The following is a 72,089-nucleotide window of genomic DNA, read 5'->3' as shown; positions in this document are numbered from 1 at the left end:
CGCGGTCGGCCAGTAGAAACCTTGTCGGAAAGCATTTCCAACACGGGCTCGAGGCGCTGCGTGATGACCGCAAGCCCTCGAGTGTATTTCTTGTAAGAGCTCCTGGCCTTCGGCGATGGATATGCATCGCTGGAGGATGCCGTAGGGGCTGCGATGGTAGAGCTCCTTCCCGTCCCCCAGCAAGACGAACGACTTGGCGCGCCGCGCCAGTCGCCGAGCTTCGGCTCGGTCGAGGGGCAGCTCTCCTCGGTGGAGATATTGCAGGTACGGGGTCTGCCAGTCTCGATTAGGCGGGACCCCATTCCGCTCTTCCTTGACGCGCAGTGCCTCACCCTCGGGGGCCGAGGGTGCCTCGGGCTGAGCCGAGGGCGCCTCGGGCTGAGCCGAGGGTGCCTCGGGCTGGGCCGAGGCCTTCTCGGGCTCGGGCGTGTCGTCGGTCTTGACTGAGGGTTGATGTAGGTCTCTGGAGAAGACGTCGGGAGGGACGATTGTCCGCCCCGAGGCTATATTAGCCAGCTCGTCTGCAGTCTCGTTGTATCATCGGGCGATGTGGTTGAGCTCGAGCCCGTAGAACTTGTCCTCCAGACGCCGAACCTCATCGCAGTAGGCTTCCAACTTCGGGTCGCGGCAGTGGGAGTTCTTCATGACTTGGTTGATGACAAGCTGCGAGTCACCGCGAGTGTCGAGGCATCGGACCCCTAGCTCGATGGCGATGCGCAACCCGTTGACCAGAGCCTCGTACTCAGCCACGTTGTTGGACGCCGGGAAATGGAGGCGCAGCACGTAGCAGAGGTGCTTCCCGAGGGGCGAGATGAAGAGCAGGCCCGCGCCTGCCCCTGTTTTCATCAGTGACCCGTTAAAAAACATGGTCCAGAGTTCCGGTTGGATCGGAGTTGCTGGAAGCTGGGTGTCGACCCATTCAGCCACAAAGTCCGCCAAGACTTGGGACTTGATGGCCTTCCGAGGGGCGAACGAGATTGTCTCGCCCATGATTTCCACCGCCCACTTTGCAATCCTACCCGAGGCCTCTCGGCACTGGATGATCTCCCCTAGGGGGAAGGATGACACCACAGTCACCGGATGAGACTCGAAGTAGTGTCGCAACTTCCGCCGCGTCAGAATCACCGCGTACAGCAGCTTCTGAATTTGTGGGTAGCAGATCTTGGTCTCGGACAGTACCTCACTGACGAAGTAGACCAGCCTCTGTACGGGCAATGCATGCCCTTCTTCTCATCTCTCAACCACGATCGCGGCGCTGACCACCTGGGCGGTAGCAGCGACGTAGATCAAGAGGGCTTCTCCGGCAGCGGGAGGCACCAGGATGGGTGCGTTCGTAAGGAGCGCCTTTAGGTTCCCGAGGGCTTCTTCGGCCTCGGGGGTCCAATTGAAGCACCCGGCCTTTCTTAAGAGGCGGTACAGAGGTAGTCCTCTTTCGCCGAGGCGCGAGATGAAGCGGCTCAGAGCCACAAGGCATCCCATGACCCTCTGTACGCCTTTCAAGTCTTTGATGGGCCCCATGTTGGTGATGGTCGCGATTTTCTCCGGGTTGGCCTCGATGCCCCGCTCGGAGACGATGAACCCCAAGAGCAAGCCTCGGGGGACTCCGAAGACACACTTCTCGGGATTGAGTTTCACGCCCTTCGCCTTGAGACACCGGAATGTCGTTTCAAGGTCGGAGAGGAGGTCGGAGGCTTTCCTCGTCTTGACTACGATGTCATCGACGTAAGCCTCAACCGTTCGACCAATGTGCTCGCCAAACACGTGGTTCATGAACCTTTGGTATGTCGCACCCGCATTCCTCAAACCAAATGGCATAGTAACATAGCAGTACATGCCAAAAGGTGTGATGAAAGAGGTCGCGAGCTGGTCGGACTCTTTCATCCTGATTTGGTGATACCCTGAGTAGGCATCGAGGAAAGACAGGGTTTCGCACCCAGCAGTGGAATCCACGATTTGATCGATGCGAGGCAGAGGGTAGGGAACCTTCGAACATGCTTTGTTTAGACCAGTGTAGTCTACACACATCCGCCATTTCCCTCCTTTCTTTCTCACAAGCACAGGGTTGGCAAGCCATTCGGGATGGAATACCTGTTTGATGAACCCTGCAGCCATCAGCTTGTGGATCTCCTCGCCTATGGCTCTGCGCTTTTCTTCGTCGAATCGGCGCAGAGGCTGCTTCACGGGTCGGGCTCCAGCTTGGATATCCAGCGAGTGCTCAGCGACATCCCTCGGTATGCTAGGCATGTCCGAGGGACTCCACGCGAAAACTTCGGCGTTCACGCGAAGAAAGTCGACGAGCACAGCTTCCTATTTGGGGTCGAGCTCGGAACCGATCCAGATCTGCTTGGAGGCGTCGTTGATTGGGTCAAGAGGGACGGACTTAACCGTCTCTTCTGGCTCGAAGTTGCTGGCATGGCGCTTCACCTCTGGCGCCTCCTTGGAGAGGGTTTCCAGGTCGGCGACGAGGGCCTTGGATTCGGCGAGGGCCTCGGCGTACTCCACGCACTCCACGTCGCATTCGTACGCATGTCGGTACGTGGGGCCGACGGTGATGACCCTGTTGGGGCCCGACATCTTGAGCTTGAGGTAGGTGTAATTGGGGACGACCATGAACTTGGCGTAGCATGGCCTCCCTAGTACTGCGTGGTAGGTTCCTCGGAACCTGACCACCTCGAACGTGTGGGTTTCCCTTCGGAAGTTGGAGGGAGTCCCAAAGCAGACGGGCAGATCGAGTTGTCCGAGGGGTTGGACGCGTTTTCCAGGGATGATCCCGTGAAAAGGCGTCGCGCCTGCCCGGATCGAGGACAGATCGATCTGCAGGAGCCCGAGGGTCTCGGCGTAGATGATGTTGAGGCTGCTGCCCCCGTCCATGAGGACCTTGGTGAGCCTGACGTTGTCGATGACGGGGTCGACAACGAGCGGATATTTCCCCGGGCTCGGCACGCGGTCGGGGTGGTCGCCCTGGTCGAAGGTGATGGGCTTGTCGGACCAGTCTAGGTAGACTGGCGCTGTCACCTTTACCGAGCAGACCTCTCGACGCTCTTGTTTGCGGTGCCGAGCCGAGGCGTTCGCCACTGGCCCACCGTAGATCATGAAGCAGTCGTGGACCTCGGGGAACTCCTCTGCCTTGTGATCCTCCTTCTTGTCGTTGTTGTGGGCCCTGCCACCTTCTGCAGGTGGCCCGGCCTTGTGAAAGTGGCGCCGAAGCATGATGCACTCCTCAAGGGTGTGCTTGACGGGCCCCTAATGATAGGGGCTTGGCTCCTTGAGCATCTTGTCGAAGAGATTGGCACCTCCGGGAGGTTTCCGAGGGTTCTTGTACTCAGCGGTGGTGACAAGGTCCGCGTCGGCGGCGTCGCGTTTTGTTTGCGACTTCTTCTTGCCCTTCTTCTTGGTGCTGCGCTGAGTGGACGCCTCGGGGACATCTTCCGGCTGGCGGCCCTGGGGCTGCTTGTCCTTCCGGAAGATGGCCTCAACCGCCTCCTTGCCAGAGGCGAACTTGGTGGCGATGTCCATCAGCTCGCTTGCCCTGGTGGGGGTCTTGCGACCCAGCTTGCTCACCAGGTCGCGGCAGGTGGTGCCGGTGAGGAACACGCCGATGACATCCGAATCGGTGACGTTGGGCAGCTCGGTGCGCTGCTTCGAGAATCGCCGGATGTAGTCCCGGAGAGACTCTCCCGGCTGCTGGCGGCAGCTTCGGAGATCCCAGGAGTTCCCAGGGCGCACGTACGTGCCCTGGAAGTTGCCGGCGAAGGCTTGGACCAGGTCGTCCCAGTTGGAGATCTGCCCCGGAGGCAGATGCTCCAGCCAGGCTCAAGCGGTGTCGGAGAGGAACAGGGGGAGGTTGCGGATGATGAGGTTGTCATCGTCCGTTCCACCCAGCTGGCAGGCCAGTCGGTAGTCCGCGAGCCACAGTTCCGGCCTCGTCTCCCCCGAGTACTTTGTGATGGTAGTCGGGGTTCGGAACCGGGTCGGGAACGGCGCCCGTCGTATGGCCCGGCTGAAAGGCTGCGGACCGGGTGGTTCGGGCGAGGGACTCCGATCCTCCCCGCTTTCGTAGCGTCCCCCACGCCTGGGGTGGTAGCCTCGGCGCACCCTCTCGTCGAGGTGGGCTTGACGGTTGTGGTGGTGGTGCTCGTTGCCGAGGCGACCCGGGGCCGCAGGCGCTGTGTTGCGCATGCGCCCGGTGTGGACCGAGGCTTCCCGCATGAATCGGGAAGTCGCGGCGCGATGCTCCGAGGGGTACCCCTGCCTTCGGAAGGCAGAGCTTTCGGCCCATCGGACTGCGACATCCTCCAGGAGATTCTTGAGCTCTCCCTGAATACGCCGCCCTTCGGTGGTCGATGGTTTCGGCATCGTGCGGAGAAGTAGCGCTGCTGCAGCCAGGTTCTGGCCGTCCCCATTGGAAGCCGGTGGCGACCTTGCCCTGACGTCGTCGGCAATGCGGAGCTGGATGCCCTGGGGCAGATGACGCGCTTCTCCGGCCGGAGCTCGGTCTGCCCATTCCTGCCCGATGTTCCGCCGGAACGGCTCAAGTGTTCCTGCTCCCTCGTCGAGCCTGGCCTGCATCTCGCGGATTTGCTCGAGCTGTGCATCCTGACCCCCTGCAGGGACTGGGACCACAACTAGCTCCCGAAGGATGTCAACGCGAGGCGCAGGCCTAGGGGGATCGCCGTTTTCCGGCATACCAAGATGGTTGCCATCGTTGTGACCCCCTAGATCGACGTGGAAACATTCACGACTTGGGCCGCAGTCCTCGTCGCCGAAGCTACGACTACCGTCAGAACAATCGAAAAGGCAGTAGTCGCACGCGGTCATGAAGTCCCGCATGGCACTGGGGTTACCGAGCCCGGAGAAATCCCAACAAAAGTCGGGCTCGTCATCTTCCTCGGAACCCGAGGGCCCGTAGGTCGAGACGGCCGTCAGTCTATCCCAGTGCGACTGCATACGGTACCCCGGAGGGTTGGTACATGCCTCTATGAAGGCTTCCACCGAAGCGAGGTCGCTTGGTGGGTCGAAGCTGAATCCAAAAGGCATGAGATGGGAATCGGTCGGTACCTCTTGGTCGACGGGCGGTGACGAAGTCGCGTCAGGGGCAGACTGCACCGTTGTCTCGGGTACGAGGGCAACGCCCAACAAGCCCTTTGCGAGCGTGATGGCGTCGTTCGTCCGTTTGGAGTCGGCGTGTTGCGGGGAAACGGCGCTCGTCTTCGTCTCAGACGCGAGGTCGACGCCCAACGTGTCCCCCGTTGGGGCGCCGGCGCCGTCGACTCGCTCGACAGCCGACGAGGTGCCGCCTCCTGCTTGGCCATGGTTGCCCCGCCTCCTCCTCTGCCGGTGGGAGAGGTGACGGGACAAACCCGAATGTTGTTCTTCCGCCACGAGGGGAAGACGTCGTCGATTCCACCGCCGGCGGGCGGGCTGACGGTCGCCATTGTCGCTGTCGCGCGGCGGAGGAAGGAGTATCATGTCGTAGCCGCCGTCGAGGGACATGAACTCAAGACTCCCGAAACGGAGAATCATCCCGGGTTGGAGAGGTTGCTGGAGACTACCCATCTGAAGCTCGACGGGAAGTTGTTCATCAACACGCAGCAGGCCCCTACCTGGCGCGCCAACTGTCGGCGTTTCGACCCCGGGGGGTCCCTGGACCGACAAGTAAATTGTCGCCGCGTGTCCCAGCCCAGATGGGTCGGTGCGAGACGGAGCACGAAGGGGGGAAGGAGACAGGCAAAAGGGGAAACCCGCGACCTTCGTGTTGTCCTGCGCCCAGGTCGGGTGCGCTTGCAGTAGGGGGTTACAAGCGTCCGCGTGGGAGAGAGAGAGAGAGAGAGCCCTACGCGCCAGCCCGTCCTCCCGCGCGGCCAACCCTCTCGTACGAGAGCCCTGGACCTTCCTTTTATAGGCGTAAGGAGAGGGTCCAGGTGTACAATGGGGGAGTAACAGTGTGCTAACGTGTCTAGCAGAGAGGAGCTAGAGCCCTGAGTACATGCCGTCGTGGCAGCCGGAGAGGTTTTGGCACCCTGTTCATGTGATGACGTGGCCGTCGGAGGAGCGCTGGAGCCTTGTGGAAGGACAGCTGTCGGGGCTGTCGAGTCCTTGCTGACGTCTCCTTGCTTCCGTAAGGGGCTGAGAGCAGCCGTCGTCATGGAGCACGCGGGGCGCCATCATTATTTGTTTACCGGGGCGAGCCAGATGGGATGCCGGTCTTGTTCCCCGTAGCCTGAGCTAGCTAGGGGTAGGGTAATGATGGCCCCCCTGTGATGTGGTCGGTCCGAGCCCTGGGTCGGGCGAGGCGGAGGCTCCTTCGAGGTCGAGGTCGAGTCTGTCTTCCGAGGTCGAGTCTGAGCCCCGGGTCGGGCGAGACGGAGACCGTCGTCCGAGGCCAAGGCTGAGTCCGAGCCCTGGGCTCGGGCGAGGCGGAGTTCGTCGTCTTTCGGAGCCGAGGCTGAGTCCGAGCCCTGGGGTCGGGCGAGGCAAAGTTCGTCGTCCAGCGTCGAGGCTGTGTCCGAGCCCTGGGGTCGGGCGAGGCGGAGACCGTCTTCCGAAGCCGAGGCTATGTCCGAGCCCTGGGGTCGGGCGAGGCGAAGTGCATCTTCTGAGGCCGAGACGGGGGCCGAGCCCTGGGGTCGGGCGAGGCAGAGCTTCCTATGGCACCCGAGGCTAGACTTAGCTGCTGTCAGCCTCACTCTGCCGAGTGGCACAACAGTCGGAGCGATGCAGGCGGCTCTGTCTTCTTGTCAGGCCGATCAGTGAAGCGCCGAAGTGACTGCGGTCACTTCGGCTCTGTCGACTGAAGAGCGCGCGTCAGGATAAGGTGTTAGGCGATCCTCGCATTAAATGCTCCTGCGATACGGTCGGTTGGCGTGGCGATCTGGCCAAGGTTGCTTCTCTACGAAGACTGGGCCTCGGGCGAGCCGAAGGCGTGTCCGTTGCTTGAGGGGGCCCTCGGGCAAGACGTGAATCCTCCGGGGTCAGCTGCCTTTGCCCGAGGCTGGGCTCGGGCGAGGTGAGATCGTGTCCCTTGAGTGGACTAAGCCTTGACCTTAATCGCGCCCATCAGGCCTTTGTAGCTTTGTGCTGATGGGGGTTACCAGCTGAGATTAGGAGTCTTGGGGGTATCCCTAATTATGGTCCCCGACAGCTTCGCACAAATGAACAAAGACAGAAATTTGCAGAATAGAGTTGGGATTCAGATTGTAAAAGTCAAGGAGACCGCAAAAGAAGGGAGAAATGGGAAGAGCAAAGCCACGGATAAGAAAAGGGATGTAAACAACGGACTCGTGGGTATCCTCCGTCGGGACAGTAACCCCACGACAAATCTGCCAAGAGCAAAGCTCCTTCGAAGGAAGAACTCCGACAGAGACAAGATGGAGAAGATCCGACTCGGAAACAACAGGCATATGATTACCTGCGAAAGGCAATTGGCTATTGGGATCTATAGGAGGAATAACCGCAACAGCAGAATTCTGACTCTTCCACTTGGGCGCCATCACAATCTCGTCAGCGGACTAAGCAGAAGCGAAATCAAAGGAAAATAGAGGAGGTTCGGAGGCAAAAAGTGAGGCTAGGGCTTAGAATGCAGAGGCGTGCGGTGATGTGATACAAATGGGGTTTTCTCGGGTCAGACACCATTTCTTAAAAGTGCTTAGTCATCACTCGGTTGTTATTTCTAAAATGCCGATGTGGCCTAATACGACTCGGCTGTTACTTCTAAAACGCTGACGTCGCTAGTCATCACTCGGTGGTTATTTCTAAAACGCTAACATGGCCTAATACGACTCAGCTGTTACTTCGAAAACACTGACGTCGCCAGTCATCACTCGGCCGTTATTTCTGAAACGCCGACGTGGCTCAGCAGGACTCGGTTGTTACAATCTAAAACGCCGACGTCGCCAAGAACCATTCGGCTGTTACCTCTGAAGACACCGGCAGTAACTCAGCCGTTCTTTCTCTATGTAAATGCAGGTGGAATTAAAATACAACACAACAATTACAAGTCGTTACTCGAGCGTTATCTCGAAGAACAACGGCTGCGTTGAGCACAAATACAAACTGTCGATCGAATATAAAGGAACGATGGAAAGGCAAGAGATGTGCACGGAACAAGCCGAAGTTTTCTTTATTATATAAAAGGGGAAATCCTTCCACATACTTAAAGACCGACTCATTATGAACCGGTCTTCTTCACACTTTTCGATACATTACATTACTACATTACATTTCACTATGCTATACTACTAACTACTACTACATTATTCCACTAATACTACTTCTACTACTATTTATCTATACTAACATCTAAGCCAGTGGCGCTTAGCCACTGGCCTTGCTGCTGCCGCTGCCGCCCTTGCCGTCGCCCTTGCCGTCACCTTTGCCGTCGCCCTTGCCGTCGTCACCATAACCGTCGCTTCCGTCGTCGTCGTCGTCGTCCTTGTCGTCGCCGTCACCGCTGCTCCCCTCCTCGGATGAGTCAGAGGAGTTCTCCTTGTCTGAGGAGACCTCCGACTCATCCGAGCCCTCGAGCCCAGAGCGCTCGACGGCCTGGATGTATGTCTAGGGATGGCAATGGGTACGGATATGGGTAAATAACCGCGGTTATTTATCCGTTGGGTACGGATATGGTGGAGTTTTATATCCGCGGGTACGGGTATGGATACTATATGGTATCCACGGGTAATAATTTCGTGGGTATGGATATCTGCTATCCATATCCGCCACCCGATGGACATATGACATGTGGACCCAAATAGTGGCCAACACCCAGCAGTCCGCCGGTGGCCAGTAGTCCAAGTCCAAGCGGCATGCGGCCTAGGAAGCCAGGACCAGAGGTCCAGAGAGTGAACAGCCTGCGGCCTGCGCCCGTGTGGCCACTCGGGCTCTCGGCTGGTGCCGCTGGTCTCTCTCTCACACTTTCTCTTGTCTCCAACTCTAAGTTTCTAACCCTAGCTAGTGCCAGCCGCCAAGTTTGAGATTTGAAGTTCCAGGCTTCCAGCCGTGCTCGTGTAGGCGACCAGTGAGGCAGCGACCAGCGAGCAGCCAGCCGCTAGCACAGGGTGCCGCAGAGCAGCTGAGTAGCCGAGGCAGCCGCCGCCGAGCACAGGGCGCAGCCGAGCAGCCGAGCATTCTCTGGTAAATTAAACATGCTTGGTCGCTTGGATAAATTAGTGTTTCAATTTAGAGTTTTGGACAAATTGCTTGTAGGGATTTGAAAATTTTCTGTTAGAATGCTGTTGGAATGTTGCTGAAATTTTAGTGGGCGGGCGGGTAACGGATATCCGTTGGATAACGGATACCCGACGGGTACGGGTACGGATACAGATCCGTACCCACGAGCGTAAATGGGTATGGGTATGGGTTTGGTTTTATCTCGTGGGTATGGATACGCGAACCATATATCCGCGTTATACCCACCCGATTGCCATCCCTATGTATGTCCACACCTTGGCAGCGATCCCCTGGGAATCGTCCGAGTCATCGGACGATGCCAGGGGCGAGGTGTAGACTGGCGACCCCTCGAACTCGGAGGAAAACTCCTCCTCCGAGTACTCAGAATCGCCGAAGTCCTCCGAGGGAGGGGTCGGCTCACGCTTCCGCTTGTCGCCGGAGTGGTGTGACGAACTTCCGCCCTTCTTGCTCTTGCCCATGGTGGAGTAGAAGAGAAGAGAAATGAGGAGAGTAAGCAACAAGCGGCAGAGATATGTGTGAAGACGCCAGTGAAGCAAGCGCTTTATTTATAGAGGAAGAATGCAACCGCTCATCTCCTACCACAGTCACTAAACAGTCACAAATATTCAATAAGCAATTCAAATCATTTGGAAACAAGTCAGGCGGCTGACGCTATTTCACGTAACACGACACCCATTGGGACTCAAGTCAACTGCTTGGACGATATGATTACACCCGCGGTCACGTCAAGTTACTACTTAGGGGTAGTTTGCTAAACACTCAGCGCACCAAGCCGTCCCTTGCCTACACCCATTGGGGGGGACGTCCAGGAATTTTCAATAGATTTTCCCAAGCAGTCACATCCATACAGTATACACAATGAAGGTATCAAGACAGAAGGAAGATATCGATGGAGATCGGAGGAAAGCCAAAAATAGCATATGAAGTACAAGTCTAATCAACAGGAGCATTGAAGCACGAAGCAAAATGAAGACCAGCCAAGGGCCATCTACCGGATGTCAAATCTATCGCAGATCAAATAAATTCCAAACCTAACAGGATATGGGTAGACCGCATTGTTGATCTCAAAGGCAAAACCGTATGCTGATCTCTAAAGCATAAAGCTGATGATATAATGCTAAATTATATGGCATCCGACGAAGATAAAAGACTGATTTCTAAAAAAAGCATGAGATGAAGACCTTTGAGTGGATTATTTTCAGTAATCCACTCAAAGCTCGGGGGCTACACCCAATGAATCATCAACCCCAAAAGACAGAATGCTGATCTCTAAAGCATGAACTAATGATAAAATGCTGATTTCTAAAGCATGAGATGAAGACAAGACAATGCTGATTTCTAAAGCACGAGATGAAGATGAAAATGATTTCTAAAAAAAGCTTGAGATGAAGACCTTCGAGCGGATTATTTTCAGTAATCCACTCGAAGCTCGGGGGCTACACCCATTGGGTGCACCTTCGGTGCACCCAATGAAGCCTGAACCCCAGAGAGCAGAATGCTGATCCCCAAGGCATAAGCCCGAGACAAAACACCTATTTCTAAAGAATAAAGGGAAGACCGATGAATAATGACAGGAGAGGATTACAGAAGATCGTTTTTACCAAGTTACTCAGAGTTCAGAAGCAACAACTTGATAGGCCCATTTTTAAGGTATTCCTTATCAAAATCAAAAACCGCAAGCTGGACCTAGAATCTTTGGGCCGATTATTTCAAAATCAACTCAAAGATTGGGGGCTTGTGGGGGACAGATATCCCCCGGGTCCACTAGAAGGCTAGAAGACCTCACGAAAGGCTTTGGGCCCGATATTTCGCAAGGCCATCCCTTCATGGGCCCAGGGAGGAACGTCCGATGAAGTGGATCAGCGCAAGATCGGATCAACTCGAGCCCAGGTGGCCCAGCGGATTTGAGCGACATCCACAGCAGTGACCCGACTTTCCTGCGCTGTGTCCTCAGGCGTCGGAACTGAATGGTGATAAGTCGGCAGAATTATAGGAAGATAGGCTCAGTCGGTTCACTATTACTTAGGTTCACGTTGTTATCATATCCGCATGTAACGCCCCACGGTTGAGTATATAAGACCTAGGGGGCATCCCTTCAAAAACATCTCACTCCTTAGCCATTTACCCAGCTCTCTAGCATCTCTCGTACTAGAGAACTCCCTTGTAACCCGCCACATAAAAGATCCACACCAGGTCGTAGGGTGTTACGCATCTCAAAGCGGCCCGAACCTGAACAAGATTGTCCACTGTCTCTCGTGCATCTGGCACGAACCATCGAGCTACAGTCGGTAACACCGTCCTACTCCAAAAAGCACCTCAAGGGGCAACCCTGGGTGCGCGGTCGGACCCAAAACACCGACAGTCAGCGTGTGCCGTTCGCGCACATCGTGCGTGTCGTTCGCACGTGTCGATGCGCGTCGCCGCATGCGCTGCCTCACATGCACCACACACCTCGTTTAGTGGGTCGCACGCCTTGACGCGTGGCAATAAATCGTTTCACCTAGAACCACTCATGTTAATTAATTTACGTAATTAAACGATGATTATCCGAGTAGCAAACCAATCAAAGCTAAGTGTTAATTTTATCTATATGGCACATGTAGGTTTAATTGATCTGTTTTATTGTATGATGTATTGTTTCCTTCTATTTTAAGAATGTGGAATGTATGTTTGCACTCGCATAGATAACGGTCCATTTGCGGAGTCCGAGGAAGCTGCGGAAGAAGACCCTGAGCAGCAACTGGTCGGTGAAGGCAAGTGTCCTCTGACCTATCTATGTCCTACCCACTTTATAATTCATCTCCCCGCATTTACACAGTTAACACCTAAGGATTTACTAGTCTTTTATTCATCCTGTCCTTGATTACCTATTTGGGTTATTTTTGGATTAGCATTATGCTAGTGCTCTACTCTAATCAATGAACATGATGAGATTATTTATGATACGATGTTCACTTCTAGATACAATTATGGCATTGTGATATTTAAGGGGACTCGAGCTGTTTCTCGAGTATCTCTCCGTAAGGACTTGTTCGTTGGATGACCACCCGGATAACAATACATCCATGAGGGTGGAATGATATGCCCTTAGCTAATTAATTAGAGGAACTGAGGTGAAGTTTGCCCCTTGGGGCTCGGTGTACGCTACTCGCTCCGACGAGGGTGGTTTGCCCCTTGGGGAGGAGTACAGTACATTTTAAAAAAAACCTAACGGGCGACTATACCTTTGGGGAATCTTTGTAAAGGCTTCATACTGAATCCCTAGCCGCTCACCTCGGGAGTGAACAAGGGTCTTGCAAACCCGGGCTAGAGAGGGAATCACGGATCATGGGTAAAGTGTGCGACCTCTACAACGGGTTAGAAACTGATATATCAGTCGTGCGCATGGTTATGAGCGACCTTGGGAGCTCCTTTGATTAGAGATACTGTGGCTACAGATGATGAGGATGATGGTTTCAATGGTGATGATTATAACTATAGACTCTGGTATTTTCCTTTTGGAGAGAGTACATTTGGGTTAATAACTTGGGGTTATTGGTAAAACTTGACTCCCTACTAGTAATAAATACCTGACCAACTAAAAGCAACTGCTTTGAGCTTCACCCCACATACGTCTAGTCCACTTTAGCCAAACGGGACATTTGCTGAGTACATTGATGTGTACTCACCCTTACAATAAAACACCAAAACACTAGATTGTCCACACTGCAACCCTGCTCAGGAGAAGATGAAGGCGTAGTGGAAGATTTATAGGAATTTTAAGACTATGATGAGTTCTAGGTGTGGGTTAGCGGCAAACCCCGAGTCGACTGCCTGTGAAGGCCTTATATTACTACGTTTCGTATTCACATTTTGATCTACGTTTAATACTATGTGGATGTCTCGGACATCATGATTTAATCAAATTAATACCCCTTTACGTTATTATTTGAGCATTGTGTGATAATATCCAGTTATGTAATTGTTGTGTACGTGAATTTCTTATTTTGATACCTACATGGTTCACATTCGATTTGCCTTCTAAAACTGGACGTGACACCGAGAGTCTGACTCGAAGAAGATGACGACCGACTAATAAGCGGGACCCGCCAGACAGAGAAACAGAGAGGAAGAGTGAAAGCGCCTTTGACAGAAGCAGCGCGGAAGCGGCAAAACGACGTGAAGCGGGCTGAAGCTATAGAAGCGGTGCAGATTCAGAGAGCGGCTTCGGAAGGCCGCCTTCGCGGGCTTGAGTGGCTAGGCCGCGTCGCCTTCCTTGCGCGTGGGAAGGGCTGCAGCGGGCTGTTTCCACCGGTAAGGCCCACGTAAGGTTTAAATCCCTATTCTATTTTGTTTTCCTTTCTACTTTCTATTTCCAAATTTCAAATTCAAATCTAATTTGAATTCAAATCACCCCACAATAAATCAATACAAAATAATTTCTCCAGCATGTATGCATCAAACAATGTTTTTATTCTCCAAAATAACATTTATCCTATGTATAAATTAATAACTATTTCATATTAATTCCAAATAAATTCATATTTGGCTTAATAAATTCTAGAAAATATTTTCAAAATAAGCAAGATTTAGGGTGTTACATACAATGTAAAGAATTACATTTAATAAACTTTAAAATAAAGATTTACATTTAATAAACTTCAATATAAAGAATTACGTTTAATAAAGGTTTATATTTCATAAAGGTACGATATAAAGATTTACATTTGATAATCTTCAATATAGAGAATTACATTTAATAAGGTACAATATAACGAATTACATTTAATAAGGTACAATATAAATAATTATGTTTAATAAAGATTTACATTCCGTAAAGGTACAATATAAATAATTATATTTAATAAAATTTAATATAAAGATTTACATTTAATAAACTTCAATATAAAGAATTACGTTTAATAAAAGTTTATATTTCATAAAGGTACGATATAAAGATTTACATTTAATAATCTTCAATATAGAGAATTATATTTAATAAGGTACAATATCACGAATTACATTTAATAACGTACAATATAAACAATTATGTTTTAAAGATTTACATTTCATAAAGGTACAATATAAAGAATTACATTTAATAAAATTTAATATAAAGAATTACATTTAATAAGGTACAATACAACGAATTGCATTTAATAAGGTACAATATAAAGAATTACGCTTAATAAAGATTTACATTTCATAAAGCTATAATATAGAGATTTACATTTATTTGGTTTTTATTCCAAAATCTTATATATATATATAATGTTAGTATGAAAAAAAATAAAAAATAGACCATTGGGCTGATCCACTGCCTACTAGCAACCAGGCCAACCCAACGGGGCCAACACCGGCGGCGCCGCCGCCCACCACAAGTGCCATCCCACTGGTAGAGCGCCCCGCCCCCACGTGCGCGCAAACGGCGACGCGTGCGTCCGGATAGAGGGGCGGCCACCTACTGCAGAAAGAACACGACGACGAGGTGATCTGCATTGGGCTTGCTCCGTAGAGTCGACAATGACCGCGCGATGAAGGGAGATGGCCGGAGACGGCGATGGTGCCTGCGGAGGAGACTTTCGATGACGACGGTGAGCACGACAAGGAGCTCCGAGGATGACGGTGCGTGCGGAGGGGTGCTCTGAGGGTGAAGGCGAGCATGGTGGTTTTCGGCAGCATGATTGCGTCGTTGAATGAAAGCGCTACCTCCAGACTTAGACATTTCGGAGAGCGCGTTGTTGTATATGTTTTATGTTTAGCCAACTGCCCTGTTTATACAAACTGATTCTACATACGGTTCCCGATGCAGATCGCGTGTAGAAATGATTTCTACAGTTTGATTATTAATGTTTGTTTAATATCTATTAATAAAAATATGTCTTCAAAAAATATGAAAAATTTTGAGTAAGTTATTTATGATTAATATAGCATACACAAAAAGTTGGGTCTTGTTTTGAGCACTTTTACTTATTTAATAAATTCTAGCTTAATTGGAAAATGTCTTTTCTATAGTATAATAAACACCTAAATAATTGTGAAAGATAGATAAATAATTTGGTGCTGGGTTTAGGGGGTTAGAGTTTAGGTTTAGGGTTTTACATATTATTAAATACACTATTTAGGTATTATATATTATTAAGCACACTATTTACTATACTATTTATAGTTTATATATTATTTAGTATACATGACGCATGGGAAATGTAAGCATGTACAAACAGAGATAACGTACAAATCATAACATAAATCGATTACAGGACAAATTATTCACATTATCTAGGCAGCTACTTTTGTTCCATGTCTGCCATGGCGCACCCAGGGCAACGAATTGTGTAGAATGCTTCGCTCAATATTCCTTATCTTAACTAGATGGTTCAAGCATCCAATCCTCTGTGACTCAAATGTGATACAATTACTAGTCTCAGGAGGCTAGTAAACACATTTATACATCAGATGATTCCAGATCTGCTTAAACGAGATAAACCTATAAAGGTGGCGATCAACTTTAAGAGTTGGTCCACAACTCGGGACATATCATCAGAGTGGGGCTGAAGCAGCCCGATATACGCAGCGAAGCAAATCAGCGGTCCAACAGCCACAGGCAAGGTTAGGAACATGCGTAACTCTTACCCGATCAACGATCTCCTTTTCTGAAAACAACAAATAAGCAAGGGTGAGTACTTACGTACTCAGCAGCCCACCTTCACCCACGGAATGGGGAAATCAGATATAATGCATGGAATATGTGGAGCTCAAGATATTTTGCAGAAATAGCAATATTTGATGCTGCAGGGTTATTTTGTAAAATATTTTATATTTTTCAAAGAGCATCCTCTTCCAAAGGAGTAGGGAGTTTTTCAATATAGAACAAAATCCCCTGGACTAAACCATTCAGGTATCTCAACAGTTTCTCACTGGTTTTCATTTTCAAAAACAGGTACTGGACTTCTCGTCCACCATAGCTCACGGCTCAACCGTCGGACCTTTTAAAACCAGTTTTCAAAAGCATTTTTGGAAAACAAAACACTAATTGTCAAATCCATGCCATTACTCATCCATATCCATGGACGCGGACTATTCGAATAGGTTTTTAACTCTGCGCAGAGGTGTACACTTTACCACTAGTCCGGTTTCTACAATCTCACCGTCGTGAGATCCGAATGCCGAATCTCTCTCTTTCCTTGCACGTCCTTAACTTAACGATTATACCGGAAGGAGTCAGACCACCACCATGTCCAAACCGGACAAAACATTCTCCTTCTTTATCCTCCCGGTGCTCCCCAGCCATCATAACCCTGGGGTTCGGACCGTGCAAGTTCAGATTGAGCGACCGCCCATACAGTCTCGAGTGGTTGTACTTGATAAGAGTATAGGTAAGGAGTGATGACAAACTGGTCCTTAGGCGAGAGGGACAATCCTTCATGCTCACACCTAAACCAGCTGAGCCATCACCTTAGGCCCTCCCCTAAACCAGGGAGTCCCTGATCATCCCGCTCAAAGGTGATAAGGGTAACAACCCTTCATCATACCCATTTTGAAAAACATTTTCTTTTGAAAACTCACACATTTTCTCAAATCATTTGTGACAAAGATATGAAGGAGTATAAAGATTGATTGTGAGGCTAGGTGGCCATAATAACTTGTCTCAAAATCATATCATGCATAAAATAACATGCTGAGGGTTGTGGTTGAAAAAGCATAGGTAATTTATGCATCAAAGGGATCCAGTGAGCTTGCCGTTGCTTAACCGACGGAAGGGAGAGAGCTTGCGGAACTAGCTTCTGGCTCCACCGTCTAGCATAGACTTGCAGATCCGGCCTTCAAGAGACGACACGAACGCTCCGATAACTATGCAACATGAACAATCAAACATACAAACCAGCAAGTATATCAACAAATATTTAGTATAGTGGTCAGAATAGCGATATATGGATGGGTAGAGTCTTGGGCAGAATCTATGTCATGTGGTGTTGTGATATTACTGGTGGTGGAGTGGAGGTGCTTACCAGAAGGGTGGATTGAAGGCGAAGCGACACTATGCGCGTAGCCGACAGAGCAGAGTTACTGAGTGGGTGGGAGTGTTTGCCTTGGCTGAGGGTGTTGAGTGTGTGGAGAGGGAGAGGGTAGCTGGGTCTATTTATAGCTAGGTGTATGTGGTTTAGTACAGTAGAGTTCACTGTTGGTGAGAATAGTGACGAATGAATCATCTGACTTAGTCTGAATAGGGAAGTTATAGGCAGAATTTGGGACGAGAGTATTTTGGGAGTTTTCTAGAATATGAACCATGCTTAAGGGATGACATGGTTGGATAGGAAATAATTTGATAAGAATTTAGAAACAAGAATTATTGGAATCTGAGTTTGGAAGCCTGGCTCGAAAGAATCTCAAAGTTAAGCATGCTCAACTTGGAGAAATCTGGGATGGGTGACCAGATAGAAAGTTCTTACTGAAAGGAAAATCACAGTCACTGGAGTTCGTATGACTGGAATATTGGTCTGGCAGGTCTTAGGTGAACTGGACAGCATGATGGATGAGCAGTTGAAATTCGGGGTGAGCGGATGATCGATGAATAGTTGTATGAACGAACGGCGAACGATGATGAATAGTAACAATGATGAATAGTGCCAATGAATAGTAACTATAGATACCACCGATGAATAGTAACGATGATGAATAGTAATGTTGAATAGTCGTATGAACGAACGATGAACAATGAATAGTGACTATGAACGAACGATGAACGATGAATAGGAACTATGAACGAACGATCGAATGATCAGACGAACGAACGATCAGAATTTTGGCAGCATAACGACTGAACAAAGATTATTTGGACGAACGAACGGACAAACAATGAATAGGGACTATGAACGAACGATGAATGATGAATAGGAACTATGAATGAACGAACGAATGATCGAACGAACGAACGATCGATCGGAATTTCGGTAGCATAACGGCTGAACAAAGATTATTTGGACGAACGAACGGACGAACGATGAATAGAGACTATGAACGAATGATGAACAATGAATAGGAACTATGAACGAACGGACGAACGATCGAATGATCGGACGAACGAATGATTGGAATTTCGGCAGCATAACGGCTGAACAAAGATTATTTGGACGGACGAACGGACGAACGATCGAACGATCGGACGAACGAACCATGAACAATCGGAAGAACGATCGAACGATCGGACGAACGAACGAACAAACTAAGAACAAGTGGATGAACGATCGAAGAACGACCAAACAATCCTTGTGCTAGTGTGTGCTTGTGTGGGAGATGGAGTGGGCGTGTGGGGGGGGAGGGAGAGAGTTGCCATGAAATGGCTTGGGGTGGCTTGAGAGGAGGCCCTTGCTCCTCTATTTATAGGCTAGGTGGGGGATTAGGGGGAGGAGGCGAGGATTAGTGGGAGGATGCGAGGATTAGTGGGAGATAAGCATGTATTTGTCTTGTATAAGTGTAATTAGCTTGTAGAGCTCACTGTATGACACCAGAGGCGTATGTATACGTATGAGCATGAGGAAAAATATGGATAAAATATTTGTAGGGACTTTAAAAATGATTCTGAAGGTATTTCTGAGGAGGAAAATATTTGGAGAAATATCGGTGGAATATTTAGGCAGTATTTCTGGAAAGAATCAGAGGGGATCACTGGGGAAATATTTGTAGGATATTTTGAGGAGGATTTTGGAGAGAATATAGACCACTATATTTTATTTGTTGATATCAACTCGCAAACAAACATTTTGAAACGAAATTTAAAATTCATGTTGAATTTAGAGCAAGTTTGAGAAAATTTCAAGATTTGAATTTTTGGGGTGCTACAATGGTCTACGAAGAGAGACATGTCACTGAACTAGTTAAAATCCTCTAGGTCAGATACAATAATAACTCCTATAGCTTGTTGCTTTGTAGGAATAACTACATGCTTTGGCTTGTCTGTACTTTTTTCTCATTCTTAAAAAGGATTTGTTCAATGTAGAAGACCTGTGAAGCACGGTTAGCAAGGATCCATAGGTCGTCTTTGTAACCTACCTTACATAGATCAAGAACTCTGACCCTATAGTTGTCCACTGTGACTTGCTTGTCTTCAACCCATTGACATCGAAACACGGGGATATGAAATGTACCATAGTTTAGTTCCCATAAGTCCTCAATGAAACCAAAATATGTACAAATTTTAATAGTTTCATAGTTTATGGCCTTGCATCGAACACCACTATATTGTGCCATGCTCTTTTTGTCCTTATACTTGGTATAAAACATGAAGCCACTAATGTCATAGGTTTTCCATGTAGTGACCTGGCGCGATGGTCTAGATGTAGGCATCTTGATGGTTTGTTCCTCTATTGTTTACCCATATGGAATATCCTACACCGTTAGCCATGTGTTGAACCGATGGTTGTGTTCCTTCATTACTCAATCCTAGTTTGCCCATGATTTTCTTCACGAAGCTCATTCATGTGTTGCTAGATCAAAGGATCCATTATTAAGAGCTGATGTACGCTGTTGTAATGTGCCTCTAGGACTGTATTGTAATCTGGCAGAATGAATGATTTCCATCCCATCCTCCCACTTCCGTACAACCTACCCTCATGTCGTGATAGAGGCAAACCTATTGCAACCTGGTCTTTCAGGACACTGTTGTAGAATGGACCTCTTGACTTAATGGCCTCTTCGGTATAGTACCCCTCTAGCATAGACGCCTCAGGACGAGGATGAGTTGATACATAACCATTTCGTATCGACATGAAACGCTCATACATCCACATTTCATGGAAGTACATGGGACCCAATGCCTCTATCTGTGGCACCAAGTGCACCACAAGGTGCACCACTATATCAAAGAATGATGGAGGGAAACACATCCCAAACTGTCATACTGAAAGGAAAATGGCCTTAACCATTTTCTATAATCGATTTTGGTGCTTGACGACCATCACAAAATCTTATGGACTCACTAGTTTGTCTAGTTGATTATTTCTCAGGTGCATATGTTCATCTATATCAATTCTAAGTCGACTGCCGAAATATCATAGATTATTCCGAGCAGGAGACACTTTTTGGAAAATTCACCTATGCTCAGACCATCCGGCCTCACGCGGACCATCCGCTCGTTGAAAAACCAGAAAAACACGAAGGTGACGGGTTCGATAAAATGCATTTTAGCGTCCTCGCGGACTGTCCGAGGTGCACGACCATACCATCCGCGGCTGCTTTATCTAACATCTGATGACATATTTAATGCACTATAGCCATTGATATAGCTGTTACTGCTAACCATTGCGACTTCAACGGTTAATATGTAGGGGCGGACCGTCCCCGGTTGGCAGAAAGGAGGCAATGGCTAGGAAGTGGTTGGTGAATGTAAATACAACACCAACCACCTCCATTCATCAAATCTAAGCCTTCCATTCACTCCCATTCATTACAAGAGCAAGCACTTCATCTCAGTACACATTCAGTCTTCCAAATCTCTCCAAGTGCCATAATTGTGACTAGTTATCATTAGTGATTAGTAACTTGAGAGAGTGTGATCTTGTGTCTTTTCTTGTTGCTTGGCTTTTAATCGTGCTTTCTTTATCTCCTTCTAAACTCTCTAGTGACTTGTAAAGCTAGCAAGAGACACCTAAGTGTGTGGCGGTCCTTGCGGAGTCTGAGTGATCCTTGAGATTAAGAAGAAGCACTCAACCGGTCTAAGTGATCGATTAAGAGAGGGAAAGGGTTGAAAAAGACCTGGCCTTCGTGGCCTCCTCAACGGGGAGTAAGTTCTTCGGAACCGAACCTCGGTAAACAAATCGTAGTGTTCATTTGTGTTGATCATTATCCTACGATTTGATTCTTCCTCTCCCATCTCTCTAAGTTCTCTTGCTCACAATCATTTGAGTTAGCTCCCAAAGTCATCCTCATTAATTGAGCAACTCATAGCAAGAAGAACTCTCTTCCACACTCCAATTTCGTTATTACTTATTTCTAATCCTAACCCCGGGTGAAGTTCGTGTTAAAAGTTTATAATTTTTAGGTTTTGCCTATTCACCCCCCTCTAGGTGACTTTCAATTGGTATCAGAGCCTAGTACTTCATTAGAGTCTAACAACTCGAAGTGATGTCGGGAGAACACCCCAAAAAGGAGTTGATCACCAGAGAAAAGCACGGATCTTCGGGGAAGAAGAATGAAGGCAAGACTCCATCAAAGGAGGCCAGCGACAAGCACAAGGAGGACAAGGAAGAATCCACCGGCTCCATCAAATCACATAGGAAGGGCGACAAGAAGAAAAAGAAGATGAAGAAGGTGGTATACTACAAAACCGACTCATCCACGCCCTCAACCTCTGACGCCGAGTCGACATCTTCATAACGCCTGGAGCATAAGAAGTACAGTAAGATCCCTCTTTGCTATCCTCGCATTCCTAAATGTGCTCCTTTACTTTCCGTTCCCTTAGGAAAACCACCATACTTAGGTGGTGAAGATTATTGTATGTGGGGTGATAAAATAAGGCACCATCTAACCTCACTCCACGAAAACATTTGGGACATTGTTGAGTTTCGAGTGCGGGCACCACAAGTGGGCGATGAGGACTATGACTCCGATGAGGCCGCCCAAGTGAGGCACTTCAACTCCCAAGCCACCTCCATACTCCTCGCTTCATTATGTAGAGAGGAGTACAACAAGGTGCAAGGGTTGAAAAGTGCCAAAGAAATTTGGAACGTCCTCAAGACGACACACAAAGGGGATGAAGTAACCAAGATCACCAAGCGGGAAACAATCGAAGCAGAACTCGGTCGGTTCATCCTCAATAAAGGAGAAGAGCCACAAGCCATGTACAACCGGCTCAAGACCATGGTGAATCAAGTCCGCAACCTCGGGAGCACAAAGTGGGATGACCATGAAATGGTCAAGGTTATTCTAAGATCCCTTGTTTTTCGTAACCCCACTCAAGTGCAATTAATTCGTGAGAATCCTAGGTATAAGCAAATGTCTCTCGAGGAGGTGATTGGCAAGTTTGTGAGCTTTGAACTTATGGTCATAGACTCCAAACACATTGTCAACTTGGAGCAAGGTGCCACCTCCACACCCGAGGTGCAACCTATTGCATTCAAGGCAATAGAAGAAAAGAAGGAGGAGCCCACACCAACCAAAAGGCTCCTAATTGATGCGTCCAAGCTTGAGAATGACAAAATGGCTCTTATAATTAAGAACTTTCGGCAAATCCTCAAGCAAAGGAAATGAAGGAGTACAAACTTCCTCCTGTTATAGCTAAAGCAAAGCAACCGTGTCAAGTTTTATTGTCCCGAGTGGCTATTTCAGCGAAGCCTATCCCTCCTAATGTGTTACATCCTGGCAATCCTTGGTTGCAATGGTTCAATCGAGAGAAGAGCAAGTCAATTTCATAAATTGGAACAACCACATCAGCTTCATTCTTTTCGTAAAGGGAAGTTTTGTCAACTCGCTTGAAGACCACTAGAATCGTAACCAATACCCCTGGCCACACAATTCAAATCTACCAAACTCTAGTACTTACATCCTTCAAAAGGGTTTGCTACCGGTGTGGTAAGTCTGGTCACTATATTGCTAAATGTCCATATGCAAGTTATAGTGACAGGGATGACGATAAGAAAGGGAAGAAGAAGATAGAGAAGAAGAAGTACTACAACAAGAAGAAGGGTGGCGAGGCGCACATAGGAAGGGAGTGAGACTCCGACGAGAGCTCCACCGACTCCTCCTCCGACGAAGACGTCACCAACATCGCCATCAACAAGGGTCTTCTCTTCCCTAATGTCGGCCACAAGTGTCTCATGGCCCAGGAGGGCAAAAAGAAGAAGGTATACTCTAGAGACACCCCCAAATACACTACTTTCGATGATGAGGGTAGCCCTAGTGAAAAGAATGATTATTGTCTTCTCTTTTTGCAAACCTTACCATAGAACAAAAGGAGAAAATCAATGAATTGATAAAATCCATTAACAAGAAGGATGAAATCTTGGAATGCCAAGAAGATCTACTCGTTAAGGAGAACAAAAAAATTGTTAAGCTAAAAGATGCCTTTGCCCTTGAAGTTGAAAAATGCAAAAACTTGACTAAAGAGCTAAAAACAAGCAATGATTCAATTTCTTGTCTCAAAACTGAAAATGCTAGTTTAATTGCCAAGATTGAGGAATTGAATGCTTGCCATGTCCCTACATCTACCATTGAACATGTTACTATTTGCACTAGATGTAGAGATGTTGATATTAATGATATGAATGATCACCTTGCTATGATTAAAGAACAAAATGATCACATAGCTAAGTTGAATGCCAAAATTGCCGAGCATGAGCTTGAAAATGAAAAATTTAAATTTGCTTGTAGTATGCTTTATAATGGGAGACGCCCTGGCATTAAGGATGGGATTGGCTTCCACCCTGGGAGCCAAAACAATATCAAATTAATGCCCATAGAAACAAGATTTCCATCTTTATTAAGGGCAAGGCTCCCATGGTGCAAGATATAGAAGGTTACATTTTATATCCTGATAACTATCCTGAGCATAAGATTAGAAAAATTCATGCTAAGGAATCTCATCCTGTTGCTCATCATGCTTATATTTACAGAAATGAGGCTTCTAGTTCTAGGCATACACCTCATGTTAAGATGCCTAAGAAAAAGATTGTTGATGCTTCAAATGAACATAGCATTTAATTTAAGACCTTTGATGCATCCTTTGTTCTTACTAACAAATCTAGCAAAGTAGTTGCCAAATATATTGGGGGCAAGCCCACGAGTCCAAAGACTTGTGTTTGGGTACCCAAGGTGTTTGTTTCTAATGTGAAAGGACCCAAACCTATTTGGGTACCTAAGGACAAGACCTAAATTTGTGTTGTAGGTTTATGCATCCGGTAGAACAAGTTGAATAATCGATAGCGGGTGCACAAACCACATGACAGGGGAGAAAAGAATGTTCTCCTCATATGATAAAAAAGATGATCCCCAAAGAGAAATTACATTTGGGGATGGGGATCAAGTTTTGGTCAAAGGATTGGGTAAAATTGCTATATCACCTGACATTCCATTTCCAATGTATTTCTTGTAGAATCTCTAGGTTACAACTTGCTTTCTATGTCTCAATTATGCAAAATGGGTTACAACTGTTTATTTATTGATATTGATGTTACCGTCTTTAGAAGAAATGATGATTCACTAGATTTTAAGGGAGTATTAGATTGTCAGCTATATTTAGTTGATTTCACTGATAATAATGCTGAACTAGACACTTGCCTAATTGCTAAGACTAATATGGGCCGGCTCTGGCATCGCCGACTTGCTCATGTTGGGATGAAGAATCTTCACAGGCTTCTAAAGGGGAGCATATTTTAGGACTAACCAATGTTCATTTTGACAAATTTTTAGTGCATGTCAAGAAGGGAAGCAGACCGGAGTTCATCATCCATACAAGAACATCATGACGATTGAGAGGCCACTTGAGCTACTCCACATGGATCTATTTGACCCGATTGCTTACATAAACATCTGCGGGAGTAAGTATTGTCTTGTAATTGTGGATGACTATTCTCACTTCACTTGGGTGTTCTTTTTGTAGACAAAATCACAAACCCAAGAAACCTTAAAGAAATTCTTGAGATGGGCTCAAAATGAGTTCGGATTGAGAATAAAAAAGATTAGAAGCGACAATGGAACGCAGTTCAAGAACTGTCAAATTGAAGAATTTCTTCAGGAGGAGGGCATCAAGCATGAGTTCTCTTCTCCCTACACACCTCAACAAAACGGTGTTATGGAGAGCAAGAATAGAACTCTTATGGATATGGCGAGGTCCATGCTTGAGGAATACAAGACATCGGATCGGTTTTGGGCTTAAGCGATTAACACCGCTTGCTACTCCATCAACCGGCTCTACCTTCACCAAATCCTCAAGAAAACATCATATGAACTCCTCACTGGGCATATAGAGTCTTCAACAAGTATACTGGATTAGTTGAAGTTTCTTGTGACATTATGCTTAATGAGACTAATGGCTCTCAAGTAGAGCAAGTTGATCTTGATGAGTTAGATGATGAAGAGGCCCCGTGCATCATGCTAAGGAACATGTCCATTGGATATGTGTGTCCACAAGAACCCGAAGAGCCTTCACAAACACAAGATTAACCATCATCTTCCATACAGGCATCTCCACCAACTCAAGATGAGGAACTGGCCCAAGAAGAAGAAGATCAAATTCAAGACAATGAGCCACCCTAAGAAGAAGGCATCGATCAAGGGGAGATGAAGTTGATCAAGAAAAGGAGGATGAACAAGAGATTCAAGATCAAAGACCATCTCACCCAAGAGTCCACCAAGCAATTCAATATCACCCTGTCAACTCCATACTTGGTGACATTCAAAAGGGGATAACCACTCGCACTCGAGTTGCTCATTTTTGTGAACATTACCCTTTTGTGTCTTCTATTGAGCCATACAGGATAGAGGATACACTTAGAGATCCAGACTGGGTGGTGGCAATGCAAGAGGAGCTTAACAACTTCACAAGGAATGAGGTCTGGCATTTAGTTCCACGTCCTAACCAAAATGTTGTAGGTACCAAGTGGGTATTCTGCAACAAACAAGATGAGCATGGTGTGGTGACTAGAAACAAAGCCTGACTTGTTGCAAAGGGGTATTTACAAGTCTAATGTTTAGATTTCGATGAAACCTATGCACCCGTAGCTAGGTTGAGTCAATTCAAATATTACTTGCCTATGCTACTTACCATGGCTTTAAGTTATATCAAATGGATGTGAAAAGTGCCTTCCTCAATGGTCCTATCAAGGAAGAGGTGTATGTTGAGCAACCTTCCAGCTTTGAAGATAGTGAGTATCCTTCACATGTCTATAAGCTCTCAAAGGCACTTTATGGGCTCAAGCAAGCCCCAAAAGCATGGCATGAATGCCTGAGAGACTTTCTTATTACTAATGGTTTTAAGGTTAGAAAAGCTCACCCTACTCTCTTCACTAAAACAATTGACAAAGATTTGTTTATATGACAAATTTATGTTGATGATATTATCTTTGGGTCTACTAACAAGTCATCCTGTGAAGAGTTTAGTAGAATAATGATACAAAAATTTGAGATGTCCATGATGGGGGAGTTGAAGTATTTCCTCGGATTCCAAATCAAGCAACTCCAAGAGGGCACCTTCATTAGCCAAACAAAGTACACTCAAGATATTCTTAAGAAGTTTGGAATGAAGAATGCCAAGCCCATCAAGACTCCTATGGAAACAAATGGGCATCTCGACCTCGACATTGGAGGTAAATCTGTAGATCAAAAGGTATATCGGTCGATGATAAGATCTTTACTCTACTTATGTGGTTCACGACCGAATATTATACTTTCAGTATGCATGTGTGCTCGATTCCAAGCCGACCCTAAGGAAATCCCCCTAAGGGCCGTGAAAAGAATCATGAGATATTTAGTTTACACTCCTAAGTTTGGGCTATGGTACCCCAAGGGATCTACCTTTGATCTAATCGGGTATTCTGATGCTGATTATGCCAAATGTAAGATTGATAGAAAGAGTACATCAGGGACTTATCAGTTTTTTGGAGATCCCTGGTGTCTTGGGCTTCAAAGAAACAAAATTCAGTAGCTCTATCCACCGTCGAAGCCGAGTATATTGCTGTAGGACACTGTTGTGCACAATTACTTTTGATGAGGCAAACTCTTAGGGATTATGGCTACAAGTTGAGCAAAGTCCCTCTCCTATGTGACAATGAGAGTGCAATACGCATGGCAGACAATCCTGTTGAACACAGCCGCACAAAGCATATAGACATCTGGTATCACTTCCTAATAGATCACCAACAACGGGGAGATATCACAATTGCTTATGTTAGCACCCACAACCAGTTAGCCGACATCTTCACCAAGCCCTTAGATGAAAGACTTTTAGCAAGCTTAGGAATGAACTAAATGTCTTAGATTCTTGGAACTTTGATTGAAATCTTGCACACATTGCTCATTTTATACATTTGACCATGACATGTCTCTTTCATTTGGTACAAATACATATTTCTTATTCTTCTTGTGCCTAAGCTAAGACTAATGTGCTTCCAAGTGTACTTTTATACTTAGTCTTAGATTCAAAGGGAAATGGAGTTGTAGGCAAAGGCAAGGCTTCAACTACACTTTCGTGAGTATTGTGTACCCTTTGCCCTACTCATGTATTTACATTCATATCTTTCTTGTTAAAGGCCTCTAGATTTCTTCGTTTTTTGTGCTTAATGTCAAAGGAGAAATTAATAGGCCAAAGCAAAAGGACCGCACCACCACCCTGTTTTCTGAAAACTTTCTCTTCCAAATTAGAATTATTATGTTTGCAAAAACCCTCTTGACACCTAAGGGGAGCATTTTTTTAGGGGGGGAGCTTTTATTTAGCCAAAGGAAAAGCATTTGAAAAAGGGAGAGAATATTTCAAAACTTGAAAATGCCTTTTTGGAAATTATATTCTTATATTGTTGGCTGATTGCAAAATAATTTGAAAAGACTTTTCCAAAAGATTTGCAAAAACAAGTTAAGTGGTTCAAACGTGGTCCAAAATTTTAACTATATCAAAACATTCATATATATTTAGAACTGCTTTCATTTCAAAGTAACTTATGCACATCTATCAAAATGCAAACTAGCTGTATTTCTACACTTTATATTTGCTTTGATTTGTGTTGGCATCAATCACCAAAAAGGGAGAGATTGAAAGAGAAATGGCCTTAACCATTTTCTATAATCAATTTTGGTGCTTGACGACCATCACAAAATCTTATGGGATAACTAGTTTGTCTAGTTGATTATTTCTCATGTGCATAAGTTCATCTATATCAATTCTAAGTCGACTATCCGGAATACCGTAGATTATTTTGGACAGGAGAAGCTTTTTGGAAAATTCACCTATGCGCGGACCGTCCGGGCCCTTTCGGCAGACCGTCCGCGACACCAAGGTGATCCTCGAACAGGAACTATGCAAAACTCGCATTTATACTATGGACTGTCCAAAGCAGAGGAGAGCACCGTCCGAGACCAAGCTCGTACCGTCCGGCCTCAGGCGTGGAGCGCCCGCTCGTTGAAAAACCAGAAAAACCCGAATGTGACAGGTTCAGTAAAATGCATTTTAGCATCCTCGTGGACTGTTGGGGTGCACGACCGGACCGCCCGTGACTGCTTTATCTGACATCTGACGACACATTTAATGCACTATTGTCGTTGATATAGCCATTACTGCTGACCGTTGCGATTTCAGCCGTTGATGTGCAGGGGCGGACTGTCCGAACTAGGGGCGCGGACTGTCCGTGGTTGGCAGAAAGGAGGCAACGGCTAGGAAGTGGTTGGTGGCTATAAATACAACCCCAACCACCTCCATTCATCAAATCCAAGCCTTCCATTCACTCCCATTCAATACAAGAGCAAGCACTTCATCTCAAGACACGTTCAAGCTTCCAAATCTCTCCAAGTGCCATAATTGTGACTAGTGATCATTAGTGATTAGTAACTTGAGAGAGTGTGATTTGTGTCTTTTCTTGTTGATCTTGTTGCTTGGCTTTTAATCGTGCTTTCTTTTATCTCCTTCTAAACTCTCTAGTGACTTATAAAGTTAGCAAGAACCACCTAAGTGTGTGGTGGTCCTTGCGGGGTCTGACTGATCCTTGAGATTAAGAAGAAGCACTCAACCGGTCTAAGTGATCGATTGAGAGAGGGAAATGGTTAAAAAAGACCCGATCTTCGTGGCCTCCTCAACGAGGAGTAATTTCTTCGGAATCGAACCTCGGGAAACAAATCGTCGTGTTCAGTTGTGTTGATCAATATCCTACGGTTTGATTCTTCCTCTCCCCTCTCTAAGTTCTCTTACTCACAATCTTTTGAGTTATCTCCCAAAGTCATCTGCATTAATTGAGCAACTCATAGCAAGAATACCTTTCTTCCGCACTCCGATTTCGTTATTACTAATTTCTAATCGTAACCCTGGGTGAAGTTCATGTTCAAAGTTTATAATTTTCAGGTTTCACCTATCCACCCCCTCTAGGCGACTTTGAAATGTTGTGTCCACTACGAGTTCCTAAAGAGCTGCCAACCCATCGCGGTCAATTACCTTTTTGTGAGATCTTGTTGAAAAAATAGCACAACCTTATGACTGATGTATTTATTTACAATCTAAAAAAGCACAATGTAGACCACAAAATAAGCCATGCTTGTAATGAAACATCCACTACCGGAATTCGGCTCTTTCCCGAGTACCAAATGTTTTGCCGAGTGTTTTTTTTCGGGCACTCGGCAAAGAAGCTCTTTATCGAGTGCCAAGCAAAAAACCCTCGGTAAAAGAAAACACTCGGCAAAGAAGCTCTATGCCGAGTGTTTTATTTTTGACACTCGGCAAAGTGTTTCTTTGCCGAGTGTTTTTTTAACACTCAGCAAAGAGCTTCTTTGTCGAGTGTTAAATATATAACACTCGCAAAGAGCTTCTTTGCCGAGTGCTTTTTTCAACACTAGGCAAAGACAATTTAAAAATCACATTTTAAAGCAGTAAATTAATTCAAATGAAAAAGTTTTCAACTACAAATTTATATAACTTATCATGATGTACAATTTATATTTTGAACATTTCTTCATATGACAAAATAAAAGTAAATTTGTTCATAAAACCTATATCTCTCTCATAGTTTATGAAACTATGAGAGAGTTGTATAAGATTTGTGCATATTGTTAGAACCATCATGTGATATGAACAAATAACCAAACAACCAAAATAAACTTTGTAGATATTGAGGAAGTTATAGAATTTTGTAGTTGGCAACGTTTTCTTTTAAAGTCATCTTGTCAACTAAAACTACGTCTGGATTTAAAAAAATTTAAATTTGAATTTTGAAAATGACCTCAAAGGAAAAAACCACCAACATGAAAGTTGTAGGTATTGAAGAGTTATGAAACTTTGTAGTTGACAATGTTTTGGTTTAAAATCATGTTGTCATGGAAAACTATGTTTGAATTTTAAAATTTGAAATTTTCAAACTACCTCGGATGGAAAAACCACCAAAATAAAAGTTGTAGGTCTTCAAATGTAATGAAACTTTTTAATTGACAATTTTTTGATTTGAAATCATATTATCATTGAAAAATTTGTGTGAAGTTTTTAAATTTGAAATTCAAATTTTGTAAACGACCTCGGATGTAGAAACTATCAAAATGGAACTTGTAAATCTTGAAAAGTTATGCAACTTTATAGTTGGTCACATTTTCAAATGAATTCATTTAGTGCCTCAAATAATCAAATTACTCTCGATTTGTTATATTACACGAGGAATGAAAACGTAATATAGACACAATTGATGTAGTAGTGTAGTGTTAGAAGAGGGTATGCGCGAGAGAGATGTTGTGAGTTCGAATCTCACCATTCACACAACATGTAAATTTGTGATGCAAATTAATACTGAAAAATGATAGGGCGATGGGTAGTGGTTAGAGAGTTGTTTCTATAATTAAAAAATGCTTTGATATTTTTTGGGGGTTTTTTGTGATTCTTAATTTGCCGAGTGTAACATTCAGCAAAGGCTTTGCCTCGGCAAAGAACGTGAGTCCGGTAGTGATCAAAGGGTAAAGCTGCTAACCTTTTAGAACCGGAGGTTGAAATGGCTTAGGCTAGGAGAGAAGGAAGGAAGGGAAAGTACTTGGCAAGACTTGTAATCCCGGTTTGTTGTTCAAAAAGAACCAAAGTTAGAGCCACCAACCGGTATTAAAGCTCTTAGCCACGGCTAGTGGCTCCAAACGGGAATAGAGGGCAACCAACTGGGATTAAACATCCTCTCCTGCAAAAGCTGACCTTTTAGTCGTTGGCCAGGGGACTTTAGTCCAAGTAGGTAATTCTAACTGTGACTAGTGCTTTCTTTAGTCCCAGGTCCAAAAATAGCCGGGACTAAGGGCTTGTTTGGAAGCACCTAGTTTATAAGAAACTGATTTATGGAAATTGAGATGGATTCAAACATATCAGTTTCACTACCGGAATCGTGTTCTTTGCCGAGTGTCTAAGACACTCGGCAAAGGCTATTTTACACTCGGCAAAGGCTTTGCCGAGTGTAACACTCGGCAAAGAACACTCGGCAAATATTTCATCGGCAAAGGGTTCTTTGCCGAGTGCTTTTTTCGGACACTCGGCAAAGACTTTGTCGAGTGTCAAAAAGCACTCGGCAACGAAAAACACTCGGCAAATTAAGAATCGAAAAAATTTAAAAAAAACAGCAAAACATTTTTAAAATTCTAGGAACAACTCTTCAACCCTACCCTATTACCTTACCCGTTGCCCTATCATTTTTCACTATTATTTTGAATCAAACTTATATGTTTTGTAAATGGTGAGATTCGAACTCGCAACCTCTCTCTCGCGCATACCCTCATATACCACTACACTACTACACCAATAATGTTTATATTACGTTTTCATTCCCCATGTACTATAACAAATCGAGAGTAATTTGATTATTTAAGGCACTAAATGAGTTCATTTGAAAATGTGACCAACTATAAAGTTGCATAACTTTTTGAGATCTACAAGTTTTATTTTAATAGTTTCTACATCCGAGACCGTTTACAAAATTTGAATTTTAAATTTGAAAACTTCACACGAAATTTTCAATGATAAGATGATTTCAAATCAAAAAATTGTCAACTACAAAGTTTCATTACATTTCAAGACCTACAACTTTTATTTTGGTGGTTTTTCCATCCGAGACAAGACAGTTTGAAAATTTCAAATTTTAAAATTCAAACATAGTTTTGCATAACAAGATGATTTCAAACTAAAACATTGTCAACTACAAAGTTTCATACCTCTTCAATACCTACAACTTTCATGTTGGTGGTTTTTTCTTTCGAAGTCGTTTTCAAAATTCAAATTTTAAATTTTTTAAATTCAGACGTAGTTTTAGTTGACAATATGACTTCAAATGAAAAAGTTGTTAACTATAAACTTCTATAACTTCTCAAGATCTACAAAGTTTATTTTGGTTGTTTGGTCATTTGTGTCGGTGTTTTGGGTCCGACCGCACACCCGGGGTTGCCCCTTGAGGTGTTTTTAGGAGTAGGACGGTGTCGACGACTGTAGCAAAATGGTTCGTGCCAGATGCACGAGGGACAGTGGACAATGTTTGCAGGTTCGGGCCGCTTAGAGATGTGTAACACCCTACGTCCTGGTGGGTATGCTTGGTGAATGAGGTTACAAGGGAGCTCTCCGAATTGGGAATGCAGAGAGCTGAGGTGTGTGGCTGAGTAATAGGGTCGATCGTTCTGAAGGGGTGCCCCCTAGGCCTTATATACTCGACCGTGGGGCAATACACGTGGATATGATAACAATGTGTGGCTAAAAGATAGTGAACTGTTTGAGTTTATCTCCCTATAGTTCTGCCGACCTATCCTCGCATGGCTCCGTTGTATGGGGGCTCCGGCGCGGGAAAGTCGGATCTCTGTTGTGGTCGCTCGCTCGACGTTGTGGGCCGTCCGGGCTGGCATCAATCTGGCTTCATGTCGATCTGCTCTGCTGATTGTCCCTCCCCAGGCCCACGAAAGAATGACCTTACGATTTATCGGGCCCTTGGGCCTTTCGTGAGGTCTTTTACTCTTTTAGTGGACCTGGGGGATATCTGTCCCCCACAAGCCCCCGATCTTTGGGTTAATTTAGAGGTAATCAGCCCAAAGATCCCAGGTCCAGCTTGCAGGCGATTTGAAGAAAACGACTTCTTGTTGTCTCCTCCTGCTTTGATCACTCGTAAACCGAAGCTTTGTTTCGTGCTTGTGCCTTAGAGGTCGGCATTTCGTTTTGTAGGACCCTGAACTTCATTGGGTGCACCGGAGGTGCACCCAATGGGTGTAGCCCCCGAGCTTTGAGTAGATTTTAGAAAATAATCTACTCGAAGGTCTTCACCAGAAATTATTTCCATTTTCACTCCTGCGTTTTGGTTGAGAGCCAGCCTTGTCTTTAATCTTGTCCCATGCCTTAGAAGTCGGCACTATCTTGGCTTGGAATGATGATCCATGGGGTGCACCGATGGTGCACCCAATGGGTGTAGCCCCCGACCTTCAAGTGGAGTTTTGAGGATAATCCATTCGAAGGTCTTCCTTTTGTGTCTTTTGCTGAAGATTATCCTTTCTGCTTGTAAAAATTGGCATGATGCCATCCGCATTATGCTTTGGAGGTCAGCATTATGTCATCAATATTATGCTTCAGAGGTCAGCATGTATTTTGTCTTTTGCAGCCGAGTTCGTAATCCATCCATATCTTGCTAGGTGGTGTAATTTATTTGCTCTACGACTGATTGGACATTTGATGGACGTTCTCTGTCTAGTCTTCACGTCGCTTCTGTCGGACATATTTTGTACTTCACTGGCTATATTTGGCTTTCCTCTGATCCTTACTGATATCTCATTTTTGTCTTGAGATATTCACTGCATGCCCTGCACAGATGTGACCGTTTTGAAAAATATACTGATAATTCCTGGGCGTCCCCCCCAATGGGTGTGGGCAAGGGACGGCTTGGTACGCTGAGTGTTTTAGCCGGCTGCTTCTGAGTAGTAATGTGATGTGACGGCGGGTGTAATCATATCCTCCGCGCTGTTGACTAGAGTCCCAATGGGTGTTGTGTTGCGTGAAACGGCGTCAGCCGCCTGACGTGTCTTCAGATGGGTTGAAGTGCTTATTGAATGCTTTGCGACTGTTCAGTGACCGCGGTTGGAGGTGAGCGGTTGCCTTCTTCTATAAATAATGTCGTTGTCTCTCCGGCTTTTTCACATCTCTTGCTGTTCTCTGTTGCTTGCTTTTCTTCTCTCCCTTTCGCTTCCACCATGGGCAAGAACAACAAGCGCAAGCGTGAGCCAACTCCTCCATCGGAGGATTTTGGTGACTCGGAGTACTCAGAGGAGGAGTTCTCCTCTGAGTCTGAGGGGTCTCCGGCTCCCATCCCCCTGCGTGAGTCGTCTGACGACTCAGACGACTCCCAGGGGCTCGCGGCGGAGGTCTGGACGTACATCCGGGCCGTCGAGCGTTCCGGGCTCGAGGGCTCGGATGAGTCGGAGTACTCCTCGAATGAGGAGGACTCGGACGGTGGCGGCGAGGACGAGGACGGCGACAGCGACGACGACGACGACGACGACGAAGGCGGTGGCGGCGGTGACGGTGACGGCAGCGGCAGGGGCGGCAGCAGCGGCAGCAAGGACAGTGACGGCGGCGGTAGCAGGGGCGGCAGCAGCAGGGGCAGCAACAGGGGCGGCAGCGGCGGCGGCAGCAACAGGGCCAGTGGCTAGATGCCACTGGTCCTTTAGATGTTAGTATAGTATAGTTAGAATAATGTAGTAGTATTTAGTAGTGTAGAGTAGTATAGTGTAGTGTAGTAGTAGTAGTAGTAGTAATGTAATGTAGCAGTAGTAATAGGGAAGTATCAACTCATAATGAGTTGATTTGTAAGTATGATATCTTCCCTTTAATGAGGAAATGAAGTTAGCTTCTCTGTGATGATTGCTCTTCGATATTCATAACTCAAAGTTCTTGAATCTTTTATCTTCCCGCCTTTTTCGTGAAGTTGATTCCTTTGGAATAGTAAGTGAATAACTTGGGCGTCATATCGATGCTTTTAGAGGTAGCTGCCGAGTGACTTAAAAATGATGTCAGCGTTTTAGAGGTAACGCCGAGTGACTAGAGGGCGACATCAGCGTTTTAGAGGTAACACCGAGCGACTTGAAGACGACGTCAGCATTTTAGAGGTAACGCCGAGCGACTTGAAGACGACGTCAGCGTTTTAGAGGTAACGCCGAGCGACTTGAAGACGACGTCAGCGTTTTAGAGGTAACGCTGAGCGACTTGAAGACGACGTCAGCGTTTTAGAGGTAACGCCGAGTGATAGCGGGCTGCGTGGGCCACTTTGAGGATAATAGCCGGGTGATGATGTGGCGCACCGGTGTTCTGGAAATAACTGCCGGGTGATCACGTGGCACGCCGGTGTTTTGGAAATAACCGCTGGGTGCTGACTGGGCGCTTTTTGAAACGGTATCTGGCTCGGGAAAATCCCATAAGTGCAGCGCTTTTAGCCGCCTCTGCTTTCCGTGCCCTAGTTCTTGCTTTCTTGCTTCCGAATCCTCTCTGCAATTCGCCTCCCACTCTGCTCGCCGGTAGAATCGAGATGGCGCCCAAGAGGAAGGCCTCGAGTTCATCTGCCGTGGTGATTCCTCCAATCGACCCCAACAGCCAGTTGCCTTTCGCAGGTAACCACATGTCTGTCATCTCTGAGCCCGAACTTCTCCACCTCGTGTCCATCGGGGTTCTTCCTCCGCGGGAACTCTGTTCTTGGCGGATTTGCCATGGGGTTACTGTCCCAACTGAGGATACCCATGAGTCCGTGGTTTATGCTCCTTTCCTTCTCCGCGGCCTCGGTCTTCCCATTTCTCCCTTTTTCCGCGGCCTCCTTGATTTCTACCATCTTAACTTGACCCATCTGAATCCCAATTCTATCCTGCAAATCTCCATTTTCGTTCATTTATGCGAGGCCTTTCTTGGCGTGCTGCCACATTTCGGGTTGTGGAAGTACTTGTATCACTGTCGCCCTGGGATGGCCGGTGGACAACATCAGTTGGTTGGGGGTGCTAGCTTGGAGATGCGCCGTGGGAGGAAGACTGAGTATCTCCAAATCCCTCTCAAAGACAGTATCAAGGGATGGCGCTTGGAGTGGTTCATAGTTGAGAATTATGGAAACTCTCTCCCCCCTCGGTCGGGAAGACAGCCGGATGTTCGCACCCCAAGCTGGATCGAGTCCCCCACAGATCAGGAGGTAGCTGAGGCAGGTGCCTTGCTGGCTGAAGTTGGATTGCTAAAGGAGAAGGGTCTGACTGCTGAAGCTGTGGTTGCTGATTTTGTCTTCAAGAATATTCAGCCGTGGAAAGACTGGGCATACCCGGCTTATCTGTATCGAGGCCTAGCCGACTCAACTCGGGTTACTAACAGAAGGATTACCTCTATGGACTTGGTGAACCGACTTGAGATGATCCTTAGAGGCAAAGTGTCAAATGCTGGTGCCCCAGTAGCATTCTCAGCCTGGAACTTGCCTCCTCCCAAAGCCTTCACTCTTTTTGTGTCGAATCCTCCTGTCACTGATGGCAATTTGGGCCTTAGAGTGCGGCCCTCTGCTGAAGAAGTTAGTGCCTTGGTTGCCTCGCTCGAGGATATTCCTGATGATGAACGGCAGGTTCATTTTGAGGTGCCCCTGAACCCTAGTGATGCAGAGATAAGCGCTATGCTTGATTTGCTGGCTGAGGACTCTTCTGATGCTGCTCCTGCTGGGGCATTGGTAGTGGCGCCCCTCCCAGAGGCTGATACAACTTTGGATACTCAGAAGCCTGCCAGTACTCGCCCGAGGCGCCCTTGCCGAGCCAGTCAACCTGATCCTTCTGCTGATGAGCAGAAAAAGAAAAAGAGACGCCTTCGGCGAGTATCCAGTTTGGATCGGGACGTTGGTACCTCGGTTCCTGCTGCTGAAGAAGTGCCTGTGACTGAATTTACTGACGCTGACCCCAATGGGTGTACCCAATCTGTTGCTGATCCCAATGTGGGTGCTCCATCTGTTGTTGATCCCAATGGGGGTGCTGCCTGTGTTGCTAATGTGGACGACGAGGAGGAAGAAGATGAAGTTCCTTTGACTCGGAAAAACAGTCGGCAGTTCATCGCTAGCGGTGAAAGTAGTGGAGTTCCTTCTCCTGCTTTGTCTGCTCTCATTGGTCTGCAAGAACTGTCCCTGGCCAATTTTGATCAGACTCTTGAGGATATGGTTCCAGAAGATTTGTTATCGGAGCCAGCAGATGATGGTGTGATGGAGGTTTGTGCCGATGTGCTTGATGCTGGGTTGAGGTCATCCCGTGCCTCGTCGACCTTAGAGCGCGATCTCGAGGGTCGGGAGACTGACTTGGATCGTCCTGGTCCTATGGAAGTAACTGAGGGCCCATCAGCCTTAGAGGTGGCTACCGCAAAGAACTTGGACCCCAAGGATGGTGTTGACACGTGCCCAGCCCCCGAGAATGTTGTCGGGGATGACTTGGTTCGGGTGGGAAGTGCAAGCCACTGCCTAGCCCCCGAGGGTGCTGCCTGGGATAATCCGGCTCAAGTGGGCAGTGCAAACTATGACCCAGCCCCCGAGGATGTCCGAGCGGGGTCTCCCTCTTGTACTTCCATGGACGTTCATGCGGGATCGCCTCCACACTCCGGCTGTATGGTGGTAGCCCAAGCCTTGGACTAGGGAGTCGCTTTAGAGGGTAGCGTCCCCGCTGACCGAGTGTTGGGCTCTGTTGATGGCACCGAGCTGATTCCTGCTGGTTCGTTGCAAGCTGCTTCAGGTGGCGGCCTTACGCCCGGTTATCAATTGATCTCTCCTAATTTGGGAATCTCTTCGTTCTTTTCCAACCTCCAGGTACTGTGATGTATTTTAGCTTGGTTTTTACACTGCATGAACTGCTGTCATTACACTCATCTATTCTCCTCATCAGGCTTTGGTGGATGGGATGGTTAGCCAGCTGAGGTTACAGGGTGCTTCTGTCCCAGAGGTAGCTTCGTCTCTTGCACGTTGGAATCCAGCGTCACTTCAACATCGTGTCTCTGAATTGGAGGCGACCAACGCTGGTTAATGCTTTTCGCTTCTCTTTTGTCTTCTCTATTAAGCTGCTTTACATTCTGACCCCCTTTGTTTGGTTGTCTCCTGCTAGGTATGACTCGGCAGATTTCCGCTCTTGAAGAAAAACATTCTCGAGATCAGGCTGAAATGGTCCAGCGGTGCTCTGAGTTTGAAGGAAAGTATTCTCAAAGTCAGACTGAACTAGCTCAGGTATCTGCTGCCTTAGATGACGCCAATGCACTGAGTTCTTCTCTTCATGCTCAGCTTAATTCTGAAAAGGTGACTTATGAAACCGTGCTTTGCCTTGTCGTGATCCTATTACTTGCTTGATGCTTGAGGGAGTTGACTTCTGTTTGTAGGAAGAAAAACGTATCCTCGCTGCTTCTCGCGACAGTCTTGACAGATTGTATCGTGATTCTAGCAACTCGCTGACTATCCTGGAGAGGAGTCATCGCTTCACCATGGAAGAGTTAGACAACCAACGCTGTAAGCTGCAGGAATCCACGGATGAGGTGACCCGGCTCAAGCAGTTGATATCAGCGAAGGACGCTACCATCAAAGAACTCCGAGCCTCCAAGAAATCCATCGCCCAGGAGTTAGAAACTGCTCGACTGGCTGCCAAGGTTGCTGAAGAAACTTCCGTTACCCTCAGGGCCCAGCGCGACAGAGCCATGGACAAGGCTATTCGGGCGGGGTGAAGCTTGATGAGGAGACCCGGCGTGGTTGTTCCTGAAGATATAAGGGCTGACGTGAATGCTGCCCCTGATTCCTCGAGTCATCCTTCCTCATCGATTGCTCCTGAGAAAAATATCACAAAATAGAGAAACATTTTGCGTGTTTTGAGCGCGCGGTTAGCATGGTCAGACATTTGTTAGAGGACGTCATTTTAGTACTTGGACGATATTGTTATTCTCATATTGTTTCAGAATTCATCGGTTCATAAATTTGCAGTAGTAAAATGATGCGCGATGGTTTTGAAATTTGTTTGCGGGATATAGAAGTCATCCTTATATGAGTAATTGTAATCACGTCAGATCGCCTTAAGTCGCTGCTGACTTAAGTCGATTGCTTCTGTTAATAGGGCGTAGTGGTCACCCTGAATTGCGTAGGCGTGAGCATGTTGCACCGGCTTAAGTCACTGCTGACTTTAGCCGATTGCTCCGTTAGCAGGGCATAGTGGTCACCCCGAGTTAAGTAAGCGTGAGCATGTTGCACCGTCTTAAGTCATTGCCGACTTAAGCCGATTGCTCTGTTAGCAGGGCATAGTGTTCACCCCGAGTTAAGTAAGCGTGAGCATGTTGCACCGCCTTAAGTCGTTGCCGACTTAAGCCGATTGCTCCGTTAGCAGGGCATAGTGGTCACCCCGAGTTAAGTAAGCGTGAGCATGTTGCACCGCCTTAAGTCGTTGCCGACTTAAGCCGATTGCTCCGTTAGCAGGGCATAGTGGTCACCCCGAGTTAAGTAAGCGTGAGCATGTTGCACCGCCTTAAGTCATTGCCGACTTAAGCCGATTGCTCCGTTAGCAGGGCATAGTGGTCACCCCGAATTAAGTAAGCGTGAGCATGTTGCACCGCCTTAAGTTGTTGCCGACTTAAGCCGATTGCTCCGTTAGCAGGGCATAGTGGTCACCCCGAGTTAAGTAAACGTGAGCATGTTGCACCGCCTTAAGTCGTTGCCGACTTAAGCCGATTGCTCCGTTAGCAGGGCATAGTGGTCACCCCGAGTTAAGTAAGAATGCAAGTCAATCGTGAACAAACTGAGTATCTTTGAAGCCCTTTTTTATTGATGACATATTTCCATTTTACAGAGTACATCGTCGTCCCGATAGCTTTTGAAATACAGCTAGGGATAGAACTTCCTGAGGTGTTCTATGTTCCAGGAGTTCCCGACTTCTGTGCCGTCCATCTGAGTGAGACGATATGATCCTGGTCGAGTGACTTCTGCTACTATGAAGGGTCCTTCCCATAAGGGCGATAGCTTGTGCCGTCCCTCCCCCGTTAGAATTCGGCGGAGGACGAGGTCTCCTACTGAGAAGGATCGCTGTCGCACGGCCTTGTCGTGATAGCGCCTTAGAGTCTGCTGGTACCGTGCTGATTGGATTACTGCATTCAGCCGTTCTTCCTCGAGTATATCAATGTCCTCCAGCCTGGTGGCTTCGACTTCTGCTATGTTTTCGAAGATCAACCTTGGCGCCCCGAACTTGAGATCGGCGGGTAACACTGCCTCCGACCCATAGACCATGAAGAAAGGAGTGTTTCCATGCAAAGCTCGGCTAGGTTGGGTTCTTAGGCTCCAAACAACATAGGGCAATTCTCTTATCCACTTTCCTGCGAATTTTTCATTCTTATCGAAGACCTTTTTCCTGAGTGCCTCTAGTATCATCCCGTTGGCTCGCTCAACCTGCCCGTTAGCTCTTGGATGTGCTACAGAAGCATACTTGATCTGAATGCTTTTTTGCTCGCAGAAGTCGAAAAACTCTGAACTTGTGAAGTTGGATCCTAGGTCAGTTATGATGCTGTTTGGTATCCCGAATCTGAATATTATGTCTTGTATGAATTCCACGGCCTTAGCTGAGGTTAAAGAAGCAATGGGCTTGAACTCTATCCATTTAGTGAATTTGTCGATTGCTACCAATACATGAGTGTATCCTCCTTGAGCTTTCTTGAAAGGTCCAATCATATCCAGTCCCCAACATGCGAAAGGCCAAGTTACTGGTATGGTCTGCAGTTGTTGTGCTGGTAGATGTTGTTGTTTTAACAAGTATTGGCAAGCTTCGCACCTCTGAACTAACTCGGCTGCATCACTCTTCGCCGTTGGCCAATAGAATCCTGACCTGAAGACTTTCCTGACTAGTGTTCTGGATGCAGCATGTATTCCACATTGCCCAGCATGGACCTCCTCCATAAGTCGCTTCCCAGTAGATGGGAGAATGCACTTCATGAGGACGCCTGATGCACCCCTTCTGTACAATGTCTCCCCAATGAGTGTGTAGTGAGCCGACTGTCTGGCAATGCGCTCGGCTGAATTCTTGTCATCTGGTTCCTCTTCATTCTTTATATACCTGATGATTGGCCTTCTCCAGTCATCAGAGTCTGACTCGGATTGATCTATAATATTACACTCTTCTGCTTGATCCATTGAGATGCTCGGCTGTAGTATTTCTTGCACAAAGAGTCCAGGTGGGACCTGAGTTCGACTGGATCCTAGCTTGGACAACACATCGGCTACTGTGTTTCGATCTCTTTCTACATGATGAAATTCCAGACCCTCAAATTTATCTTCCAGCTTTCGGACGGCAGTGCAGTATTTTCCCATTGAATCGCTTGAACAATCCCACTCTTTGTTTATTTGGCTAATGACTACCAGAGAGTCTCCGTACACCATCAATCTCTTGATGCCCAATGATATGGCGATGTTCAATCCATGGATCAGAGCTTCATACTCGGCTGCATTGTTGGAGGCCGGAAACAGCAACTGGAGGGCATATTTGAGGTGCTCGCCTCCAGGTGCGGTGAAGAGAATTCCTGCTCCTGCTCCCTGCAGCTTCAGCGAGCCATCAAAATACATTCACCACACTTCTGCAGTCTCTGGGTTATCTGGTACTTGCTGTTCAGTCCATTCTGATACGAAATCAACCAGTGCTTGAGTTTTGATGGCAGTGCGAGGTCGGAACTAGATGTCATGAGATCCCAGCTCACAAGCCCACTTGGCTATTCGGCCAATGGCTTCCTTGTTGTGAAGAATATCCCCTATCGGAAAACCAGTGACTACTATGACTTTGTGGTCATCAAAGTAGTGACGTAGCTTGCGGGCAGTTAGAAGTACTGCATATAATAGCTTCTGAACTTGAGGATACTTTTTCTTTGAGGGGCCCAGAACTTCACTGATGAAGTAAACAGGATGTTGCACTGGGTAGGCATGTCCTTCTTCTGCTCGCTCAACTACCAACGCGGTGCTTACCACGTGAGTCGTGCAAGAGATATACAGTAGCAGATCTTCAGCTGGTTGAGTTGACGTAGCTCGTCGTGGTGGCTTCAGTACTGGTGGTGTTGTCAAGAATTTCTTTAGTGCATCTAGAGCTTCCTGTGCCTCTGAAGTCCACTGAAACTTATCCACCTTCTTCAGTAGCTTGTAAAATGGTAAACCTTTTTCCCCCAGCCTGGATATAAATCTGCTCACAGCTGCCATACATCCAGTAAGTCGCTGAACCTTCTTTTGTGATCGAGGTGCTTCCATCTTCATGATAGCTTCAATCTTATCCGGACTAGCCTCAATTCCCCGGTGGCTGACAATAAACCCGAGTAACTTTCCTGCTGGTACCCCGAAAACACATTTTTCGGGATTAAGCTTCCATCTATACCGTCTCAGACTGTTGAAAACCAGCTGTAAGTCTTCGATGAAGTTCTCCGAGTTCTCTGTTTTGATTACCACATCGTCTACGTAGGCCTCCACACGCTTGCCCCAGTGATCAGCTAAGCATGTTTGAATGGCTCTCTGATAAGTCGCTCCAGCGTTTTTGAGGCCGAACGGCATGGAGGTATAACAGAAAGCACCAAACGGAGTAATGAACGCTGTTTTTTCTTTGTCTTCCTTTGCCAAACTAATCTGGTGGTATCCGGAATAGCAATCCAGGAAAGACAACACATAACATCCAGCGGTGGAGTCCACCACCTGATCTATCCTCGGGAGCCCGAAGGGATCCTTCGGACAGTGTTTGTTGAGATCAGTATAGTCGACGCACATGCGCCAATCCACTTTATTCTTTTTGAGTACAAGAATAGGGTTGGCTAACCACTCGGGGTGTAATACTTCTCTAATAAATCCAGCCGTGACCAAGCGAGCTAACTCGGCGCGAATGGCCTCTCTCTTGTCAGGCGTGAAGCGTCGTAGTTTTTGCCGAATCGGCCTCGCCTGGGGATAGACTTTCAGTTTGTGCTCGGCCAGTTCTCTCGGGACTCCCGGCATATCCGCAGGTTGCCACGCGAATACGTCTCGGTTATCTTGCAGAAACTGGACGAGCGCGCTTTCCTATTTGTCGTCCAGGCTGGAGCTGATGATGGCAGTCTTGCGTTCGTCAGCGAACCCTAGGTTGATCCTTTTAGTTTCTTCAGTCGGCCGCATAGAGGTCACGGCCTGAGCTTCGTTTGCCGGTACTGCGAGGTCCTCCTTAGGCTTAGTGTTCGCCTGTGTTGAAGAAATCGTCGACGGCTTGGTGGTGAGGGCTGCTTGGATGGCCACTCGGAAACACTCTGCGGCGCCTTGGAAGTCGGCGCGCATAGTTATGATTCCTTGCGGTCCTGGCATCTTCAGTATCATGTACGTGTAATGCGGAATGGCCATGAATTTGGCCAATCCCGGCCTTCCGATGATGGCGTTGTACCCGCAGTCGAAGTTCGCCACTTCGAACCTCAGGAACTCGGTTCTGTAGTTCTCCGGAGTTCCGAAGGTGACAGGCATGTAGATGTGGCCCAGCGGGTATTCCCCTTCAGTCGGCACGATGCCGAAGAAGGGAGTGTCCGACTCGTGGAGCTCTTTGAGGTGAACTCCCAAGCCTTGGAGTGTCCGGGGGAAGGTGACGTTGATGTTGCTCCCCCCGTCCAATAGCACCTTCTTCACCCGGCTCTCTCGGATCACCGGATCGACGAGGAGCGGGTATTTGCCCGGATGGTCGAAGTTGAGCCATTGATCCTCCCGAGTGAAAGTGATCGGGTGCTCCGACCACCGGTATGGGGCGGGAGGACCGGTGGTCGCCACCAGTATCTGGCGATCGTTGAGCTTTTGTTGTCTTTTGTTCTCCTGCGACCCGTGTCCGCCGAAGATGACGTTGACCTCCCTGTCAACGCGCGGGAAAGCTCCTCCTCCTCCCTCCTCCTGCTGATGGGGTTGTCGTGGTTCATCTGGTCCTCCCCTCGGCGGAGGAGGAGGTAGAGGTTGGAAGGGTCGGCCGTGCCCGACGGAGTGCTTGAAGTCCCGGCAGTTACGAAGAGTGTGGCGCATGTCCTTGTGGTACGGGCACTGGGCGTCGAGGATGTCGTCCAGCATGCGCTCGCCTCCGCGAGGTCCTCCTCGGGCGTGAGAGGTAGGTGGTCCGGCGGCGTGCACTTCTTCGCGAGGCCCCTTCTCCCAGTGTTTGTCGGGTTGCTGGTTCGTGTCGCGTCGCGGCGTCGCCGGTGCGGGCTTTGCTTCTCCGATGAGGTCCTAGGCCCGCTCGTCGGCGGTGATGTAGAGATCGGCTTCCCGGAACAGCTTCTCGGAGGTGGTCGGTGCCTTCTGTAATATGGCTCGGATAAAGGCCGAGTCATTGGATCCTCTGTAGAAGTCCTCGATCACGGCCGCCTCCGTGACCTCGGGGATACGATTTCTCATGGTCTGGAACCTTTTAAGGTACGACCGGAGAGTTTCGTCCCCCCGGCGCTTGATGGATTTGAGGTCCCATGGTTGTGCCGGTTTGTCGGAGAGGGACTGGAAATTGGCGGTGAAGCGTCGACTGAAGTCGCCCCAGTCGTCGATGCAGTGTCGGGGTAGATGTCGCAGCCATTGCAGCGTGTCTTGCCCAAGGACAATGGGTAAGTACGCGGTCATCACGTCTTCGGACGCCCCGGCAGCTCGAGCAGCGGTGGTGTAGACGGCTAGCCAACCCCCTGGATCCTGCTTAGGTTCATATTTGTCGACATTGGATACCTTGAAGTTGGGAGGCCATTGGATGGCCCTAAGGCACGGAGTAAGAGCAGACACTCCGCATGTGTCCTCCTGTCGTCGGGGATGATGTCTGTCCCGGGGAGGGGAGTAGTTGTTGTGGTTCCTCGACCGTCCCCGGGTAGTTCCGCCAGTTGAGGCTGTTGCCGACTCAGTTCTGGTGGCCTGGCTCCGAGCTGGGATGCCATGATCCCTGTCGTACTCCTCCCGGCGGCGGATCTCGTTCTCATGCCGTCGTTCACGCGAAGCATTGATAGAGCTTCGCGCGTCTCGGCGACTGTTGATGGCGTGTCGTAGATCGTTCGGCGGGTGAGCAAGTGGTAGAAGATGGTTGGCTGCCTGGGTGAACAGTCGTCGGTAGCCCTCGGCGTCGGGAGTCCGAGGGAGTCCATCAGCTATCCGAGCTAGTACCCCTCCAACTTCGCTCGGCGTGTTCATGGCTCGGGCGAAGTCGGGATTCAGGTTGCGCCCGAAGAATGGATTCTCCCGGCGTTGCCTTGCATCTTGCTCGGCTTGTTCCTAAGCCCGGCGACGATCACGTCGTCAGGAGTTCCTTCGTTCTCTGAAGACGCGTTCCTCCAGAGTTTCTCCTATCTCCGAGACCTCGTCCCACGAGACAGGTTGCTCCGGATCCCGTTCTCCGGCCGCGTGATGCCGTCGAACGTTCCTGCGCCGGTTTCTCCGTCGACGGGATTCTCGTTGAGGTGGTTCTTCTCCGGGTGCGGTCGGCTCGTCGTCGGAGACGGTAGGCGACTCCACTCTCCCGATGAAGAGGACGTCGGGATAGAATGGTGCTGCTGTCGTGGCGACCTTCTTTCCGTTCTCCTTTGAGGGCGGAGGAACGGAAAGAACAACTTGCTTCCCCTTGGTCTCCTTCTTCCTCGCGATCTGTGTCCATTCTTTTGTCGGGGAAGAAGACAGTGGAGTTCTCCGGGTCAGCGGGCCCTCGGCCCCTGACTTTCCGGAGACGATCTTTTTCCGGAGAGCTGGAGGTTGCGCTTCTCCGACATTTTCGGAGTTTGTTGGAGGAGACTTCTTTTCCGGCGGATCCGTGATGCGATGTAGAGTTCCCTCTTCATCTGCTACGGATGAGATTGTTCCGAAGCAGAATACGGATCCGGGACGGAGGGTGATCTTGCTGTGGAAGGTGACGACCATTGAGCTAGCTTGAATGTCGACACACCCCCTACCTGGCGCGCCAGCTGTCGGTGTTTTGGGTCCGACCGCACACCCGGGGTTGCCCCTTGAGGTGTTTTTAGGAGTAGGACGGTGTCGACGACTGTAGCAAAATGGTTCGTGCCAGATGCACGAGGGACAGTGGACAATGTTTGCAGGTTCGGGCCGCTTAGAGATGCGTAACACCCTACGTCCTGGTGGGTATGCTTGGTGAATGAGGTTACAAGGGAGCTCTCCGAATTGGGAATGCAGAGAGCTGAGGTGTGTGGCTGAGTAATAGGGTCGATCGTTCTGAAGGGGTGCCCCTTAGGCCTTATATACTCGACCGTGGGGCAATACACGTGGATATGATAACAATGTGTGGCTAAAAGATAGTGAACTGTTTGAGTTTATCTCCCTGTAGTTCTGCCGACCTATCCTCGCATGGCTCCGTTGTATGGGGGCTCCGGCGCGGGAAAGTCGGATCTCTGTTGTGGTCGCTCGCTCGACGTTGTGGGCCGTCCGGGCTGGCATCAATCCGGCTTCATGTCGATCTGCTCTGCTGATTGTCCCTCCCCAGGCCCACGAAAGAATGACCTTACGATTTATCGGGCCCTTGGGCCTTTCGTGAGGTCTTTTACTCTTTTAGTGGACCCGGGGGATATCTGTCCCCCACAATTTGTTTATCTCAGATGATGGTTCTAACAATATGCACAAATTCTATACGTCTCTCTCGTAGTTTCATAAACTACGAGAGAAATATAGGTTTTATGAACAAATTTATTTTTATTTTGTCATATGAAGAAATGTTCAATATATAAATTGTACATCATAATGAGTTATACAAATTTGTAGTTGAAAACTTTTTTATTTGAATTAATTTACTACTTTAAAATGTGATTTTTAAATCATCTTTGCCTAGTGTTGGAGAAAAAACACTCGGCAAAGAGCTCTTTGCCGAGTGTTGTATTTGTGACATTCGGCAAAGAGCTTCTTCGCCGAGTGTTTTGTTTTACCGAGGATTTTTTGCGTGGCACTCGGCAAAGAGCACTTTGCAGAGTGCCCGAAATAAAACACTCGTCAAAGAATATGGCACTCGGCAAAGAGCCAAATTCCGGTAGGGTTTATATATCAGTTTATAGCAATTGGATTACCAGTTTCTTAAAAACTAAGAAGCTGGTCTCTTCTAATTAAAAGATAAAAACTAGTTTCTTAAAAACTAGATTGCTTCCAAACATGACCTAAAGCCTCGAACTCTCTACTAGCTATAGTGTTTTAGATCTAATCACGTCTATCCTCGCGTGATTAGCCAATGACATTAGTTCTACGTGCTAGTTAACTCGTTGTGATCCACTACTTTCAGTTCGACTCAGCACAGTGGAGCATCAGAACGCCATAGATATCTAACATATATACTACCTCTGTTCTTAAATATATGACATCGTTGATTTTTTTTTAAAAAAATTGACTACTCGTCTTATTCAAAAAAAATGTGAATTATCATTTATTTTATTATGATTTGTTTATCACTTAATGTTATTTGAGCATGAATTAAATTTTATATTTTTGAATAAGACGAGTGATCAAAGTTTTTTTTTTAAAAAAATTAATGGTGTTATATATTTAAGAATTAAGGGAGTACATACCAACATGCCATACAAAATTTTGCCACCTCGGGCAAATGACTCATCCTGTAGTAGTGTATTGTGTGAGTGTCAGGTTAGTATGCCTAACGCACATGCATGCGTCTATTGTGTACACGCGACCACATGCTTGTTAGAGTGATCGAGCAGCAACAATGCCATCGGCATTATCACATGCTTATTGTTAGAGTGACCACATGCTTTTGTCTACATCCACCAGCAGCAGCAGCACAATATAACAATAACAATAATCCCCGGTAGATAATTCTTTTCTTTAATATCTCTGACAAGAACCTTTACTTTCCCTCTTCTCTATCTCTGTTTTTTTTCTTGTATTTTATGGTTAGGTGTAGCTGTAGATCTTGTGGTGAGTGCCAGCAACATGCATGCATCAAGATAATATATACTGTACCTAAACGTTGACATAAACCAATTGGGCAACGTTTTAGATCACATTCTGCCAGCTCTGTCTATATATATAAGGTGTCAACATTGCAAGCTAAGGAAAAGGCTGTGCTTCTTCTGGCCCGGCTGTAAGTAGTCTTTCATTCTCTTCTCTCTGCTTGGGTCCTTAGTACACAAAGTTGTGTTTGCATGCGATCATAATTCGAGACATATGTACATGCGATGCGAGTCATTAATTGGTATGATGTATCTCTAAGTTTTGTTAAATGTCTGATTTCATTTCTCCATTTGTCTTCCTGCAGATCATGGAAGCTGTTGCAGAGTTTCAACTGGCGAACTGGACCCCTGTGGATTATGCGTCCATCGACATACCTGGTGGTGCCTGCGGCCTCCAAGCATATGACTATGATGTGCAGCTGCAGCACCACCTCGCTGAGTACTATTCTGCAGCCTCACAACACAACAGTAATATTGTTGCCAAAGCAGCAAAGATCTCCTCGAACGACGATAGTGACGATGCTAGCACTAGCAGGAGCGAGGTGAGAAAAGTAGTAGACCGGTTTAAGGCTGATATGGAGATGATGAAAGAGAAGATGCATAGATACCCAGCATGCCTTGGTGCTGTCGATAAATCTTATACCGTGCCGAGGATTGTGGCCATCGGCCCCTACCACTGTGGCATGGAGCACCTCAAGAAGGCGGAGGAAGTGAAGCAGGTTGCTGCCTGGCAGTGTACCGGGACAGGCAAGTTACTGAAGGAGATGTATGAAGAGCTGATCCCCGTCGCAGACGCCGCCTATGACTTGTACGACAAGGATGCGATACAAGGCGTTGCCGAAGATGACTTCCGGCATATGATGTTCTTCGACGCTTGCTTCTTGGTGCAGTTCATGCTTTCACGGGCTGGTTCCTCCAAAATTGATAAGAGCTTGCAGGTTTACTTGAGGCATAACCGCTACGACATCTTCCATGACATCATGCTGCTTGAGAACCAGCTCCCATGGATGGTGGTCGAAGCAGTCATGAGATTTATGCCACAACCATCGACGATACCCAAGAGCTTCGTTCACAGAATGAGACGCTGTATGATGCCGTACGACCATCGTGAGCCTCCTGAACCGAAGCCTTTTATCTGGTATGAAGACTACAATCCACCTCATCTCCTTGGCCTCCTCCGGTACTACATTGTTGGCCGAAGATGCGAGTGCGACATCGACGATGACGAGGAAGAGAAACCGGAGCCCAAGAACATGTCGTTTTCTGCCAGCGCCATGGACCTTGCCGAGATCGGCATCACACTCAAGGCCAACAAGACGATGCAGCTCATTGACATGCATCTCAATCGTCCGAAAGCAGGGGCTGTTTTCACCGAGCTTTGCTTGGCGCCGCTGTCCCTGGACCGCGATCGTGCAAGCTACCTCGTCAACATGGCGGCTCATGAGCTGTGCGCGGTGGAGAGTTTTGGAGGTGCCAAGGAAGAGGACTCTGCTGTCTGCTCCTACGTTCTGCTCCTGGCTAATTTGGTATACAGGGAGGAGGAAGTTCAGGAGCTACGGGAGAGAGGTATCATCCAGAGAGGAGGAGGGCTCACCAATGAGGAGGCGCTCTGCTTCTTCACCAACTTCCAGAATCTGCGCATGGGACCGCGCTACTATCGCATCATGCAAGACATCGCGATTTACAGGGAAAATAGCCTCATAAAGACCAAGATACATGGGTTTCTCCACAACCACAAGAAAGCCATCGCCGCGGTTGTCACCGGCATTGGTGCTGTTGGCGGGATCATAGGGGCACTCCTGTCTATCAAAAAGTCCATTTGATTTTATCTATACCACGGCATGAAATGTTGTTGTATCTGTATGTGCTTTGATTGTCAATTTCCTAGCTATTTTATGTACACTCAAATTAATGACGTTGCTTGCGTATTTTTTTATTATTAAGGATGCATTTTTTATAGTACTGAACATAATTACATCCGGTGAAACGCAACCACTTACAGGCTCACACCCTCTCTCTCTATATATATATATATAGTTTATATATTAAGAGCCCTGTGATTCTAATAATAGAGAAAGCCCAGGCCAGTCAATATGTACTTTTTGGTTGAACCAAACCTGGTCAGCATATACCCACTCACGGTCGCCGTTAGCCACGCACGTCTTCCCCCCGTTTCCCGGTTTCCAAAACTGTATTCGCGCAATCACTCGAGATAAACCCGCGCGAGTCCATAGTGTTTTCTAGCATCTGCATCCGCCGAACAGGAAGGAGACCCTGAATCCCGGCGACCGAGGCGAGTGGCCAGGCGACTTCCGCCTCTTCCATCCATCTCCGCTGCATCAATCTGTGGTTTTGGAGCCCTGATTGAAGAGCCATTGCTTCCCGTGAAGTTCCAGGTTATCGCTCCAACTTGAAACACATCGAGGTTTCCGTCGCCGCTTGAGGTATTTTTGTCGATTTGAAGTTGTTCCCTTAGTTATAAGCTATGCGTGATTTGAATCCGTTTGCATATTTCTCCAATCGGGCGCGTTATCTTAAAAAAAACTCTCATTGCATCTCTCTTGGATTCTGGAGCCCCGATTGAAGAGCCTCTGCAGTTCTTTTAGCTCCGTGGTATCGCTCGACCTTCAAATACTTCGGCAACGTCGCCGTTTCAGGTATTTCTTCCCGAGTTTGTAGATATTATTTTACATACCCGTAGTATTATATATATGCATATCGGTACTGATATATATGCACATCGTCACTGCTGTATATGCACAGCGGTACTGCTATATTGTCGGCGTTTCGACCCTGGGGGGTCCTTGGACCGACGAGTAAAATTGTCGCTGCGTGTTCCAGCCCAGATGGGTTGGCGCGAGATGGAACACAAGGGGGAAAACGCGGCTTGTGTTATCCTGCGCCAGGGGATGCGCTCGTAGTAGGGGTTACAAGCGTTCGCGAGAAAGAGAGTGAGCCTGTTCATCAGCTCGTTCTCCCGCGCGACCCTCCCGCATGGAGGCCCTGGACCTTCCTTTTATAGATGCAAGGAGAGGGTCTAGGTGTACAATGGGGGTGTAGCTATGCGCTAACGTGCCCGGCAGAGAGGTGCCTGAGCCCTGTGTACATGCCAACGTGGCTGTCGGAGGGGTGCTAGAGCCCTGTGTACGCGGTAACGTGGCCGTCGGAGGAGCGCTTGAGTCCTGTAGAAGCACAGCTGTCGGGGCTGCTGGGATCTTGCTGACGTCTCCCTGCTTCCGTAGGGGCTGAGAACCGCCGTCGTCATGGACGCACGCGGGGAGCCATCATTACTCGTTTACCGGGGTGAGCCAGATGGGACACCGGTCTTGTTCCCCGTAGCCTGAGCTAGCTAGGGGTAGGGTAATGATGTATCCCCCATGGCGCGGTCGGTCCGAGCCCAAGGTCGGGCGAGGCGGAGACTCCTCCTGAGGCCGAGGCCGGGGTCGGGCGAGGACGCGATTCCTCCCGAGGTCGAGGTTGAGGCTGAGCCCTGGGGTCGGGCGAGGCGGAGACCACCTTCCGAGGCCGAGGTTGAGGCCGAGCCCTGGGGTCGGGCGAGGCGACGACCACCTTCCGAGGCCAAGGCCCAAGGTCGGGCGAGGCGGAGCTTCCGGTTGCGCCTGAGGCTGAACTTAGCTGTTTGCCAGCCTCATCCTGGTGGGTGGCACAGCAGTCGGAGCGGAGCGAGCGGCGCTGTTTTCCTGTCAGGTCGGTCAGTGGAAGGGCGAAGTGACTGTGGTCATTTCGACCTTGCCGACTGAGGCACGTGTGTCAGGATAAGGTGTAAGGCGATCCCCGCATTGAATGCGCCTGCGATACGGTCGGTTGGTGAGGCGATTTGGCCAAGGTTGCTTCTCGACGAAGCCTGCCCGAGCTGGGGTTCGGGCGAGTCGAGGGTGCAACCGTTGCTTGGGGAGGCCCTCGAGTGAGGCGAGAATTTGTCTGGGACTACTATTCCAGCCCGAGGCTGGGCTCGGGCAAGGCGAGATCGCATCCCTTGAGTAGACGAAGCCTTGATCTGAATCGTGCCCATCAGCCTTTGCGGTTTGTGCTGATGGTGGTTACCAGCCGTGTTTAGGAGTGTTGGGGGTACCCCTAATTACGGTACCCGACAGTAGCCCCCGAGCCTCAAAGGTAGTGTTGTTACTCGCTTGGAGGCTTTGCCGCACTTTTTTTGCGAGGGGACCGACCTTTCTCGATTACACTTTGTTCCGGTGGGTGCGCGCGAGCGCACCCGCCGGGTGTATCCCCTGAGGCCTCGGAGGAGTGTTTTGACTCCTCTGAGGTCTTAATGCCTTTCGTGATGCCTTGGCCGGCCTGGTTGTTCCCTCATGCGACCTGATCGTAGCCCGGGTGCATGGTCGGGTTCCAGGTTTTTAGGCTGGTTTGTTGACGCTGTCAACGGTTTGGCCGTAGCCGGGTTGCGAGAGCAGCCCCCGAGCCTCTGCACGGAGCAAGAGGACGATCAAGGACTGTCTTGACTTTTATTATACGCACCTTCGTCGCCTTTCTGCAAGGAGGAAGGGGGGAAAGCGCCATGTTGCCCTCGGAGGGCGCCGAACATGGTGTCTCCAGTGAGTTGCTAACGGGTGATCCGAGTGGACGCCCGTGCCCCGTTCGATAAGGGTCGGCTAGTGGCCCAGAGGCGCGCTCCAAAAGTACCTGCAGGTGATTTGTCGGACCCGGACCCGTTCGATAGGCTCCGAGGGCTCGATGCCTCCCTCTGATGGGATTCCGTTACAAAATTGCTCCTGCTGGTCTCGGAAATGTCCTAGGGTACCTCGGGAGCGTAGCCCGAGCCTCGGCCATGTAACATACGTACCTAGAGTCATCCCTCGCTCTGCGTGCTCTGGGGCGACTGTCGAACCCTTCCGAGGGGCCAGCCTTCAAACCCCTGATCAGTAGTGGGTGCTTAGCCCGAGTGCTCTGGGGCGACTGTCGAACCCTTCCGAGGGGCCAGCCTTCGAACCCCTGATCAGTAATGAGCTTGAAGCTCGAGTGCTCTGGGGCGGCTGTCGAACCCTTCCGAAGGGCCAGCCTTCGAACCCCTGATCAGTAGGAGGGCTCGGGGCCCGCTTCCTTCGCGGAGAAGGATCCCTTTCGAAATATCCCCTTTCCCGGTCCCTGTAGCAAGAGAGAGAAAGGGGAAGAGGAAAAGGATATGAATTTAAACAGTGTGGCGCACCTTTTTTGACGCGGTCATCATGGCGGAGGTGAAACGACGCCCGCTTCGCCTGCCAAAGGTGTCACTTGCCTTGCCGCGGAGTTAATGCGACGGGACGGGCGGTTCGCTGGGTGGCCGTCGCGCGTGCTCGAGTCGTTCGAGGAACGGAACACGGGCGCGTCGTCTTCACGCCGTGGGAGAGGGCTCCCCTGCCGCTCCAGGAGGGGACATGAGCCTGCAGGCGATTTGACCGCTGCTTCCGCTCGTCTGCTGTCGCCATTACTGCTGGTCCACTTTTGGCCATATCGACCGTTGCTCCTCCTCCCGCGGCTGACTGACCCGTGATCGATGTGCTCGATTGGAACTGTTGGGTCATGCGCAGGGTTGCCTCGAGTCGCGGCACTGGTTCCATAGTCGAGAAGGCACGACATTGGCGCAAGTGGCGGTGCAGTTTCTTGCATGTAGTAACCGGCGCGCCGGTTACACGACGTGTGGGCCTGGGCCTCCATGCTGGATGCGATGAAGCCGAAGGGGTGCGCCCTCGCGGTGCGGTTGCATGCCACCTGCATGGCGGTCCGCCCTTTCGACCGCTGGTTTCGGCGAGGATGGAGGAGTGCTTGTAACCGCGGGGCGGTTACACGCTCCGCGTTCGGTGGTTTGGCTTCTTTCGTTTCGGGTCAGCTTGCATGACGTGTGGGACCCAGCCCCCGTGTCGTTGGGGGAGGACCCTGGAGTATGTCGGTGAAGACGTTACCCGTGACGCCTGGGGACGCGAGTGGGAGAGCCGCCTTTAAAAAGGGATCGGTCCCCCGGGCGGTAGCCATGCCTGTGCACTCCCGCCATGCATCGTGCCCTTCCACCTTCCGAGCCCCCGGATGGGGAGCACCCGCGTTGCCTTCGTCTTGCTGCTGTTGGAGGAACACGACCTCACGGGGGTTGGCACCCTTCAGCCATCGCTCGGCTTCAAGGATTTTCATCATGCAGCCCAGCTACATTCCCCCACCAATGGTCATCCAGGATGATGACCACCAGTTTGATTATGGGGAGAAGCAAGCTGGGCTGCGGCCTCTGCCCCGCCCTCAGCTTCAAGGATCTTCATCATCCTTGCTGGGGCAGAGGGCGAGCTGAGCAGGGGTTCTACCTCCCGCAGGGGCCGGTAGGCCACCTCTTCCTCCGACATCCAGGGGAGGAAGACATCCTCCAGCTCTGTGGAGGAGGCGTCCTCCAGCCATGCGGGGGAAGGCGAACTGCTGCTGCCTGGCCAGGGTGCAGCATTCCGTCCTCCGCCCGGGCGACTGTGGCCGGCTGCACCGGGGGGTCGCACAACACGTCGTATGCCGCGAGGGCGGTACTCGTGTTCTGGGACGGTCCCGTTCTCGTTCTCGTGGTGAGAACGGGAGTGAGGACCTGCCGGTGCGCTTTGGAGCGGCCGCCGCTTGCTGGTGCGGTGTTGGTGGGCAGGTGGCTGCCGGAAAAGGTTTCTCCGCCGACGAGACCGTCGGCGCCACCTACGGTCCGGGCCTCTAGCTCTTTGGCTTTAATGGCTGGTTCTCGTCCCCCGCGAGGGGACGTGAACGAGGGCCCTTCAGCAGCAGCGTTTGCCCTGAGGTCGTCGCTGCAGCTGTCTTGTCGCCCAAGACGGAGGTCGTTGTCGCTGCTGCAGTGGTCGGCGGTGAGCCACCTGGAGTTTGTTATCCCACAGGCCCTCTGGTGTGGAGGTTGTTCATACCCGCGGGAGTGGAACCGGAGTTCCGTTTGTAATGGCACCCTGAGTGTGGGTGTATGTTCATTGTGGCTGTCGAGGCCTGAACATCTGGGTATTTGAGCGTGGAGCCGTGTTTCTTCCTTATTTCGAGCACCAGGACTCGCCTGTCGGCTAGCTGAACCGCTTAACCAAGCATGAGTTGCCCTGTGCGGAAGGTGACGAGTGAGGTATCCGTATCCCGGAGGCGTAGGAGTCCCTCGACTCGGTCGGCCTTGCCACTCAAGGCCTCTCTTGCTCAGTTTTAGAACCTTTGGCCGCTCTGCGATGAGCCGGAGCCGGAGGCAGCAATGTTGGCGTGGACAGAGGCAGAGTTGGCTCGAGAAGAGGCTTCGTCGGCCCAGGAGCAGGTGGCTTCCCGGGCCGAGGAGGTGCAGCAGTGGCGGCTGAAGCTTGGCCAAGTTGTCCGCTAGCGGGACCAACCCCGGAGTCATGCTGCCGAGGCCGTGAGTCGGGCTGAGGTCCTCGAGGGACAGCTGGCTGTGGCTACGGAGCGACTAGCCGCGGTGTCTGCTCGGGTCGGGACCCTGGAGGAGACCCTGGCTGCGATGGCCCAAGCGCGGTGCTGGCGTCCTCCTTCGAGGTGGAGATCCTTCCGCCCGTGTCGCCGTCCGAGGCCAGGCCAGGTTCCGCTAAGGGTGGAAACGATGCCGAGGGTGCTGCTGCTCCCTCTGTCGATGTCTGATCCTGCATGAACAGTTTGTCTGTATTATGCGTATGTTTTTTGCGGCCGACGAGGCCTAAACATCTTATTGTCGTATTATAAAGCTGCATTTTCTTTCCTCTTGTTTCGAGTATCAGGACTTGTTCGTCGGTAGCAGAATCGCTTATCCAAGCGAGAGTTACTTTTCGTGGAAGGTGATGAGTGAGGTATCCGTATCCCGGAGGCGTAGGAGTCCCTCGGCTCGGTCGGCCTTGTCGCTTACGTGCACTCTCACTCATTCGTAGGATTCCGTTATCGATATAGTCGAGAAGGCATGAAAGTCGTTCTGGCAGAAAAGTTTTTCGAGCGTTAGGACTTGTTCGGCAGTAGAATCGCTTATCCGAGCGTGAGTTACTTATCGCAGAAGGTGATGAGTAAGGTATCCGTATCCCGGAGGCGTAGGAGTCCCTCGGTTCGGTCGGCCTTGCCGCTTACGTGTACTCCCGTCGTTTTTAGGACCCCGCTATCGAAGCAGTCGAAAAGCGCGAAAGACGTTCTGGCAAAAGACTTTTCCGAGGGAAATTTTGACGCAGAGGGGGTTCCCCCCTTCTAGCCCCCGAGGGAGGGTCGGGCTTTGCCGAGGCAAGGCTGACCCTTCCTTGACGGTTAGACTTTATTTGTGTATGTATAGAAAACGAGGTATATGAATGACTTGAAAACATCTTAAGGGTAAAAGCGACATAGCTGTCGGATGTTCCAAGCGTTGCTGTAGACCTCGCCTTGATCGTTGGCCAGCTTGTATGTTTCGGGCTTCAAAATCTTGGCGATGATGAACGGCCCCTCCCAGGGAGGAGTAAGCTTGTGGCGCCCTCGGGCGTCTTGTCGCAGCCGAAGTACCAAGTCTCCCACCTGTAAGCCTCGGGACCGGACCCCTCGGGCGTGGTAGCGTCGCAGGGACTGCTGATACCGCGTCGAGTGTAGTAAGGCCACGTCCCGAGCCTCTTCGAGCTGGTCCAGTGAGTCTTCTCGGCTGGTCTGGTTGCTTCAGTCGTCGTACGCCTTTGTCCTTGGGGAACCGTATTCGAAGTCTGTGGGTAAGATAGCCTCACCCCCATAGACTAGAAAGAACGGTGAGAAACCCATGGCTCGGCTCGGCGTTGTCCTCAGACTCTAGACCACCGAGGGTAGCTCCTTCATCCACCGCTTGCCGAACTTGTTGAGATCGTTGTAGATCCTCGGTTTAAGTCCTTGTAGAATCATACCGTTGGCACGCTCCACCTGCCCATTTGTCATGGGATGAGCTACGGCGGCCCAGTCCACACGGATGTGGTGGTCCTCGCAGAAGTCCAGGAACTTCTTCCCAGTGAACTGTGTGCCATTGTCGGTGATGATGGAGTTCGGGACCCCAAAGCGATGGATGACGTTGGTGAAGAACGCCACTGCCTGCTCGGACCTGATGCTGGTTAGGGGTCGGACCTCGATCCACTTGGAGAATTTGTCGATGGAGACCAGCAGGTGCGAGAAGCCCCCGGGTGCCTTCTGCAAGGGACCGACGAGGTCCAGACCCCACACAGCGAATGGTCAGGTGATGGGTATTGTCTGTAGGGCCTGAGCGGGCAGGTGCGTCTGTCTTGCGTAGAATTGACACCCTTGACAGGAGTGTACAATCCTAGTGGCGTCGGCCACCGTGGTCGGCCAGTAGAAGCCTTGTCGGAAGGTGTTCCCAACGAGGGCTCAAGGTGCTACATGGTGACCGCAAGCCCTCGAGTGTATTTCTTGCAATAGCTCTTGTCCTTCAGCGATGGATATGCATTGTTGGAGAATGCCTGAGGGGCTGCGGTGGTAGAGCTCCTTTTCATCACCCAGTAAGACGAACGACTTGGCGCGCCGCGCCAGTCGCCGAGCTTCGGCCTTGTCGAGGGGTAGCTCTCCTTGGTGGAGATATTGCAGGTACAGGGTCTGCCAGTTTCGATTTGGCGCAACCCCATTCCGCTCTCCCTCAACACGCAGGGCCTCACCTTCGGCGGTCGAGGGTGCCTCGGGCTGGGCCGAGGCCTCCTCGGGCTTAGGCGTGTCGTCGATCTTGACGGAGGGTTGATGTATGTCTCTAGAGAAGACGTCCGGGGGAACCATTGTCTGCCCCGAGGCTATTTTAGCCAGCTCATCCGCAGTCTCGTTGTATCGTCGAGTGATGTGGTTGAGCTCAAGCCCGTAGAACTTGTCGTCTAGGCGCCGAACTTCGTCGCAGTATGCCTCCATCTTCGGGTCGCGACAGTGGGAGTTCTTCATGACTTGGTCGATGACAAGCTGCGAGTCGCCACAAGCGTCGAGGCGCCAAACCCCTAGCTCGATGGCGATGCACAACCCATTAAGCAGAGCCTCGTACTCGGCCACGTTGTTTGACGCCGGGAAATGGAGGCGCAGCACGTAGCAGAGATGCTTCCCGAGGGGTGAGATGAAGAGCAGGCCCGCGCCGGCTCCTATTTTCATCAGCGACCCATCGAAGTAATGGTCCAGAGTTCCGGTTGGATCGGAGCCGTTGGCAATTGGGTGTCGACCCATTCAGCAACGAAGTCCGCCAAGACTTGGGATTTTATGGCCTTCCAAGGAGCGAACGAGATTGTCTCGCCCATGAGTTCCACTGCCCACTTTGCTATTCTACCCGAGGCCTCTCGGCACTGGATGATCTCCCCCAGGGGGAAGGATGACACCACAGTCACCGGATGAGACTCGAAGTAGTGTCACAACTTTCGCCGCGTCAGAATTACTACGTACAGTAGTTTCTGAATTTGTGGGTAGCGGATCTTGGTCTCGGATAGCACTTCACTGATGAAGTAGACTGGCCTCTGGACAAGCAGTGCATGCCCTTCTTCTCGTCTCTCGACTACGATCGCGGCACTGACCACCTGAGTGGTCGCGGCTACGTAGATCAAGAGGGCTTCTCCCGCAACGGGGGGCACCAAGATGGGCACGTTTGTAAGGAGCGCCTTTAAGTTTCCGAGGGCTTCCTCAGCCTCGGGGGTCCAAGTGAAGCGCTCAGTCTTCCTTAAGAGGCGGTACAAGGGTAGGCCTTTTTCGTCGAGGCGTGAGATGAAGCGGCTCAGGGCCGCAAGGCATCCCATGACCCTCTGTACTCCTTTCAAATCTTTGATAGGCCCATGTTGGTGATGGCCACGATTTTCTCCGGGGTGGCCTCGATGCCCTGCTCGGAGACGATGAACCCCAGGAGCATGCCTCGGGGGACTCCGAAGACACACTTCTTGGGATTGAGTTTCACGCCCTTCGCTCTCAGACACTTGAATGTCGTTTCATGGTCAGAGAGGAGGTCGGAGGCTTTCCTCGTCTTGACTACGATGTCATCGACATAAGCCTCGACCGTTCGGCCGATGTGCTCTCCGAACACGTGGTTCATGCACCTTTGGTATGTTGCACCTGCATTTCTCAAACCAAATGGCATAGTAGTATAGCAGTACATGCCAAATGGTGTGATGAAAGAAGTCGCGAGCTGGTCGGGCTCTTTCATTTTGATTTGGTGATACCCTGAGTAGGCGTCGAGGAATGACAGGGTTTCGCACCCAGCAGTGGAGTCCACAATTTGATCGATGCGAGGCAGAGGGTAGGGAACCTTTGGACATGCTTTGTTTAGACTAGTGTAGTCTACACACATCCTCCACTTCCCACCTTTCTTTTTCACAAGCACAGGGTTGGATAACCATTCGGGATGGAATACCTCTTTGATGAACCCTGCAGCCATCAGCTTGTGGATTTCCTCGCCTATGGCTCTGTGCTTTTCTTCGTCGAAACGACGTAGAGGCTGCTTGACGGGTCGGGCATCGGCTCGGATGTCCAGTGAGTGCTCGGCAACATCCCTCAATATGCCCAGCATGTCCGAGGGACTCCACGCGAAGACTTTGGCGTTCGCGCAAAGAAAGTCGACGAGCACTACTTCCTATTTGGGGTCGAGCTCGAAGCCGATCCAGACTTGCTTGCTGGCGTCGTTGCTGGGGTCGAGAGGGACGGACTTAACCACCTCAGCTGGTTCGAAGTTGCCGGCGTGGCGCTTCACATCGGGCACCTCCTTGGAGAGGCACTCCAGGTCGGCGATGAGGGCCTCAGCGTACTCCACGCACTCCACGTCACATTCGTACGCGTGTCGGTACGTGGATCCGATGGTGATGACCCCGTTGGGGCCCGACATCTTGAGCTTGAGGTAGGTGTAGTTGGGGACGACCATGAACTTGGCGTAGCACGGTCTCCCCAGCACCGCGTGGTAGGTTCCTCGGAACCCGACCACCACGAACGTGAGGGTTTCCTTTTGGAAGTTGGAGGGAGTTCCGAAGCAGACGGGCAGATCGAGTTGTCCAAGGGGTAGGATGCGCTTCCCGGGGATGATCCCGTGAAAGGGCGCCGCACCGGCCCGGATCGTGGACAGATCGATCTCCAAGAGCCCGAGGGTCTCGGCGTAGATGATGTTGAGGCTGGTGCCTCTGTCCATGGGGACCTTGGTGAGCCTGACGTTGCCGATGACCGGATCGACAATGAGCAGGTACTTTCCTGGGCTCGGCACGCAGTCGGGGTGGTCGCCTTGGTCGAAGGTGATGGGCTTGTCGGACCAGTCTAGTTAGACTGGCGCCGCCACCTTTACCGAGCAGACCTCCCGACGCTCCTGCCTACGGTGCCGAGCCGAGGCGTTCACCACTTGCCCACCGTAGATCATGAAGCAGTCGTGGACCTCGGGGAACTCCTCTACCTTGTCGCCCTCCTTCTTGTCGTTGTCTTGGCCTTTTCCACCTTCCGCTGGTGGCCCGGCCTTATGGAAGTAGCGCCGAAGCATGACGCATTCCTCAAGGGTGTGCTTGACAGGGCCCTGGTGATAGGGGCACGACTCCTTGAGCATCTTGTCGAACATGTTGGCCCCTCTGGGAGGCTTCCGAGGGTTCCTGTGTTCGACAGCAGCGACAAGATCTACGTCGGTGACGTCGCGTTTCGCTAGCGACTTCTTTTTCGCCTTCTTCTTCGCGCCACGCTGGGCGGACGCCTCAGGGACGTCTTCCTGCTGATGTCCCTGAGGTGGCTTGTCCTTCCGGAAGATGGCTTCGACCGCCTCCTGACCAGAGGCGAACTTGGTGGCGATGTCAATCAACTCGCTCGCCTTGGTGGGAGCCTTGCGGCCCAGTTTGCTCACCAGGTCGCGACAAGTGGTGCCGGCGAGGAACGCCCCAATGACATCCGAGTCGGTGATGTTGGGCAGCTCGGTGCGCTGCTTCGAAAACCACCGGATGTACTCTCGCAGGGATTCCCCTGGCTGCTGGCGGCAGCTTTGGAGATCCCAGGAGTTCCCAGGGCGCACGTACGTGCCCTAGAAGTTTCCAGCGAAAGCCTTGACTAGGTCGTCCCAGTTGGAGATCTGCGCAGGAGGCAAATGCTCCAGCCAGGCTCGGGCGTCATCGGAGAGGAACAGGGGGAGGTTGTGGATGATGAGGTTGTCATCGTCCGTTCCACCGAGTTGGCAGGCCAACCGGTAGTTCGCAAGCCACAACTCCGGCCTTGTTTCCCCCGAGTACTTGGTGATGGTAGTCGTGGCCCGGAACCGGGTCGGGAACGGCGCCCGTCGTATGGCCCGGCTGAAGGCTTGTGGACCTGGTGGTTCGAGCGAGGGGCTCCGATCCTCCTCGCTGTCGTTGCGTCCCCCACTCCTAGGGTGGTAGCCTCGGCGCACCTTCTCGTCAAGTCGGGCTTGACGGTCACGGCGGTGGTGCTCGTTGCTGAGGCAACCTGGGGCTATAGGTGTCGCGTCCCGCGTGCGCTTGGTGTGGACCGAGGCCTCCCGCATGAGTCGGGAAGTCGTTGCGCGATGCTCCGGGGGACACCCTTGCCTTCAGGAGGCAGAGCTTTCGGCCCGTCGGACCGCGGTGTCCTCCAGGAGATTCTTGAGTTCTCCCTAGATACGCTGCCCCTCGGTGGTGGATGGCTCCGGCATCGCTCAGAGTAGTATTGCTGCTGCAGCCAGATTCTGGCCGACCCCACTAGAGACCGGGGGCAGCCCTGCCCTGGCATCGTTAGCGATATAGCATTGGACGTCTCAGGCCTGATGACGTGCTTCTCCAGCGAGTGCTCGGCCTGCCCACCCCTGCTCGATGTTTTGCCGGAGCTGCACAAGTTGTCCTGCTTCCTCGTCGAGCTTGGCCTGCATCTCGCGGACTTGCTCGAGCTTTGTGTCCTGACCCCCCGCAGGGACTGGGACCACAGCTAGCTCCCGCAGGATGTCAACGCGAGGCGCAGGCCCAGGGGGATCGTCATCCTCCGGCATACCAAGGTGGTTGCCTTCGTCGTGACCCCCTAGATCAACGTGGAAACATTCGCGACTTGGTCCACAACCCTCGTCGTCAAGGCTGTGGCCATCATCGGAGCAAATGGAGAGGCAGTTGTCACATGCGGTCATGAAGTCTCGCATGGCACTGGGATTACCGAGCTCGGAGAAATCCCAACCAGAGTCGGGCTTGTCTTCTTCCTCGGAACCCGGGGGCCCGTTGGTTGAGACGGCCGTCAGTCGTTCCCAGGTTGACCACATATGGTACCCCGGAAGGTTAGGATATGCCTTTACGAAAGCACTCACCGAAGCAGGGTCGCTTGGTGGATCGAAGCTGAATCTAAAAGGCACAGGGTGGAAAACGGATGGTACCTCTTGATCGATGGGCGGTGACGAAGTCGCGTCGGGGACGGACTGCACCGTTATCTCAGGTACAAGGCTAACGCCCAACAAGCCCTTCGCGAGTGTGCTGGCGTCATCTGTCCGCTTGGGGTTGGTATGTTGCGGGGAAACGACATCCGTCGTTGTCTCAGGCGCGAGGACAACGCCGGACATGTCCCCCGCTGGGGTGCCGGTGTCGTCGACTCTCTCGACAGCCGACGAGGTGCCACCTCCTGCATGGCCACGGTTGCCCCGTCTCCTCCTCCTGCAGCGAGGAGGACGGCGGGACAAACCCAAATGCTGCTCTTCCTCCACGGGGGGAAAACGTCGTCGAGTCCGCCGCCACTGGGCGAGCTGACGACCGTCGTTGCCGCTGTCGCGCTGCGGGGGAAGGAGTACCATGTCGAAGCTGCCGTCAAGGGACATGAACTCGAGACTCCCGAAGTGGAGCACCGTTCCGGGCTGAAGAGGTTGCTGGAGACTACCCATCTGGAACTCAACGAGAAGTTGTTCGTCAACACGCACCAGGCCCCTACCTGGCGCGCCAACTGTCGGCGTTTCGACCCCGGGGGGTCCCTAGACCGACGAGTAAAATTGTCGCTGCGTGTCCCAGCCCAGATGGGTTGGCGCGAGATGGAACACAAGGGGGAAAACGCGGCTCGTGTTATCCTGCGCTAGGGGGATGCGCTCGTAGTAGGAGTTACAAGCGTTCGCGCGAGAGAGAGTGAGCCTGTTCGTCAGCTCGTTCTCCCGCGCGACCCTCCCGCATGGAGGCCCTAGACCTTCCTTTTATAGATGCAAGGAGAGGGTCCAGGTGTACAATGGGGATGTAGCTATGCGCTAACGTGCCCGACAGAGAGGTGCCTGAGCCCTGTGTACATGCCAACATGGCTGTCGGAGGGGTGCTAGAGCCCTGTGTACGCGGTAACGTGGCCGTCGGAGGAGCGCTTGAGTCTTGTAGAAGCACAGTTGTCGGGGCTGCTGGGATCTTGCTGACGTCTCCCTGCTTCCGTAGGGGGCAGAGAACCGTCGTCGTCATGGACGTACGCGTGGAGCCATCATTACTCGTTTACCGGGGCGAGCCAGATGGGACGCCGGTATTGTTCCCCGTAGCCTGAGCTAGCTAGGGGTAGGGTAATGATGTATCCCCCATGGCGCGGTCGGTCCGAGCCCAAGGTCGGGCAAGGCGGAGACTCCTCCTGAGGCCGAGGCCGGGGTCGGGCGAGGACGCGATTCCTCCCGAGGTCGAGGTTGAGGCCGAGCCCTAGGGTCGGGCGAGGCGGAGACCACCTTCCGAGGCCGAGGTTGAGGCCGAGCCCTGGGGTCGAGCGAGGCGGAGACCACCTTCCGAGGCTGAGGCCCAAGGTCGGGCGAGGCAGAGCTTCCTGTTGCGCCTGAGGCTGAACTTAGCTATTTGCCAGCCTCATCCTGGTGGGTGGCACAGCAGTCGGAGCGGAGCGAGCGACGCTATTTTCCTATCAGGTCGGCAGTGGAAGGGCGAAGTGAATGCGGTCATTTCGACCTTGCCGACTGAGGCACGTGTGTCAGGATAAGGTGTCAGGCAATCCCCGCATTGAATGCGCCTGCGATACGGTCGGTTGGTGAGGCAATTTGGCCAAGGTTGCTTCTCGATGAAGCCTGCCCGAGCTGGGGTTCGGGCGAGTTGAGGGTGCGCCTGTTGCTTGGGTAGGCCCTCGGGCGAGGCGAGAATTCGTCTGGGACTACTGTTCCAGCCCGAGGCTGGGCTCAGGCGAGGCGAGATCGCGTCCCTTGAGTAGACAAAGCCTTGATCTGAATCGTGCCCATCAGCCTTTGTGATTTGTGCTGATGGTGGTTACCAGCCGTGTTTAGGAGTGTTGGGGGTACCCCTAATTACGGTACCCGACAATATAAACATCGGTCCTGATATTTATGCACATAGGTATTTCTTCCCGATTTCGAAGATATTATTTTACATACTCGTTGTATTATATATATATATATGCACACCGGTACTGTTATATATGCCATTTTATTTTTTTAGAACGCCATATTTATATCCATGTTTGAATCTCATCAAATTGTGTATCTTAATATGAACTAGTTATCATGCACTAGTTGCAATTATATAAACTAGTTAGTTAATATTTATGCTTGTATATAAACATGGTTCATAAATATTATGGCATATAACCGGAAAAGGTAGTTTAAGTTACGTAACTCCTTTTCGTATTCTGTAGTATGCATTTTATACAGTTATATACACTATTCGAATTGTTTCTGGCATATATTTATGCATAAATCATTTTACTTAAATCCAATCATTTGTCAACAGTTATATTGCTTGCTGAATCATGAGATATCTTGATCGCCCTCCATCTAATGCAAAAAGATTAACTATTGAGTCAAGTCAGGAGGTGTTTTCTATTGACATTTCTAGACACACAAGATCTAGCACCTCAGCCCAACATGATGATAATCCCCAGAACAAGCAGCAGATTGATCCTCAGCCATTACCAGTTACTCGTGTCCGTAGAAAGGCGCTAGCTTGTCGGGTGAAAAAAGTAAGCCTACAGCTCCATTCGCATTGTCTGACGACAATTTTATGGTTGCTCCAACATTGAAGCGCAATTTCAGATCAGCTGCACCCTCCACTTCAGTAAATAATCGTTCAAATAAGAAGTCTCGTGTATTGAACATGGACATCCCACCCCCACAAGTCCCCATTGTGTCAACCAGATCAAAGTCTGATATTGATTTCAAGTCAAAAAACATTATGAAAACAAGCTCACCTAAATAGAGGACACCCAAAAAATCCCAGGTACTATGCATATATTTATTTTTTGTTTAGGTGTTATTTTTTGTGCACAATCAATGTTGTATTACCCAAATGTTACATTTTATATTATTATTTTGGTATGCTTTTATTTTGTTAGTGTTGTTACACTATAGTTATTTACAACCATCCAATAAATATTATAGGTACAACTATATTATCCTTATTTGTAATAATATATATACACTGTGTATTAATACTTATTCATTTATTCCAGCAGAAATTAAATATCTGTTGCATCCCGTATGATGTCATTGTGTCAACTTGGATAATGAGTGATCGACAACGTGACACTGTTGCTAGGTTGGGATTTTAAAGTATATTTAATTTGCGTACCGATGCATTAGAGAGCAGGTCTCTCATAAGGTGGTTGATGGATAAGCTTGATCTAGACGACATTACAATACGCCCAGAGGTTGGTAAAGAACTCAAGATCACAAAAGAGACGGTTCGTCTCATATTGGGTTTGCCAAGCGCTGGAGGTGGCAGGGATTTCAAAGTATATTTAATTTGCGTACCGATGCATTAGAGAGCAGGTCTCTCATAAGGTGGTTGATGGATAAGCTTGATCTAGACGACATTACAATACGCCCAGAGGTTGGTAAAGAACTCAAGATCACAAAAGAGACGGTTCGTCTCATATTGGGTTTGCCAAGCGCTGGAGGTGGCAGGGATTTCACTGATTGGTATGGTGAAATTGATACTGCTCCAAAACTGAGACGGGATCTCAACATTTGTAAAGAAGAGTTTGATATCATTAAGCTATAGGACAAGCTAGTTGTTGGGAATGATGATGAGTTATCCATCAGATGTTTTTTCTGATTTTATTCAATCGGCTTCTATTCCCATCTGCTTCATGGGGTATGATGAACAACGAGGTCCTAATGACAACAAACATGGACCGGATGGCTGAAATTGATTGGTGTCAAGTAGTATATACTGATCTGTGTGATACTGCCAGTCGTTGGCACAGGAGGAACACAACAAACATAACTGCAACAGTTTATGGATGTTCACTCATTATTCTTGTAAGTTACTCTCTGATTACCAACTCCATATATGATATCCAAATATTTGTTTGTACTTACATACATAATCATTTATTACATTCATACTAAAAATCTGTGATTGTTTTCTATATGGTTCTTAGATATATTACCTTGACCATTTACACCACCCTGCATCACCTCAGAACAAGTATGGTACTCCCCGCATTAAGTATTTTGACAACGAGACAATAAGAGATTTGGCTAGGGGTGACAGAGGTGGCCCCCGCCAAACTGGAGAACCATTTGGTCATGTAGAGGTTAGCCATAAACATATTTGTTTTCCTGTTCATGCAGATGTTATAATTCCAATACATGCTAATAGTTATCACTGGGATTTAAACATTTTTGTAGCCGCACAGAGACTTGTTATGTCATTGCTCCAGAACGGCCGGTTTCTGACGCATCAAACATTTGATTGGCAACAAGCTGAATTGTCTGCCCTCCCAGCATCGACCCATGTTCGAATCAATGTTTGATGCGCATGATAAGGATGTTGATAAGTACTGTGCTTCTCTTCAGCAGAGCCAATAGATGGTTGTGTCTAAGCAGATTGAACTATCTGAGGCATTTGGAGAAATGATAGACGAAGTTCTAAGGGCTATCACGCAGCGTGATACACAGCAAGAAGGTATAAATAGTTATGCTTATTTTTTCTTACATTATTCAGCTCACCGATAATTCAAACTAAAGTTGTATTTAGGTATATATTTTTGAATACATTAATTTATGCAACATATTATACATTACTTATGCATTCAGTTGTATTACACCATCACCAATACCTTTCCTGTATAATTAGATTCACGTATGTCCCATTCCTCGATTGCTGAATTCCATTTGATTTTAGATGTACCCTATCATTTTGTTTTACGCACCATGTTATTATGCGGATGTAGTTTGTACTAATATTCATGTATAACCATTATTTATAACTATACATTTTTATTTTTTGGTTCATATCAGCATCAACTAATTTATCATGTTATTGTCCAGATGGAGATAAACCACCCACTACCTCATTGCCCCCTATAAATGACCCTGTATCCACGCCTCCTGTTTGAACCCCTGATAATCAGCATCACGATCACCCAACCCAGGTTCCAACTGATGATAATAAAATATCCGAACATGTCATTTTTTCATACAAAATTTAAGATGCATCTATATTTGTCCTTAAATTCGGGTGCGACAGACCATCATACATAAGTAATGTGGGAGGCCTATATAGTGGTGGCTAGGGTATAGCTTGCAGCTCTAGTGTTAGTGGAGAGGCTTCGTCATATAGGAAATCGTGAAGATTGTATGCCTCAGGTCGAAGGTTATCATAGTTGTGACCCTCATGTCGAAGGTCTCTGTAGTCGTGCTGGTGCTCAAGATGCTCTGTATGTTGCACAATGTTGCGCATTTCTTCAGTTGCATCATCGATCTTCTTCTGAAGCTCAGAGAGACAAAGCATCTTCTCGTTGATGGATTGCTTTGAGGTTATTGATCTCACAATCAAGTTCCTCATCTCATTGTTCAGGGCTGATAACCTTCCTCTTCTAGCTCCTTGCTTCCTGAATGAGATCTTCGTCTCCTTGGTTAGTGTCCAAGGGCTTGAGGACAGTGCCAATTGTTGTCGACTTCTTCGGTGGCATAGTGTTTCTTATTGTGGTCTTGAGATCACCGGAGGTTGGTTCCAATGTTGGTCACTTGCTTTTGATTTCTATATGATATAAAAAATAAGGCAACACAAGTTAAAAGATTACAACCTTCTCCCTTTGATCAGTCCTTCTCTAAAGGGCTATTTAAAGGAGAAGATATAAGACAAGAATAAATATGAGACGGTAAAAATGAGAAAATATCAGTGAAAAGTACAACATGTTACTCATTTTCATGCCTTAGCATTTATCACTTCATCTTTTGCGATATAACATGTAATTACAAACATACATTCAGCTTTACATGACAAATAGCTCGAAGGCTGAGCTAAACAAAGATATGGGCCCACAAAAGGTGACCTTATGCATGACACTGTTCCTCTATTTATAGGGATAGGAACAGCTTCGTACAAAATTACAAGTATGCCCATGAAGTTTACACATATGAATCACAAGTGTTACAGGGGCACCATTATCTTTTCTCTTTCTTTCTTGCTTCACAAGTCTTCAACATCTCCCTCTTCCTTGCTTCATGCATGAAGCCCTATGATGCTGAAGCTGGTGGCCTCAGTCTGCACCTTCGCCACACATATGCCTGGACGAAGCTTCTTCGTTAGTCGTTTTGGCCGAAGGCTGGCTTCGTCTATTCTTTGTAATGTGCCTAAAACACACTTAACCTAAGAACATAAGGTTTTGAGGACCTTCGGTAGTATAGGCCCCCAACATGTCGTTGATTTATTGCTATTAAATCCTAACATGTTGGTTGATCAAGGGGTTATAAGTGTTTATGCCTAACCGTATGAATCATGCCATATACATTGTGCCTCGTTAACCATGTTGTAGGGAAACTCCACCAAAACTCTAATCTAATATGTGTGTGCAAATATCAAAATGGATATATCATGCACACATGTAAGGGGAGCTATTCCTACGCCTTGAGTTTTGAAATGGCTTATCTTCCTCTCTAATGGAACTTTGAAGCAAAGATAAGTCACTCAAAACTCATCCTCAAATCTTTCTTGTACCTAGTGTATGTGAAAGATTTAAAAATCGAACCAACCATTGGATGTATAGAGTAGTGCTGTCATCAATTACCAAAAAGGGTGAGATTGTGAAGCATCTAGGCCCCTAAGTAGTGTTTTGGTAATTAATGACAATTGTTTATGGACAAGCAAATTCTTGGACAAAATAAGAATGTATATAGTACCACTGAAAGTTGAGTTTCACTGAAAATCTTGGAGACTTTGGCATTGATTGTGGCACAACTCAAGGCAAAGGTAATAGATAGGGTTTTACTTTTGCCAGTCAAAAGGTGATTAGAGAAGTAAATTGTAGCATCCCAAAAATTCAAATCTTGAAATTTTCTCAAACTCGCTCTAAATTCAAAATGAATTTCAAATTTCATTTCAAAATATTTGTTTGCGAGTTGATATCAGCAAATAATATATAGTGGTCTATATTCTCTCCAAAATCCTCCTCAAATATCCTACAAATATTTCCCCAGTAATCCCCTTCAAGTTCTTTTCAGAAATATTGCCCAAATATTCCACCAATATATCTCCAAGTATTTTCCTCTTGAGAAATACCTTCAGAATCATTTTCAAGTCCCTACAAATATTTTCTTCATAACTTTCCTCATGCTCATACGTATACATATGCCTCCGGTGTCATACGGTGAGCTCTACAAGCTAATTACCTCATATAAGACAAATTCATGCTAATCTCCCACTAATCCTCTCATCCTCCCACTAATCCTCTCATCCCTCCCCCTAATCCCCCCACCATGGCTATAAATAGAGGGGCAAGGGCCTCCTCTCATCCCACCCCAAGCCATTTCATGGCAACTCTCTTCCCCCCCCCCACACACACCCACTCCACTTCCCATACAAGCACACACTAGCACAAGGATCGTCCGGTCGTTCTTCGATTGTTCGTCCCCCTGTTCTTAGTTTGTTCGTTCATTCGTCCGATCGTTCATGGTTCGTTCGTCCGTTCGTCCAATCGTTCGATCGTTCGTCCAAATAATCTTTTTCCTACCGTTATGCTGCCGAAATTCCGATCGTTCGTTCGTTCATAGTTCCTATTCATCGTTCAACGTTCGTTCATAGTCCCTATTCATCGTTCTTCCAGATAATCTTTGTCCTGCCGTTATGCTGCCAAAATTCCGATCGTTCGTTCGTCCGGTCATTCGATCGTCTGTTCGTTCATAGTTCCTATTCATCGTTCATTCATCGTCACTATTCATCGCTCATTCATACGAACTATTCACATCACTATTTATCATTACTATTCACCATTACTATTCACCATCACTATTCATCATTACTATTCATCGTTACTATTCATTGATCATCCGATCACCTAAATTTCAACTACTCATCCATCATGCTGTCCAGTCCACCTAAGACCATATTCCAGTCATACGAACTCCGGTGACTGTGATTTTCCTTCCAGTAGGGAACCTCCCATCTGGTCACCCATCCTAGGTTTCTCCAAGTTGAGCATGCTTAACTTTGAGATTCCTTTGAACCAGGCTTCCAAACTCAGATTCCAATAATTCTTGTTTCTAAATTCTTATCGAACTATTCCCTATCCAACCATGTCATCCCTTAAGCATGGTCCATATTCCAGAAAACTCCCAAAATACTCTTGTCCCATATTCTGCCTATAACTCTCCTGTTCATACTAAGTCAGACGATTCATTCGTCACTATTCTCACCAACAGTGAATTTCACTGTGCTACACCATATACACCCAGCTATAAATACACCCAGCTACTCTCTCCCTCTCCACACACACTCAAGACCCTCAGCCAAGGCAAACACCCCACCCACTCAGTTACTCTGCTCTGCCGGCTACACGCATAGTGTCGTTTCGCCTCCAGTCCACCCTCCTGGTAAGCACCTCTGCTCCACCACCAGTAATATCACAACACCACATGACACAGATTCTACTCAAGGCTCTACCCATCCATATATCACTATTCTGACCACTATACTAAATATTTGTTGGTATACTTGCTTGTTTGTATGTTTGCTTATTCATGTTGCATAGTTATCGGAGCGTTTGTGCCGTCTCGTGGAGGCCAGATCTGCAAGTCTACGCTAGGCAGTGGAGCTAGAAGCCAGTTCCGCGAGCTCCGCTTCCCCCTTCGCCGAATAAGCACGACAAGCTCACTGGATCCCTTTGATGCATAAATTACCTATGATTTTTCAACCACAACCCTCAACCTATTATTTTATGCATGATATGATTTTGAGACAAGTTATTATGGCCACCCAAGCCGCTTGACGCAATCAACAAGTTATTATGGCCACCCAAGCCGCTTGACGCAATCAATCCTTGATATATTTGTTACAAATGATTTGAGAAAAGGTGTGAGTTTTCAAAAGAAAATGCTTTTCAAAATGTGTATGATGAAGGGTTTTCATCCTTATCACCTTGTGAGTGGGATAATTAGGGACTCCTTGGTTTAGGGGAGGGCCTAAGGTGATGGCTCAGCTGGTTTAGGCATGAGCAGAAGGATTGTCCCCTCGTATAAGGACCGGTTTGTCATCTTTCACTACCTGTACTCATGATAAGTACAACCACTCGAGACTGTGTGGGTAGTCACTCAATCTGAATTCGTACGGTCCAACCCTAGGGTTATGAAGGCTGGGGAGCACCGGGAGGATAAGGAGGGGGAATGTTTTGTCCGGTTTGGACATGGCGGTGGCCTGACTCCTTCCGGTATAACCATTAAGGTTAGGACGCGCGAAGAAAGAAAGAGATTCGGATTCGGATCTCATTGGCCATGAGATCGCAGAGTCGGACTAGTGGGTAAAGTGTACCCCTCTGCGCAGAGTTCAAACCTATTCGAATAGTCTATGTCCACAGGAATGGACGAGTCTGGTGTGGTATGGCAATTAGTGTTTTGTTTTCAAAAAAAAGAGGTGCGTTTGAGAAAAGTGGTTTTTAAAAGGTTCGGCGGTTGAGCCGTGAGCTATGGTGGACGGGAAGTCCAGTAGCTGTTTTTGAAATTGAAAACCAGTGGGAAACTGCGGAGATACCTGGATGGATTAGTCCAGGGGATTTTGTTCTAATATTTAAAAACTTCCTGCTCCTTTGGGAGAGGATGCGCTTTGAAAAATACAAAATGTTTTACAAAACAACCCTGCATAAAATATTGTTGTTTCTGCAAAATATCCTGAGCTCCACATATTCCATGCATTATATCTGATTTCCCCATTCCGCGGGTGAAGGTGGGCTGCTGAGTACGTTTGTACTCACCCTTGCTTATTTGTTGTTTTTTCAGAAAAAGGAGATCGGGTAAGAGTTGTGACTGTTCCCAACCTTGCTTGTGGTTGTTGGACCGCTGATTTGCTTCACTGCGTATATCAGGCTGCTTCAGCCCCACTCTGATGATACGTCCCGAGTTGTGGACCAACTCTTAAAGTTGATCGCCACCTTTATAGGTTTGTCTCGTTTAAGCAGATCTGGAACTATCTGATGTATAAATGTGTTTACTAGCCTCCTGGGACTAGTAATTGTATCACATTTGAGTCCCAGAGGACTGGGACGCTTCATAAATTGACCGGATTAGTAGGCCAGATAGTCA

General features: G+C 48.8%; 1 protein-coding gene across 1 annotated transcript; it reads left to right on the top strand.

Annotated features, from left to right (window-relative positions):
• The first annotated feature begins 47,768 nt into the window (after positions 1-47,768).
• Positions 47,769-49,687, top strand: LOC103641479 (uncharacterized). The gene is made up of 2 exons (XM_008664826.2): positions 47,769-47,859; positions 48,034-49,687. The coding sequence occupies exon 2, from the start codon at positions 48,037-48,039 to the stop codon at positions 49,549-49,551; it is 1,515 nt and encodes a 504-aa protein (XP_008663048.1). The 5' UTR covers positions 47,769-47,859; positions 48,034-48,036; the 3' UTR covers positions 49,552-49,687.
• Positions 49,688-72,089: the final 22,402 nt, after the last annotated feature.

This window comes from Zea mays, chromosome 10, assembly GCF_902167145.1.
Source record: "Zea mays cultivar B73 chromosome 10, Zm-B73-REFERENCE-NAM-5.0, whole genome shotgun sequence".
Classification (NCBI taxonomy): domain Eukaryota; kingdom Viridiplantae; phylum Streptophyta; class Magnoliopsida; order Poales; family Poaceae; genus Zea; species Zea mays.
Note: the sequence above shows the minus strand (reverse complement) of the source record. Positions and strands in the feature narration are given on the sequence as shown.

What these genes read in the sequence shown, in the direction of transcription:
- LOC103641479 (XM_008664826.2), top strand. Translation starts at nt 48,037, where the DNA reads ATGGAAGCTGTTGCAGAGTTTCAACTGGCGAACTGGACCCCTGTGGAT.